This window comes from Xenopus laevis, chromosome 4S (genome assembly GCF_017654675.1).
Source record: "Xenopus laevis strain J_2021 chromosome 4S, Xenopus_laevis_v10.1, whole genome shotgun sequence".
Classification (NCBI taxonomy): domain Eukaryota; kingdom Metazoa; phylum Chordata; class Amphibia; order Anura; family Pipidae; genus Xenopus; species Xenopus laevis.
The window spans coordinates 77,940,782-78,012,870 of NC_054378.1; the positions used below are offsets into that span (position 1 = coordinate 77,940,782).

General features: G+C 38.0%; 2 protein-coding genes across 4 annotated transcripts in view; both read right to left on the minus strand.

The window, feature by feature from the left end:
• Positions 1-11,484: 11,484 nt before the first annotated feature.
• Positions 11,485-42,925, minus strand: LOC121393320 (uncharacterized protein KIAA0040-like). 3 transcript variants are annotated; one of them, XM_041561496.1, is made up of 2 exons: positions 42,859-42,925; positions 11,485-12,533 (listed from the first exon to the last, which is right to left on the minus strand). In XM_041561496.1, the coding sequence occupies exon 2, from the start codon at positions 12,354-12,356 to the stop codon at positions 12,060-12,062; it is 297 nt and encodes a 98-aa protein (XP_041417430.1). In that variant the 5' UTR covers positions 12,357-12,533; positions 42,859-42,925; the 3' UTR covers positions 11,485-12,059. The 3 variants fall into 3 exon arrangements, with proteins under 3 accessions (XP_041417430.1, XP_041417429.1, XP_041417428.1); XM_041561495.1 differs by lacking the exon at positions 42,859-42,925 and adding an exon at positions 42,641-42,840; XM_041561494.1 differs by lacking the exon at positions 42,859-42,925 and adding an exon at positions 31,996-32,223.
• Positions 42,926-66,239: 23,314 nt separating this feature from the next.
• The window catches only part of LOC108715624 (tenascin-R), a 206,753-nt gene continuing 200,903 nt past the window's right edge, over positions 66,240-72,089 (minus strand). The window contains exon 22 of the mRNA XM_041561497.1: positions 66,240-67,907. Coding sequence (XP_041417431.1) covers positions 67,797-67,907 — 111 coding nt within the window. The 3' untranslated portion in view covers positions 66,240-67,796. The remainder of the gene's footprint in view (positions 67,908-72,089) is intronic.

The following is a 72,089-nucleotide window of genomic DNA, read 5'->3' on the forward strand; positions in this document are numbered from 1 at the left end:
TTGACTGCCAAGTATCTGAACAGCTATAACGTCGGTGTAAACATGCCTTTCTTCCCAAGGAACTACTTTTTCACAGCCTTCTGATCTAGAAAAGTTTGTTGTTTGAGGAGCAAACAGAGAAACAGAAAGTCATTCATTGAAGTGTCTGACAGATACGTACTTCTCTTCTTCTTCTTATAATACAGCCTTGACAGAGGTAGCAATCATACAACTCTTTTGACACAAAAGCAGCTATTTAGACTTATACAGCCTTCAGTTATTGGAAAACAAATGTCAATATTTTCCAGCCTTTCTAGACAATGCTGCTCCTTGGGAAGTATAAAAACTGCTGTAAATGGTTCTTATACTGACCAGTTATGGATTTAGATAATAATACATGCATTGTATGGGTGTACTTTATGAGTAAAGCAAGTCTACACCCTGGAATTAAACGTTGTTTGTTAAAAAGTATTGCTTGGGTAAGCTTAGCAAGCTTAACTTGGCTACTTAAGCTCATATTACTTTAGACGAGGGGTCCCCAACCTTTTTTTACCTGTGAGACACATTTAAATGTAGAAAAAGTTGGAGATCAACATAAGCATGAATAACGTTCCTGGGGTGCCAATGGACTGTGATTGGCAATTTGGTAGTCCCCATGTGGACTGGTAGCCTGCAGGAGGCTCTTTTTGGCAGTACACAGTGTTTTTATGCAACTAAATATTGCCTTCAAGCCTGAAAGAACTTGCTTTGAGATCACTGGGAGCAACATCCAATGGGCAACATGTTGCTCATGAGCCACTGGTCAGGGATCACTGCTTTAGACCAACAGTTTCCAAAACTGTGAAGCTGTGTGTGTGGTGGGCTTCAAGCAATGGTAGCAGGGCTTAGCCTGAAGGCCAGTTGAGTTGAAAATGAGGGATTATGGCTTGTTGCTTGTCAAGATGCACCTGAAAGTCCATCTAGGAGGTTAATTAGAGGTTACAACCACCCTAACATGATGCTAATTCTAGGGTTCCCACAGTGGGCTGTGTCAGTAGGCAAAACAGACTTGTGCATTTTAACATGGGAAATACGTATGTAACACCGTCCCCTCTTTGCAAACTATAGCTACAATATGCAATCGATTAATTGCTCAATTGCGTTTGCTTTGATGCATCAGGCCAATTATGGTGAATGCAACACTGTGGTCGGCAGCAATGGTGATGGAATTGTGATGGCATTTTCGATAAATAACATAGTGGTTTGTTTAGATTTGAACAGTCACCTACAAGTTAATAAAAATAAAGATCTGATTGATTGCTATGAAAAACATCAACTGTGATTTCCAAGGTAATTAAACAACCCCTTAGTTTGAATTTCCTGTTTTAGTTTTAGCCTACTCACAGTTATTAAAAATTATCTGAATCTGAATGTTACTTAAGTTAGGGGATGGGTAGAGGAGTGATGGGTATACTCAGAGTGTTAACAGAGAGCTGATCTGAACTGCATGTGCAGCTTCTCTGTAAGTGAGCACAGACACATCAACTTCTGTGTGAACAGTAACTTGGTTGCTTTATAGAACTCAGCATAACATGTGTGCAACAGGAACTTTTCATAGAGAGCATACACAGGAAGAAGAAGAAAACACAGGGTTACTTGTCAAACATGACATCACAATGCTAAGCAGCAATAGACTCTCCCTGCATTAAGTAACATGCACTAGAACAATCTCTGTCTGTTGTTTTCCAACACAGAGACCAGCAACCATTCATTAAACCAGAATGGCAGTGGCAGGTTGTGTCCATTTTCCTTAAGACTGGCAGCTACATGTCTAAAGAAATAGTAACACCAAAAATGAAAATGTCTTAATGGAAACACAATATACTGTACTGGTAAAACTGGTATAGATAACAGAAACTGTGTAGAATCCCATTGTATACTACAGAGTTTATCTGTTATGAGCTGTGTAACCTAAACTATAGTAAAGTTTCTGAAACAAACACACCAGTTGTATCAGTGCAGCACAACAGTATTTTATGTTCTCATTATTAAAAACACTTACATTTTTTGGTGTTACCATTTCTATATAGCGTGTACAAGAAAATATACTTACTATATACTATAGAATATGAAGACTTTATCCATTTTGGTTAGTTGTTGGTTGCTGCTCTCTTACTTGTACCCAAGGTGGGTTAGAAAATCAAGAAGTCAAGAAGAAAGGAATTGAGTTGCTGCTAGGGTTGCCACCTGGCTGGTATTGATGATAAATTGATGGTTGATCCCAATGTTGTTAAAAAGATAAATATATAGGAAGGCTGGTATTTTTTTCCAGAAAAGGTGGCAACCCTAGTTGCTGCCCTAGATTATTGCTGAATTTCTTAGTTATTACTTAGAGTGTGTGTGCATCAAGGTTTGGAGGCTTAGTACTTTGTGTGTAATTTATCTTTACAGAAAAAAACCTACTTGGGACTTTCTTTTTTCATTTACTACTTAAGTGTTTTTATTACATTTGCTAATATGCCTCCTTCGAAGGATTAATTTCTCTTATAATGTTTCATCAATCTGCATTTAAAGAGCAGATTCTATTTTTATGTTCAGCAGAATTATTGTAGAAACAAAGAAGCAGGTTTGTTTTAACTGTGTGAACTGAAGGGCAGTACAGTACCATGTACAACCCTGCTAAAATCAATAAGCAAAGCCTACACATAAGATGTTATTCAAGGGAAACCATTAAACTGATTTTTTACTTCTACCCCTTAGTAACACCAGTCCTAAGGGGATTTTAAAGGCAGCCTCCCACTCACACTAGTAAGCAATGTGCTCTCTTTGAATAAAACCCACTATAACAAACCCTTTTGCACTGTGATATTTTCTGTCCCCCGCGCTTCTCCTTCTGTTCACTGTTCCTTTCTGACGCATGCTCCACTTGTGCGTGTCTTTTTATACTGGTAGCGCCCCGTGACATCATGAAGGTGGTGTGAAAGTCATATATATATAAAGGTGCCTCGTCCATTTTCCCATTGCCCATTGTAGGTCTATTGTGAGATAGTTCCTGGGTGCACAACAATACTTTGAAAAGATTTCACCCTATAAAAGGATATTTGCTAAAGCAAGGCAAGCTGCACAGTGCAACAGGCTGGCACAAATCACAATTTTTTAACCTTGTGCCTTTTGCAGTGAGGCACTAATCTTTGCCTCTCTCCCACTGAATGGAGCACAGAGAGTTGAATTTGCCAGTGATTTGTATTCTGTCAATTGCAACTACTGTACTTAACACCTGTTTGCACCACTGAGTGCAGTACTATGTGCCTTGCTCTCGATTTTCACCCCAGTGAAAGGTTCCCTGGGAGTATGGTGCAAGTATGTTCAGTATAAAAATAAAAAAACTGGGTAAATAGACAGGCTGTGCAAAATAAAATGTTTTTCTAATATAGTTAGTTAGGGAAAAATGTAATGTATAAAGGCTGGAGTGACTGGATATCTAACATAACAGAACACAACTTCCACTGACTAGTTACCCTGGTTACCAGGCAGTGACTTGAAGGGGGGGGGCACATGGACCATAACTGTTGCTTTTGAATCTGAGCTGAATACTGAGGATCAATTGCAAACTCACTGAATATTTATGTCCCATGTGGCTCCCCTTCAAGTTGCTGACTAACTCAGAGTTAAAGAGCTGAAAAGCAGGAAGCAGTGTTCTGTTCTGTTATGTTAGACATCCAGTCACTCCAGTCATCATATATTACATTTTTGCCTAACTATGTTAGAAACATTTTTTTTGCACAGACTATTTACCCACTTTTTATTTTCACACTGAACTGTGTTATTTATGTCCTTGTGTCAGATTATGTCACACAGGGGTATATTTAATCAAGATGATAGTCTCCCCTGTGCTTCCTACTGGGACACAACAGGACAAGGCCAGCTGAGGAATAGCAGATGTGCTAATGCGCACACTCCAATGTGGACCTGCCTGGAAACATGTGCACATTTCACATTACACTTTAGTCAAAATGGCTATGAATGCTTTGTGTTGTATCAAGACACATTTTAATTTAAGATTTCTGAGGAAATAAGCCAAACATGCCTATACATATCTAAACATTGTTTACAGTGCCTTGTCCTTCATTATTTCCTTCCAACAATTTCAGGTCTATGTAAGCCACAGCTTATGTTTTGTTAGAAAGAACCACACCTACACTTTACCCGAAAGAAACTGCCTTTTAATGAAAGCTTTTTGAAAAAATGTTTATACTTATATCTGCTTCATTTTATGTTTCTTTTTAAACTCTCATTTGCAATGCTACTATAAAAAAGGTGCAAATATGTTATAAGATTCATAACATTTACATTGTGAAAACTGCATTTTCCTTGAATGCGATTTTGATAAAGAAAACTGCAATATTTTTTTTTAAGATTGATAGCGCGAATAATAATAATTTGTGAGACACGATCATTAACTCAATTTCTGTTGATGTTTTGGATTTTAGCAGTGAGTGACCTGTTGCTAAATATATTTTGTTTCTATCCAGACAAAACGTATTAGTTTCATATTGGCTTTTTCTTTGGTTGTTTTGTAACTCTCCAAACGAATAACATTATAGCCCTTTCTAATACTATTGGCAAAGTTATACATATTTTATTGCATGTATTCTATTTCTTCTGCGCATAAAACCAAGATATGAGTTATAATACTGTTTCTGTTACTATTTGAAATGTTTGGGGATACTATATGAAACGTGATGCACTGCAATATATATAAACCTGCCTCTTTAATGACTTGTGTGCCGCCAGATTGTCTCTGTATTGTGCACGGCAATCGCTAGGTGAAAAATTGTGGGCAAGTTAAGACACTTTTGCCATAAACTCGCAATAATGTGCAAGGAGCAAAGGTACAAGAGAAAACCTGTACTTTACGCAATTTGGCTGTACACATTTATAAATATGCTCCTAAAAATCCCATAGGAATGAATAGAAGGTGATTTTTTCTGTGGTAAACTCTAATCTCACATTTTGATGGCCCCTTACCCTAGAAATAATGAAGTCAGAGCTATATATAAATAAGATGTGAGAGGCTTCTCCCTCATGGGGCATGGGAAAATTCATAGTGACTCCTTTTGTTTATGGAGCAAATTTACTAAAGGGCGAATTTTCACCTCGGAAGGCTCCGCCACACTTCTTGCAACTTCGTCAGGCATTAATTCAAATACATCTCTTTAGATGAATGCTGCCGAAGTTTCGCCAACAAAACAACGTCAGTGTGGGCATTTTTAAGTGTACTTTCGCTATCGTTACTTTCTTCCTAGAGAAAATGCGTTAACACACTTACGCTTATGTGAATTTAAATAGGGCGGTACATATAGGTCATATATTTACAGTATATTTATTAGTAATGTAGATGAAATTGCTTGAAGTGGCCACTTATTATTAATAATGTCCAATAAAGCAAATTAAAGACAAAATGTCCTAGACATGAGCCCATCCTAAAACAAATATGGCATGAGCTTCAAAGGGTTAAAAAAATTTAAGAATATATATAACAGTTACAACTTTTAAACATAATACCACTTTCAAATATGAAAAAACCCCAGTGTTTTGTCTTTTTTTATGACTTTTCGGCATACAGGATATGATGTCACTGACATAAGATTGTTGAGGATGTAGCTTCATCTTAGAAGACTCTGGTGAACAGGGTAACGTAGTGGAAACTTCGCACTTTGATGAATTTGCGTAGTAGAAACGATTGTTCGCCTGAGTGAAAATTCGCCTGTTGAAAGGGTGTGAAACTTTGTTAGTGATGTGCTCTTTCGCTAGCGAATTGCCCTCTACCCCTTTTAGTAAATTGGCGATGTCCATGCTAATTGTAATTTTGGAGAATTTTCGCTTGTGATGGCCACTTAACCCTTTAGTAAATCTGCCCCTATACTATAGTAATCTTTCTGAAACTATAACACATATTTACCAGTGCAGAGCAACAATAATATTTTACTTACTTTAAAACACTTTTTTTGTGTTACTGTTTCTTCAAATGCTCCCTTCTGGAAGTGATGCAATCCCCATCAAACCACAAGTTTATTGCATCCCTTTTGATGTATTTGGTGCATCGAATGCCCAGGTTAGTGTCCAGCCTTATTTATTCTGGACTTATGGGGGAAACACTTGATTATTAATAGAAAAACAGCTATTTGCGTTTGAAATTTCATTATCCCGTTATCCAGAAAGATCAGAATTATGGTAAAGTAATTTCCTATATACTCCATTGGAATCCACATTTTTATTATTTCTCTTTAAAATAATTTATTTTTTCTCTGTAAGAATAAATCAGTACCTTGTACTTGATCCAAACTAAGATATAATTATTCATTATTGAAAGCAGAACCAGCCTATTGGGTTTATTTAATGTTTACATGATTCTCTAGTAGACTTAAGGTATGAAATCCAAATTACAGAAAGATCCTTTATCCAGAAAGCCCCAGGTCCCAACAAACGCTGCTCTACACCTATACCTTATAGCTGAGCTTGGCTAAAAGTCTTGCTAGATGCTGTTAACTGTGAGCAAATGAGTGCTGTATTAAAATGAAAACTCATCCAAAAGCACTAATGTAGGGTAACAGAAATGAAAGTGAATGAGGCACTGCCACTATTATTATCCATTGCTAAGGGATTTCAGTTCTTAGTGCCAATGAACATAGACATTGAGTGTATATTTCATTGTCACTGGAATTTTCATTTACATGGGATTTTTACTGAGGAGAAATGTATTCGATTTATTTAAAATTAAGTTCACTTCCAAGACTACCCACTGACTTGCTGATAACGAGCCGCTGATTAAAATTCAGTGCAACAAGTTGTTTCAAAATACATAAAAATACACATTTTCCACTTCTGCTTTTGCAGCTGCTCATTAAGCCTTCAGTTTTACCTTGAGCGTGTTGCATTGCCCTTGGGAGGTATGAGGTGTGAAAACCATCATCCGTTATTCATGTTAAATAAAATGTGTATAAATATATATTCTAACAAAAACAACAACAAAATAAATGCTTTTGCTTTCAGAGGCTGCCATTTTCCCAAGGAGGTCTAGCCCCATATAAAAGAAAAAACAGAACTGCATGAATATTAAATTCTATCAATTCTATTTCATTTAGTCACATCTGAATAACCAATTTCGCAGTTTAACCTTAAAACTTTAAATAAAAGCTGAACTATGTGGTCTGTTGTAGACCTTAAAGGAGAACCAAACCTTTATATTAAAATCCCCTACCTCCCTACCCTACATAGACCCCCCTCCCTGCTCCCCCCCAGCCTAGGTGTTACCCTCGGTAAATGCCCCTAACGTCTTACTTACTCCTCGTTGCAGAGGCAGTGCATCACAGGCGCCATCTTCACAGGCAGAGTTCACAGGCACCATCTTCTTCTCTTCGGTAACCTTCGTGAAGTAAGCGCCATATCGGCGAATGAACAATTGGAGCAGTCCTACGTTTTTTGACAACTGCGCATGCGCCGAAAGTGACAGAAATGGCAGAAGCACCGGGAGAAGACCCGAAGATTACCGAAGAGAAGGAGATACAGAGTGTTTCATGGGAGCTTTCCTTTTCCTGAGCTTTCATACAAAGCCAATGTCTGCTCAACCTTTTTTACGCTATTTTTATACATATATATATATATATATATATATATATATATATATATATATATATATACAGTATGTATATATGAGTAGGACTTTTAAGCAAGAGTGAATGCACTGAGGTGAATGTTAATAGAAGTGAATGGACGAGACATGGGCAAGTGATGGATGAGAGCTATAAATTGGAGTAGGGCAGTCAGCTTGGTGAATCTTTCTGACAAGAGAAAGCTTAGCTTCTGAGATTTTCTACTTTTAATATTCAATTTATGGTAGTTCTTGCCATCATGAATCATATTAATGCCACAAGGGAGCTGTAACTGAAATATGATTTCCTGCAGTATATTTTTCCCTCTTGTGTGTGTCTATCTAATATCTGAGGAACTGTATCACAAGCCTACTCACATGGAAAAAGGGTTATGCATGGGAACTGGGTTGGTTGCTAAGCATAAGCAATTGGCCAGACGATGGGAACACATTAGTAACCACAGAGTAGCAAACAAAAACTTAAATAAATCATGTCCGTGCATACAAATAAGCCATACATTAAAGTCATACATGAATATTAAAAGCCTAGGTATTATTTATTTGTCTCCTGGCAGGGAATATGTTGCAGCTAAGTGCACAATTTGTCACATTATATATATCTACTGTAAAAATCACATTTGTCTTTTAAACTTGACTTAGCAATGTCTCTAAATTTTGTAGCAAAGAAACACTTAATGCCAATATAAAAATAAGTCACCATGAAATGTCTGTACTTCTAAAACAGCTATGAGAACCTCTTACAGTTGTTAAACTAATTTTAACTAACTTCTGTTGGTAACTGCAAGCAAAATTTGCCCCTCAACCAATTTTTAACTTACATTTATCAATGTGAGTTTTTATCCGTTAGCCTACTAAATATATTTTTCTGTGACTCCACCAGGTCTGCTGCCCAGTCCTTCTAGGACCTCCATCATCTGAAAGGGACTGCAAGTAACTAAGTAGGGAACCAGTGGAGAGAAAGTAAAGGCTTCCAAGACAATGGGGAGTCTGTAATAAACTATGAGGCATAGAAGTTCAGAGCAAACTATGCAGCAAGTATAGTCCACATAGACCAGGGATCAACCTAAAATGAATCATAGTATCAGAAGAAAAGATCTGTATTGGGGGTATGAATCATGTTGAGATATATATTTTATGGTTCCAAAAGCATGACCAGGATATGTGCCTCTTGAACTTGGAACCAACAAGTGAGACAATTAAATCCTGGTTGGTTTTGTCCAGGCCAGCACACCTTGTTGAATTAAATTCTTACGGTAAATTGCAGATGTTATTTGGAAATAGTGTCTGTGCCAGGGCTGGAACTAGGGGCAGACAGATTAAGCACATGCCCAGGGTGCAAAGCTTGGGGGGCTCCAGGCATGTACCTTCCCTGCCGCGTACCCCTGTCCAGCTAGACGGGTCCTGCTCGGTGTGCCAATGTGTTTGTTTGTGTGCGGTGGAGGGAGGCACCCAACCGGTCTTGCCTGGCCCTGGTCTGTGCTCATTATTTTCAGAGAAATACATTTTTCACAAGAAAGTCAATTCAATGGCAGGTTTACAAATTTTCCACGTCATTCAAATCCCACACAAGGAAATCCATGTATTGCTGTCTCGTGTATCTTCACTCTACTAGATATCAATTAGGCAGCAGATTTTACTGCACAACACAGTAGGATAGAAATGTTGTAGCATAAAAAGGCAAGCAATAATGTCCTTTTTATTAGCAACATGAAATTTGCAGTTTATCTAGTTGTAGGTTGTAATGTTTAAATGTCAGAACCTTAAATAAATAAAGGAGACTTTTACAAAAATACAGTACAAACTTTATTTTTCTTGTACTATAGCAATTGATCTAATTTGCAAATATCCAAAAGTGTATATTACCTCGACTTTATAGGCATGACAGCAATAAAATTCAAACTGCTTTGCAGTGCACGCCTCTAAGACTTTAACCGATCCACTCAAGTCTAGTTCTAAACAGATGGTGCTGTTCTTATGAATACAATGGGGGCTCTCTGTCAAGGCTAGCAATATGGCAGTTTCCACTCATTTGCATAAAGGTAAATATGCAGTGAAGCGTGTTCTGTGCAAATAATATGGGCTCACATTTTACTGTTCATATACAGTAAGGATTAATGGATATTTATATATTATTCTGTTAAAGTGACACTGATGTTATTTTAACAGGACCATGTTAGTATGTCTTTGAAAATGTTCCCCATTCTGTACTTTTAAAACTAATATCTTTCCACCTCTACTTGCTCTGCTGTGGCAAATTCAGCTATCCTGTTGGATGTGAGGTTGGTTTTACAGCAACTGAGACTGTAGACGGTAGAGGTATGTCGATTGGGCTAAGGGATTTAATTAAACAATACAGCATAGAGAATGTCTTTAAAGGAGAACTACTTCTAAAGTTAAAACGTGACATCAAATTTATCTTCACTATCCCTCTCTCAGCACCTGTTTTTCTTCATTCTATCTTCTTGCAGAAGTCAGGTGTCAGATTTTGACTGACAGATCTGATATATCTTTTGGGATGCTCCCATTCCTAGCAAATGTATTGGTGTCAAATAATTGATTCCATCACAAACAAAATCTAACACAATAACTCATTTTGGCACAAATTCTGTATGTAGACAGGATTACTGGTGATTTAAAAAAGAGCGAGCTGTAATACATTTTCTAATCAAAAGGAGCACCCCCTTAAAGGTTAAATTAGACCAGTCAATCAAAATCTGACTCCAGCTCCTGAATAAAGCTAGACAGATGCTTGACTATTTCACAAACGGTACAGATTTATATTAAAATTATTTTTAAATAAATTTCTGTTTGATGCTTACATTACATTTTCATTTTCATGATAGTTCTCCTTTATCATAATACCAGGAAAAAAAAGCATATGTTGGGAGGTGCCTTTACATGATATTATGCTCCTTCTGTTCCCTCTGCCTTGTGACATCTCTAATTATTCTTGTGACTATTTGGGATGTTTACTGGAAGATGAGTTTGAAAACACTCCAGTAATTTTACATGGAAGACTTTGGATCACACCACTGTGCAACTGGGATTATGAAATCAAGGCAATTAAACAACTTTGAAATGTTTCTCAGAGTGCTCATTTAGCATCAAAACATGGAAGCCAAGCTTGCAGTTGTCCAACATCCAAATGTGACCCAAATTGACAACTCAGTTTTAACAGTAAACCAATGATTAAATAGAAAAAGCCTATAATACAAAACTGTCATTTGTAACATTAAGAAAAATATAAATAATATTTTCACTTCTCTTTCATAGAATTTAACATAAATAATGAAGCATTTTTTTTCAGACCAGGAATCTGCTGAAAACAACTTACACAGTATTGTATGTATTTAAAAATATTTAAAAATATTTCTCTCCACAAGTTTGAAAATACTTTTCAAAAGTCATTAAAATGATACCGGCACTGGTTAAGTCTCAGGGCTCTAATTTTTTCCTTAGCACATCCATTTCCAGCAATACAACCTCTTAAAGCTTTAAAGGAACAGTAACATCAAAAACTGAAAGTGTTTAAAAGTAATGAAAATATCATGTAGTGTAGCCCTGCACTAGTAAAACTGATGTGTTTGCTTCACAAATACTACTATTTTACTTTTACTATTATATAAATAAACTGCTGAGTAGCAATGGCGGAAATTGAAAAACGGCTATATGGCACAGGATAAATAATGGATAACAGATAGCATTATGTTCTACAGAGCTTATCTGCTATCTGCTGTGTAACTTGAGCCTTTTCTCCTTTGAATGGCTTCCCCCATTGCTACACAGCAGCTTATTTATATAAACAATAGTAGTGTTTCTGAGGCAAACACAGCAGTTTTACTTGTGCAGGGCAACACTACATGATATTTTTATTACTTTAAAACAATTAATTTTTTTGATGTTACTGGTCCTTTAAAGGCTGCTCTACTGTCCCAAGAGTACAGAGCTCTAGCCGGGTACAGAAGTTAATACGTGAGACTTCAAACAGCTGTACCATTAACACTGGGATGTTTTCTTTTTCTAAGGATGGATTATCACCATACAATAGGCCCTTGGACATTGGTGACAATTCTGTTTTGGCTTCCAAAGTGGTGGTAATCAAGTGCATTGCTTATAACACTCTCATTTCTAAAAATTCCTGAGATAAAAGTAATTAAAAATGGCAAGCTACTGCTATTTACATTTGCATGTCAGTCAGCTGAGCATAAAGCAATAGACCATAAAATTACTGCAAGAAGTAGTTCACCATCAACTGTCTATTTATGGTAACCAAAAGGACGAGTAATGGAAAGTACAGGGATGTACTCTAGCTTTATCCAATCAGATAATAGGATTGAAAACTGACAGTCAGTAGTATGGTATTAACAGTATATTATGCCAAGCGTTTTAGTGCACTTGATCTGAGTTTCTTTTCAAGATTGAGACAAGCCTATACAGAAAATGGAGGGATCTTCTCCAGCATTAAAGACTTGTTTTGTGGACTTGGGATCCAAAGATCCTCCTCTTCCTTCTTCCCTTTTTTCTTTTTGCCCGCTGGATATTTGATATTTTGCCTCTTTTTGGTCCGACAGCAGCAACAATGACAACAAACAATACTGAGTATAAGTAATGTCAGCAATGGCAGAGCCAGCAATACACTCAAACAAACTGTGTTATAAATGCCCTCCTCGTGCTTGGCTTTAAGCATGTCATAGATGGAAAGAAAGAATGAATTGATATTGTCCATTATGAGATTCTTTTGATATGTGTGATGGCAGCTGTTGTCCGGTCCCTTTGGAGATGTGGTTCAGAAACTCTTTGTCATTGCGTCCTGCAGAAATTCTATTGCATAGAAGGTTGATCACATCCAAAGTTCCAGCTCCTCATGATAATGTTTAAAAGCTACCACAATGCAACTTTCTTCCTGTGGGAATATGAGTAAATAAATACATTTTATTTGAAAATGGCAAAAAGTCACACACATGCACTGTAGTAAACTTTGCAGCATTTCCCAGTTACTGGATTGCAAGTGATCTGAACATTATTAAAAACAACAAAAAACAACCAACAAAAACCACAAACACTGAATGTGTGTCAGGTAGGAAGAATACACGACTGCCTATAGTGAAAATAAGCTTATTTATTTATTTATTTATATAAAATAGTCAACACATGGGCTATTTTATGAGATACATTTTTTTATATATGTATAAAACATAATTTCCCTTAAAAGTCAGATAACTAGGGATACATTTTGATTTACTTGTTTTATTATTTTTTTTATTTTTCTGTTCTGATATTCATCTCCTAGTCTGCCATTTAAACCACTGATTTGAATGATTCCTGATTTCTGTTGTCATATCTGATCTTCTTTCTTATCACAATCCAGTGTTTTCATAGTTCCTGAATTATTTATCTTTTTTGTTCCGCTGTGTTATAGTTTGAGAGTTCAACTGCTGTCTCTTTCCTTAAGTCTTTAACTGCAGCATTAGACTGGGGGGCCCAGGGCTCTACGGCCTGCAGCCTCAGGGGCCCCACACACCATCCCCGGGCCACCCAGCTGCAAAGTCCTCTCTGCTCTCTCTCTAACTCAGGGGCCCCACACACCATCCCCGGGCCACCCAGCTGCAAAGTCCTCTCTGCTCTCTCTCTACCTTTTCCAGCGCGACTGGGGTCAGGGAGGGAGGTAAGTGAGGGAGTGCAAGGAGCAGGTCTGGGCCGGCAGGGCCCAAAAGAGCCGGGCACACCAGATTTTTCCCTGGTGTCCCACTGGCCCAGTCTGACCCTGTTTAACTGTAACACTAGGACAGAGAGAGGTTTGAGAGGAAAATGAACAGGAGAAGCCCATAACCTACATAAAAACAGACATGCTCATTTACATAGCAACAGTTTTCCTTGGCAGATCTCACACAAATCAACTATTCTAACTGGATAAATAATAACCTAAATAAATTAGGTTCTTTGTTCAGGATATACTTTGCTGCATATTTTAATGAACATTTATAAAACCATAACTTAGGATAAAATGCAATTGCTTTTCAGTGGCTTTAGTAATAGTTTTAAGAAATCTAGATGCATCTGTTTAAAAAGACCAGGCTTTCTGATAAAAAAAAAATAAAAAAAAATAACAAAGTTGAAAGAAAGACAGGATGTGTGGGCTGAAATGAGCACGCTGTCTCAAAATACCCAGCGCCTGTTATGCAAAATGTTTTTCATTTAAAGATAATCACAAACAGACTAAAGACAGGAGCAATTCTGCAGTGTAAACATAACCAATGTTGCTGCACTTCAATTTGCAACATGCTTTAAATGATTTTATGTTAAAAAAATACTGGCAGTTTTGTCATATTTTTGCCACATTTTCCTTAAAAACCCCTATTTGCCCCCAGTAAATGTTAATTTTGACTTTTTTGCAGATTACTCCATCAGATTTTACTTAACCCCATTCTATGGTTTTCTGGATTTTATGTTTTTTCCCCAAGCCACTAGGAAAATATATATATTTTATAAATATATATATATTTTATATATATATATATATATATATATATATATATATATATAAATATATATATATATATATATTTATTTATATATATATATATATATATATATATATATATATATATATATATATATACATATATACACAAACACACACACAAAAGAATATGTGACCAAAATGTTGATTTTTGCACAATGAAAAATATTTTTTTCATTTATTAAGCAAGCGCTGTGAGTGCTAGGTTATTGCTGTCAGTGTCGGACTGGGCCGGCTGGAAACCGGGAAAATACCTGGTGGGCCCCGGCCCTCATGGGCCCCGCTGGCCCAGACCTGCTACCCCCGCACCAGATGTGCCATTAAGAAATTTGCGTATGCGCCGTTTTTGTGCGAACAGTGCGCCAACAGTGTGCGGCAGGCCAGGGAGTTGGAGATCAGGAGGAGGCCCCCGGGGACTGCCAGGAGGGCCTTTAAGGCTCCAGTCCGACCCTGATTGCTGTGGATGTGTTTAATGGACTACCGCTTGGCACCCAGGCAGTCCAGAAAGCTCCAAATTATGGGAAAACCATCTCTTATAGACTCCATATTCCATAATCGAATATTTTGGTTTTATTTAATGATTACTACTGAAAACTATGGGTGCACTGAATTGAGGATTTGAGTAACTAGATTAAGAATAGGGATAACACTTGAAATGTTTTATGCAAGCATTTGTGTGTTAAACAAGAAACACTTTGCCTATTAATAAATGAAACTACCAGAATGGATTAATTATTGAATTTAAAATAAAATGTTGCCATTTGCCCAGGAGCCAATCACATAGTGGGCCAGGTGTACTAAGCTCTATAAGATGGGTTCACAATTGAACTCTTGTGTATTTTGCCCTGCACTCAATGCTCTGTTGTTTCCCTAGGAAACCTGCAGACACTGCAGACCTTCTGGCTTGCATTTGCCCCAAGGCTATTTACTATCATATAATATACCTCGACTCTTAGATGAAAGCAAATTTACACTGAATCACCAGATTTCACAACAGAAAAGAATTACTTGGCCCATTTACTCTTCACCGTAAATGGGTACATCTGCTTTGGTTTTAAAAGTATTTTCTGTGTGTGATCATTGACTGAAAAAATTCCAACACATCTGCATCTTCCATATATTTCTATTTATTTCTGTATTCTATTTTTCCAATCCAACTTCATATTCCACCCAAGGCAGAAGACCCTGTGGTTCTCCTGTGTTTACCTTCAGCACTAAAACCAGGGAAAGACTTTGAATTCTACGCAAGAAGAGGCAACATTCCAGGGAAATTTACCTCTAAATGTATCCACTCACCTCACACTGTTCTCTCTTTGCCCAATGCAAAAATGGCACTGCCTAGTTTTACCATCTTTTGCTTCCAGAAAATTCTTCCCTTATGTCCCATATGGTGCAACCCTGAGATTATTCACCCTCCTTGTTTAGTAGGACAAGTGGAACAATCAATAAAGATTTAATCTAGACTCCTCTCATAAACAGGTGTTAACTGCACCATTCACCATGGTTTGGTGCTTTAAGTAATCCATCATTGCAAAAGTTAGCCAATCTTTAAATCAGGGCTGTTCAAGCTATTTTACAAGAACAGAATTCACACTTTGGTAAAAATGCCCCTACCAAATCCTATGCAAGTGAACAGAGAGTCCACAGGGGGCTGCCACCTTTATTATGGAGGCCCCCATTTTCTCACTGTTATCAAACCCTCTCCCCCCTACGTGCCACACATACCGTGAAGCTCCGAGAACATGAGCTTCATACCAATTCTCCTATCTCAGGCAGGCAGCAGGCCTAAGATATCATGCCCACTGAGTTTTTTTCTGGTGTCCTGGCCGCCTAGTTCGATCCTGGATAAATACGCTTCAAAAACAAAGAAAATAATGCAACAGATTTGCTGCCCATAAAAGGTTAAAGGCAATACAAAGTGGGAACCAAAATAAAAAGCCAATAATTTGCTCTTGCGTATTTGGTATTTACTTAATTTCCCCCGAAATATGTTATGCAGTTAAATTGCCAAATTTGTCCTATCCAGAAGCACAGTACGTACAAATCAGCAAATTTGCAATTTTATAAAAAATTTCCTAATTCAGAAGTTTTCAGACTATTGGATTCTGTCCCTGATTTGTGAGTCCAATATTGGCCTGTTTCCAAAAACTTTGTTCTACCAGTCACTCTTATATAGACTGAGATCTATTGTTAGAATTTCTGGAAGAGCAAATAGGCATTTTCTCCGTACTTCACTCTGACTTAAACTGACTTTGAGGCTTCTAATGCTTTTGGAACCCACTAGTGATGAGTGGGTCAAGGAAAACTCAACCTGACCCAGACCTGACCCCCCCGATCCGCACCTTCCATAACCCAACTTCCACCTTCCTTTTATAGACCTGCGATGACCTGCCAATGATAAAAGGGACAGGACGTCCAGGCGCCCACCTATAAAACCAGAAGCTGCCAGTGTAAGGCCAGGAAGAGCAGGCAGAAGAGCTCAATCTGAACCCACCTGTGACCTGCAAATGGAGCAGCGAGGTCAGCCTGAACCCGTCCAACCCATGGATAAACCCATGGGTCCCATGGGTATCGGGTCGGCCCACACATCACTAGAACCAACATATAAGCAGCCTTGTACTGTGCATAGGAATCTAGGTATTTCCCCATGTTTGATATATAGAATGTTTGTCTCAAGTGTTTCTTCTCTGGTAGTATACACTGTCTGGTTTAGACATTCTTATGTTGCAGTTCTTACAAGTCATAAGACTAAGCTTGGCAGCGTATAGATCCAGTGTGCGCAGGCGTAGCTTGTTTTTTATCTTTTCACATGAGAGGCTGACCAGCTGATCTGTATGAAGCAGTTTATTTCTTAGGACCTTGGCAGTTACAGTGATATTTGGTTTTGGGTAGCATGACTTGCTTAGAGAGCCAAATTAGAGTAAAGGAAGCCCTGGGCAATGCAAGAAGCCTGTCACCTACAACCTTAATAAAACACCATATAAATCAAGTATATGCTACTATCCAGGTGTTGACGAACTACAACTCCCACGTCCCATGAAAATCTTCGGCTGGTGGAGGGGGAAATGCTGGGAGTAACCTTTGTTAAATTGCACATTGACTAATGATTGCAGACTGGCTTTCTGTACTTCTGTGCTTATAGAAATATGCTTTCCTGGGCACTTGTGGAGTGATAGATGGAGCAAAATGCTAGTGAATGCATGTGCATGGTATAAATAGTTTTACTTGATTTGTAAGCTGTAGAATTTGCCCGGGGATATTGTTAAAGGTATTCCATTAAGCCATCAATATTTGGCTCTGTAGAAATAGAGCCTTATTTTCCTTTGCTAAAACCTGACTGTGAAGGAGTTAATGGAGCTGTTCACACTAAGGATAAATGGTTTCCCAATCTCTAACGATACTTTGTGGTTGCAAACAAGATTGGAAACGAAACTGTAAGTAAATACTACAATCAAAGGAAAAGCAACTGCTTGCCAAAATGTAATGAACTGCTGTCCAGCTTCAGTCAGATTCATAGCCACAGCCCTGCACTGGAATGTGCCTGTATCTGTACGTACAACCAAGAAATAGCAACCATTTTACCATCTTTATGTCATGATCTACAAAAACATAACAAGCAGAGTAGATATTTTGAACAGGCTAAAATAGAATGTACTGCTTGGCTCGTGTGATGCATTCTTGTTGAGTGTAATACTTTCTGTCCTGGGAAAATATTTATGGCAGTTCATAAGCAGGAGGGAGGAAGACTGTTTTCGTGTTTGGAATTATAGGCAGTCAAATATTACATTGCCAGCCTACTGCAAACACATATATTAAGGGGCCCATTTACTTAGCTCGAGTGAAGGAATAGAGGAAAAAAACTTTGAATTTCGAATGGTTTTTTTGGCTACTTCAACCATCGAATGGGCTACTTCGACCTTCGACCTTCGAATCGAACGATTCGAACTAAAAATCATTTGACTATTCGACCATTCGATAGTCGAAGTACCGTCTCTTTAAGAAAAAACTTCGACCCACCTAAAAGCTACCGAAGTCAATGTTAGCCTATGGGGAAGGTCCCCATGGGCTTTGGTAGCTTTTTTTGGTTGAACAAAAATCGTTTGATCGATGGATTAAAATCCTTTGAATCGAACGTTTCGAAGGATTTAATCGTTCGAATAGCGCTAAATCCTTTGACTTCGATATTCGAAGTCGAAGGATTTAACTTCGACAGTTGAATATCGAGGCTTACTTAACCCTCCATATTTGACCTTAAGTAAATTTGCCCCTAAAAGTATATATATATATATATATATATATATATATATATATATATATATATATATATATATATATATATATATATATATATATATATATATATATATATATATATATATATATATATATGATTTCCATCCCAGTCATATTTACACTGATTGAACCATATTTAGCTATTCACTGTGTCAATTAATCTTCCATTGTTTTCTTGCTTAGTAACCATATAGCGTTCAGTAACTGATGAAAAAGTAGATACTTCCCAAAAATGACCAACCACATACATTTATTTGGCAAAATACAGTTTTATAACCTTTCTAGTGACGCACAGATGATTAAGCCATTGTTTTGCATTTTATATATTTTTTTATTCAGGATTTCAATTTCCTGTGTGTTCATCTCTGGCAAGAGACAAAGATAGGATATTGTGAATTGCATGCTCATAATCATTATTATTACTGAATTACAATGGATGTAAGGGGCATTCTAGATCTCTTGGTGAGTTTTTGTGCTTATTATTTCTAATAATATTATATATCTTATCATGAAGGAGAAATAAATTAACTAAAGAAGTAGGCTAGAAATGCTGTACATTTTGTTGTGGGTTTCTATACCAGCCCAAGGCAACCACAGCCCTTTAGCAGTAAAGATCTGTGTCTCCAAATATGCCCCTCCTATAGCTTCCAATCTTCTTTTCTACTGATTCACTGCAAATGTTTTGGGCATCTGTCTGTTACTTAGGGACTGACGCACAACATACTGAATATATTTATATAAATGTCACACCATGACAAGCAAATGTCATTTTTGGATTGATGATATGTGACGACCCCGAAATTTAGCTTCTGCCCAAAGAACATTGAGCATGCGATTTGCAGACATGCTTAACAAATTCCAAGATGGGAAACTCTAGTGACAATTGTTAAGGCCTGGATCATTACTTAAGTTCAGGGTATAAAATATCTAAATTGTAGTCATATTCATTATTTAATTTCAGACTTGTACATATAAGTTCTGAATCCTGTGGATAGAGAGATGTCATCCAGAGGTACTGATATTCTAGGGGTGCCACTGTTTTATCCAAAAACACCCTATTTTTGGACAGTAGATCTGTGCCACTATGGTTCACTGGCAATTGGTTGCTGCCTGCTTTATCTATAGGAGAGTGCATGACATTTATAGTTTAAAAATAAGAAAAGACACAGGATACATAGCCGATAACAGATAAAATCTGTAGTATACAATGGGATTCTTCAAAACTTCAAAGCTATTATCTGCTGTGTATCCTGTGCTTGAATGACCACCCCATAGCTACACAGCAGCTTGTTTATATAAACTATTGTAGTCTTTCTGAAGCAAACACACCAGTTTTACCAGTGCAGGGAAAACATACAGTATATTGTTATTCCTTTAGGACAGAACTCCATGGCGCAGTGTGATCCCATTCAACCTTAAATGGGCTGAGTTTGAGGGGTGGTTCATCTTTAAATTAACTATTAGCATGTTAAAGAGTGACTGATTCTAAGCAAATTTTCAGCCAGGCCTTAATTTCTTCTTCTTTTTATAGTTTTTAAGCTATTTTCTTCTGACTCTTTCCAGCTTTCAAATGGAGGGATCTCTGAACACTAGTGATGAGCGAATTTTGCCTGCCATGGATTCGTGGCAAATTTCTCTACATTTTTTCATAAAACTGCAGTGAAATTTCTCAGCGGAAAAATTAGCCATATAAAATGGCCATTTGAAAAAATGCCCATTGACTTTAATGCATTTGGAGAAAAAAAGTCACCATAAGAAATTGACTTTAATGCATTAGAACCAAAAAAAATCTGCATAAGAAAAAACCCCCATTGACTTCAATGCGTTTCACAAAATTTTGCCAAACTTTTCGGCGAAGTGAACAAATTCGATCATCACTACTGATCACATTTAAAAAACAAATGCTCTGTGAGGGTACAAAAAATTATTGCTACTTACTGATCTTTCTGTTCAGATGCTCTCCTATTTATATTCAATGCATGGTTGCTAGGGTAATTCAGACCCTAGTAACCAGATTGCCAAAATTGCAAAATGGAGATCTGCTAGATAAAAATCTAAATAACTCAAAAATAATAAAACATTAAAACCAATTGCAAATTTTCTTAGAATATCACTCTCCACTGTATACTAAAAGTTAATTTAAAGGTGAACAACCCCAGTGCAAATAATTTATATTGCAATTACTCTTATTCAGTCTAGGGCATAGGTCTTCAAACTTTGGGAGTTTGCAGTCCAACCTTTGATCATATAGATCATATATTTTGCTCCATATTAAGCTGATAACAAAGTCCCTGATATATGAAAACATGACAATGACAATAACCATCCTATAGTTATTACTTATCCAAAAAAAACATCCACCTTCAAATTCCACTAATATGTCCTCATGCCTGGCTCTCTCATCCAATAATTTCTGAACTGTTTGATAACCACTGGTCTAGGGAATGAGAAGCTTGGTGTGGCATTTCCAATAATCTTTTGTCTCAATCATTTGATTGAGTCTGTTGGAAGACATTGTCTTTCTGTTCTACTGCTCTCTAACCTGAATATCATCTGCATGATATAGTCTGTGACCTTGGAAACCAACAGATAATCATCATCTGTTCTTTGAATTGCTATTATTATTTTTGTTACTTATCTTTCTATTCAAATTCTCTTTTAATCAACTAACAGACATTCAGTGACCCTGGCAACCAGAGAGCATGCTGAATATCAAACTGGAGGGCTAAATTGCATTTTAAAAAAGGATTCAAAAAACACTGTTTGTTACTAAAAGTAACATTTTTTAATCATTTTTTTGCTGATGCTTATAATATGCTTTGCTGAGCAAAAAAGGGAACTAAAAAAGGTATTTTATTTTAACTAGGACTATGCTATAAAAAAGTTATAGAAATTCCAATTCTACTAAGTTTTGGGGTCAAAAGAACATATAAAGCTTTGTTTAATGTACGAAACTAGTGAGTACATGAAACATGCAACTCTAAATAAATAGTGGATATGCTGTGAGGGTCATTTCCTGTAGAATTAATGCCAATACCTCTCAATATGCAGCATGCCGTAAAGAGGCTTTCATAACAAAGCATAAGCTTAAAGGAAAACTATACCCCCCAAACAATGTAGGTCTCTATAGAAAGATATTGCATAAAACAGCTCATATGTAAAACCCTGCTTCATGTAAATAAACCATTTTCATAATAATATACTTTTTTTAGTAGTATGTTCCATTGGGTAATCATAAATAGAAAATTGCCATTTTAAAAAATAAGGGCCCCCCCCGGGATCGTACGATTCACTGTGCACACAAACAAACCAAACACACCATACTTGTTAGGTCACATGAGCCAATTAACAGACAGAGTTGTGTCTTTTGCTTCAACACTTCTTGCTGTTGCAGTAAGAGTTGTAGTATTTCTGGTCAGGTGATCTCTGAGGCAGCACACAGACCATCACAAAATGGGGGTTCAAGGCAAGAGATGTAAAAGGGCAATATTTACTTAAATATATATTCCAGTTTGGTAAGATTATTTAATATGCCATTTAATATGATATAAACTATCTGTTGCTTAAGTATTAATTTTGGGGTATAGTTTTCCTTTAAGTAAATATTGCTAGTGCTGAAAATTCCCCTAAAGATCTTCTGGAGAAGTAGGCTGATAGGGCAGAATATAGACCAGTAATAAGACAATGCAAAGATCTGCCTAATAATTTGGGTTGAAAGGGCCACGTGTGATTCCAGCAGGGAGAGCTATGTACCTGCATGTAAAAAGAAGATATCCCAAGATTTATATGTATTCTCTAGTTAAGTTCCTAGGCAAATAGCAGCAACAGAAAACAACCTGGTGAGAAATAGAGAAAGCATCCAGGCTAGTAGCTGTAGCAACCAGGCAGTTGAGAAGAAATAAAACTTGCCTCAACAATGGTTGCTGAGCTTTAATTAAGTGCAAGTTTCCGAAAAACATTTCAACCAAATGCTTTGTGCTACTCTTAAGAGTCTTAAGGAAAATTAGTCCACAGTTTTTGGTGGAACTGATATAGAATCAATTATCCAGGATGCTTGGGATGCTTGACTCTAAGGAAGATAAACTAGAAGCTTTCTTGATACCTTTCCAGATACGGGATCCCATACATTTATTACCATCTTTATGTTAAAACCTGAGTAAGTGGACCTGCAGTGTTATATCTGGAGAATGAAAGTAGCACTACTAGTATGGCCCTGTTGTATGTGCTTTTTATTGACTGCATGGCTATATTAACTGTGAGAGCTCTGAGTGAGCACATCTTCTAAAGGTATAACTAGATTACTAGGATTGTACTGAAAATAAACACACCTATCACTGGTTACTCTATTAGATTAAAAAGAGACACAAGTATTTCAAGTTCAATCTCATTAGTATTGTATTTATGTAGATCTAAAGGACTGTTCAAAAAAGGCATCAAACAATTTCTTACATTTATCTGCAAAAGCTGTCATTGCCTCCTACAAAGGTTGTTCACTTTTGAGAAGACAACTGCATTTTTTAGATAAATATAAGTTCCTTATTATTACAGTAAATTCCAGCTGCTCCATGTATTAAATACTGATTTCACAAACACTGTGAATAAGTCAAAATGGAGTACAATTGGAAACAAGATGGAGTGTTGTGGTTATCTCTAAGTAGCAGTAGTAATTTGGGAGTAAAGGTGGCAATAGACGTAGAGATCCGCTCGTTTGGCGATTCCACCAAACAAGTGGATTTCTCCCTAGGGCCCAATCATAATGCATCCGATACGGGAGGTCAGATCGTGGGACTGTATTAACGCACAGATGCGGCTGTGATCCGACGAGATTTTTTAACCTGCCCAATTGAGATCTGGCCGACTTTCGGATATCGATCGGGGAAGCCCGTTGAATGGCCCTACACACGGGCCAATAAGCTGCCAACTCTGTCTGTCGGCAGCTTTAATTGGCTCGTGTATGGGGGCCTTAACAGATTCCCATGGCCTGAGGCATAAAAAAAGAGTCCCTCAGACTGGCAGCACAAATGCAAGGTAGGGGGATTAGATGTAATCTAGGAAGGATCAGCCTTACTCACACATCTGGGGAGGATAGGAAGCGCAAAAAGGGTTCTTCCAGCGAAAGTGGCACAGCACCATTCTGGGCTTTTATGTTATATTAGTAACTGTCTAGAGTGAAACTTTGTTCTTGGGTGCAGAGGCACTCCAGGGACTGCCTGTGAAGTTGTGGCCCATTGGTTTGGGCTAAGCTACAGTCCAGAAAATATTCAGGCTGTGTGGTACTAAACAGTTTAAATTAAAATTTGGTTAAAAAGGAGTCTTAAGAGGTTCACTCGTCTTTAAATTCATTGCTTTAAATTGATCATGAATCAGAAAAAATATATATATCATGCTATAGAATCTAAATAGGACACCGAGGGGCCGATTCATCAAGGGTCGAATATCGAGGGTTAATTAACCCTCGATATTCGACTAGGAATTGAAATCCTTCGACTTCGAATATCGAAGTCGAAGGATTTAGCGCAGAAAATTCGATCGTACGATCGTAGGATTATTCCTTCGATCGAACGATTAAATCCTTCGAATCGAACGATTCGAAGGATTTTAATCCAACGATCGAAGGAATATCCTTCGATCAAAAAAACTTAGGCAAGCCTATGGGGACCTTCCCCATAGGCTAACATTGACTTCGGTAGCTTTTAGCTGTCGAACTAGGGGGTCAAAGTTTTTTTTAAAGAGACAGTACTTCGACTATCGAATGGTCGAATAGTCGAACGATTTTTAGTTCGAATCCTTCGATTCGAAGTCGTAGTCGTAGTCGAAGGTCGAAGTAGCCCATTCGATGGTCGAAGTAGCCCAAAAAATACTTCGAAATTCGAAGTTTTTTTACTTCGAATCCTTCACTCGAGCTTGATGAATCGGCCCCCTAATGTATAAAAAAGAAAGCAGCTGCACTGGGATTGGCTAATAGGCATTTTACTGGCTGCTCTAAGGCAGGTGGCAAAAACAGGGTTAGCTGTGCCTCCTGACACTACCCTCTTTACTGAGAGCCTGATTTTACATCCACTAATCAGTGCAGAGTGCAACATGCAGGGGTGTAAGTGCTCCCAGAATGAACACTAAGGGGGTTATTTATCAAAGTCCAAATTTATCTCAATATTTTCTACAAACTCCAATCAAATCCGCTCAGGTTTTTTGCGCTTATTTACTATTACATTTTCCCGAAAATTAGCTTTGCCGGAAAAACTCAGATTTTTACGTTTTGTTTCTGATTTTGTCATCCGATTTTTTACGATTTTTTTCATAATTTTTACCCGAAAACTCAGAAAACTTTGGGGTATTGCACAAAACCCAGCGCACATCAAAAAAGCATTGGGACATATATGCAACCTCGACAGGTCTGAGATGCTGGATTTTCAGATTCAGACTTTTCCATCCTCAGTGTTTAATAAATTCCGAAAAATTTGTGATTTTTTAAAAGTCTGATTTTATAAAAAAAAAGAATCACGGATTTTTCGTGATTTTTGCACTCGGAGTTCAGCAAATAGCCCCCCATGGGGCTCTGCTCAGCCTCATTGACATTTCCATGACCCAGAAAGGTACAATGCAGAGACGCACTTTTTTACAGCAGGTCATTTTGCAGCTTTAAATCTTTGGGTATGCTGAGCATGTCTTTACTCAAAAAAACATCAATTACAAATTGTGTTATGGGTTTTGAACTAAACTGCTGCTCAGAATACTAATAATATAGGCCCTGCACTGAAAACCTTAAGGTTAGCTAGAATGCTTTACTTCGTTGCACCAGGTCAAATTCAAGGTACAGAGCAGTTTATAAGAGTTTATCTGCACCAGAGCTCTGCATTTGGGAGGTTCAAATAATACAGTTGGCTGCCCTACAGAGTCTGTAGTACAGACACAAGATAAACTGACAGAGCAATGTGCATATGTTTATTCAGCACCAAGGCTGCTTCTGGTAGAGGTCACGTGGGATTAATATATTCTGTTGAAATACAGCCAAGGCTACACTGGCAGAGCAATATATCACTACAGATGAATATTATTTCAGAAATAGGAAAACATGCCACAAGAATGGTTAGATTCTATTATTGGCACTTATCTGCATGTGAGAGTTGAACAAGGAATAAACTTTGGCAGAATAGACAACGGTAAGTACAGTCTGAGTGTGAAAATGCATGGGAACCCTATGCTGTATTATAAAGCACAGTACAATATATATATTTTGTGAAACAGACAAATAACCTTTCCCTATTGTTGCCAGTTCAGTGGAATTTCAGTGGATTTAGATACAGGGCTACAGGGTCTAACTACTGAGGAAGCAGATCCAGGAGAGGCCTAGGAGTATAGAGGGCCCAATGAGACCTTAATTTATGAGCAATTTCAATATATCTTGGTAGAATAGATATAATTACCAGTGTTTTGGGCCCTAAATTGAATTAGCTGTAGTGCCTAGTAACATCTAGTTATGCCACTGGAGGGCTAGTTTTTATCCAGTGTGAGTTGCACAGTAATGATGGGCGAATTTGCGCCATTTTGCTTCGCCGGAAAATTCGTGAATTTCCCGTGAAATTCGCCAAACGGCGCAAATTTGCCACGAATTCGCACCTGGTGAATAAATTCGCCCATCACTATTGCACAGCCTAGCCCAAGAGAATCATAAATGAACCCTATAATCTAGGAAACTGGTACTGCACTACTGTATAGATGCAATCTGTATCCAGGATTCAGTTTAGGATTCACCCATTATTTGTCCGGTATCTAAACTGAATCATACAAACAAAGAAATTGTGATTTTCCCCCAAAAACACAATGTGCAGTTCATTTGAACCCGTTCCGAAATTAATTAGGGTTCAAATTTGGTTTGTGATTCTGTCAAATCACAAAACAGTGGATTTTAGCGCATTTCTAACAGATAATTTTTTGGACACTGTGACACTACGAAAACCAAAATAACTATATATGGCAAATATTTGGCCAGAAAGTGATTTAATGTCCTTCAACAAAGAAAATTCATTTGAAAAATGCAGACATACAAACAGCTAAACAAAAGCAAGTGATAAACCTTAAAAGTGAATTTTTGTTATACAGTAGATATCACTAGTTGTCTTTAAAAATCATTTGAGCAATTTAGTGTGACACAGCATCTCCTGCTGTCAGGCTCATATTTTTCTTCAGTGGTCAGAAAAATCCCAGCTGAGAAACCACTGATTTGATCCAAACTGTCCACTGTATGTAAGCATAGATAAGCTCAAATGTTAATTTTCTGCACAAAATCCTCCCCATGTGTACAGAGACGGGCTTATTCAGTTCCTGTCAATAACGGAATTAGTATGTTTGTATTTACCTTCATTAATATTATATTTACAGTTATATTCACTGTTCAGTGTTACAGATGGGTCATTACAGCTACACATTCTTATGATGTGTGTATAATTTCTGTATATGCTAGCAAAGAGAATAAACAGTAAGCAAAATTGTTAAGGAAAAGAAATCTAAACTCAAAATAACCTGCTTGTAATGCTGCAAACTGAAGAGCAGGCCCAAAATTGGACTCTGCCAGGTTCCTAATAGTCAGTATAAAGCAAGCTGCCCAATGACTAAAAACCAGAGCTGATGCATAATGCCATCCTGTGACCAATGAAAAACAGTTTACTTTATAACCGCTCTATTATTATACCTATTCTTTCTCTGGATCATAAAGTAATAATCACACGTGTGCAAAGGATTATAACTCTGTACGTGTGCTGACAGGCACTACCAGCTTACATCTGGAAATAAAGAAGAAGATAGTTTTGGGTTGGGTATTAACATGTAGGAAATAATATATATTTCATATATTTTCATTCCTACTCCTTTCTCTGCCAAAGAGAAGCCATGGCTGAGCTCACAGGACTCCAGTTCTAGTCCTGGTGCAGATTATGAAGTGGGTGCATACCATAATAAGTGGAATATAAAAATACATACTTACTGTATATCTCATAATTGCTACCTTATGATCAATTCCTAATCCCTTACTCCCATGAATGCTAATAAACATATGATTTTTTGAGGCGTCCCATATATCTAATATTATGCTTCATTGATTTCCTTATTAACTGTGACATATTAAAATATAATAATATGTTATGGGCAGAGCCAGAGGGACTTTTGCAAAGACATATTTTAAACAAAGCATGGCAAGAAGATGAATCAATATGAATCATATTTTTCATGTTTTTGCTGTCCTTTAGAATATTCAGAGCCATAAATAAGCCCCAGAAGTCTCCTGCTGTGTTGCCCATAACTGCTTTAGGCATTTTACTAAAAAAGAAAAAGTCTAAACGAGAATGGCTGTGTTAGTGGATGTGTGATTCGCATTTGTCAGTGTGGCGTGACCACAGAAAAGCAGGAAACAGTAACATCACTTGATCACACATTCAGCTCTGTAACAGAAATGGGGGCAAATTTACTAAAGGGCAAAGTGGCTAATGCTGGCGAAAACTTGCCAGCGTTACGTAATTTTGCCTCTTCTCCGATTTACTAATGTGCGCTTGCGTAAATTCGCTAGCGAAGGAGTTTATAGCAATGCTTCACACTCTAACGCCAGGCTAATTTGCACACTGGCGAATGGATTTAACTATGCTAATTCACTAAGATGCGGATTTTCCTGAACGCTACCTCTTGCGCCAGACTTGCCTTCGCCACCTCAGACCAGGCGAAGTGCAATAGAGTAGATAGGACTTCCTCAAAAAAAAGTTGAAAAATCCCAAAAAAATGCTGGTGTCTTTTACTTTTTACAGGGTGATAAGCTGAAAAAGATCGAATTTTTTTTTTGGGGTACCCTCCTTCCCCCTTACAGTTGATAACATATGGCACCTAAACTATACTGTGGGCACATGTGTAGGGCAATATAACAACTCTATATAATTTTATTAAGGTTCCCTGGCCTTGTGTAGTGTAATGTATTTGCTGCAGCATATATGTCCATTGTACTTTAACTGCAGGCTGTATGCAAATTAGCCAACGCTAGCGCAACTTCGAACTGCTGATTGTATTTTCGCGGGCGCAACTTCGCAATCGCTCGGTACCCTGTATGCAACTTCAGATCTTCATGAATTAGCGTTGTCCAGGCGAATTTACACCTAGTGAAGTGTTGCGATGTGCGCAAAGCCATCGCTGGCGAAACATCGCAGGTAAGTAAATTTGCCCCATGGTGTGGAGGCCAGTTATGAATGATTGGCTGCTTGTTTTGCCTTGAAATACTATTATTTATTTAATAATGGAAGAGCTTGTCTTTGTTTTTATATACATACAGTACGGGGCAGATTTACAGATATTCGACTGCTGAAGGTAAATCTTTCGACTTCGAATATCGAAGTCGAAAGGATTTACCGCAATTCGTTTGATCGAACGAAAATGGAATCGTTCTATTCAAAGGATTTTAATCCATCGATCGAACGATTTTTCTTCGACCAAAAAAAGCTTGCAAAGCCTATGGGGATCTTCCCCATAGGCTAACATTGAGGTTCGGTAGGTTTTAGATGGTGAAGTAGGGGGTCGAAGTTTTTTTAAAGAGACAGTACTTCGACTATCGAATGGTCGAATAGTTGAACGATTTTTAGTTTGAATCGTTCAATTCAAAGTCAAAGTCGTAGTCGAAGGTCGAAGTAGCCAAAAAAAACATTCGAAATTCAACGTTTTTTTATTCTATTCCTTCACTCGAACTGAGTAAATGTGCCCCTACATGTTATAAGAATTATTAAGTGCAGGGTAAGTGCAGGGGGAGAGGTGGGTGATATCCCCCTTCATTTCAGAAGTATGGAATTTGCCATTTAAAATGTATAAACACATCTGTTAGATGCACATTTGTATCATTACAGGACTTCCTTTTCTGGCTCCTCTTTGTAAGCTTTGTGATTTGTAGACTTTTTCATGGTTGAAGAGGGTTATAATTGGCAAATGTATTGCTTACACACAGCCAGAATCCCCTATGAAAATCCTGTGTTTACCCATGTGACACACCAACCACACCTGCCCCAGGGTGAATTTTGTGCATTTCAATGCCTCAGATGTAATAATGACCAGTAACTCCCTCTAGTGGCTACAGTTATGCTCAGATTACCCACACATTGTGGGTAAAACATATGGCAATGTGCACCTGAAATTGCACTTTACCCATTGCACTTGCACACAGAACTGTTAGTTCAATGGAAATGGACAATGAAAGGCAAGGAACCACACTAAATATTTTCTTCAATTGCTCCCCTTATTTTCCCAAAGTGGTGGCATCTTAGCTGGTGCAACAATCACCTCAATCCAATACTACAGTGGAAATTTTTTTAACCCATTGGTAATGCCAATTCCAATTCTTTTCTTCACGGATGAGATATGTGGGGGGATAACAAATGAGTTTGGTAGTAGTAACAACTCCACTGGTAGTGATTAACTCTTTTTAATTATATGTAATCAATTTGTTTATCATATGCCTGATGCAATCACCAAATTTCTACTATTTATTAAGGACATTTTTTTTTATGAAGTATTGAATTTGTGGACTCTCATTGCATATTATGGAAAATGGCACTTTATTTGTGGGACATTTTGGAATCAGAATTACCAATGGGTTACATTTTTTTCCACTGTGGGTATTGGATTGTGGGTGAGATTGTATCCTGATGAAGGGAGGGTGAACCCCCCTGAAACATTGATACTGTTAGAGATATAACAATAAAAAGAGGGGGTCACGTCCCTGACTGCAGAGAATTGTGTGTGCGGATCCGTGAACAAAAATTTCTGTTGCTAAGGGTGGGGTGCGCAACAAAGTTGGCAGGGTATAGGACCTGGTGGCCAAGGGACACCAAATAAGGATATCCCAGCCAGGCTGGTGCCTCTGCTGCCTATACAAATTTGTGGCCCTGTGGCTTTGTAGAGTGCAAAAGCACTGTGCTCTGAGACATTGCAATCTATTTATGAGGGGGATTGTACCAAACTCATGGGCTATACTACAAGATGCATTTACCCACGGGAAAACAGTACCAACATTACCAAACTTTAATTTAGAATTTGAATTAGATGCTTTTTTTTTACATATTGTAATATTTTTCATCTGCCTGTGTTGTGCAGATTTTGAGGGTTTGTGCACAATTTTCCAGTGACATTCTCCCCACCAGCAGCAGCTCCCATGTTCCAGCCCTCAGCTCCCCCCAGCAGTCACCTGTTCATGACTTTTCTACCCTTTTGGGGACTACTCTGGCAGTTAAAGAGTTAATGCTGAAGCCTGCCAACTGCTAGAAACAAGCAGCTTTATTCCAAGGCCAAGTCCTTGCCAATTGCCCATGTTTGGGAGGACAGTGGAATATTTTAGTTTAATTGGCTGGGCGTAAGGAAATTCCCTTGAAATTGTTATCACAGGACCACGCAAAAGCCCAAGGGATAATGAGCTCAATGAGCTCAGTGTCTGTAGAAGGGAGAGCAGGGACTTGTTTATAGAGTAAGATGTTAGTGAAGGAGGCACCAGTTATTTCTTTCCACACGCACCCAACATGCACAGAACAAGGACAAGCACAGAACATTCCATTTCATTGCTCCACTTTAAGGAGCAACAGAGAACAATCTGACAGGCTTTCAGACTGGACTCGTTTGTAGCGATAGGCTTATTCCAAATCATTGCAGCAACTGTCACCCTATTACCCAGTTAGTACCACAATGTGTAGCTCCCTCCCAGGTTATCTTCTCACTTATGACCAAAACTTTGTGCTTGTCATTCAGGACAATCCCTTCTCTATGATTTTACAATTGCAGATGTATACATTAAGGATGCCTTACCAGTTAAACCATAGATACCTATGGACTTGTACACAAGAGCATCTTGGTTGGGATTTAGTTAAGAAACAAAACAAACAGATAAGTTAGACCATATGGGTATATATAAGGCATATTATGTGTGTGAAAAGGTGAGGTTAAATGAGAACTAAACCCTAAAAATGAATATGGCATAAAATGCCATATTTTATATACTGCACTTATTGCACCAGCCTAAAGTTTCAGCTTGTCAATAGCAGCAATAATCCAGGACTTCAAACTTGTCACAGGGGGTCACCATCTTGGAAAGTGTCTGCGACACTCACATGCTCAGTGGGCTCTGAGCAGCTGTTGAGAAGCTAAGCTTAGGGGTTATCACAAATTATCAAGCAGAAAATTAGGTTTGCCTGTAATATAAGCTGATGCTACATAGCTGATTATTACATTCTAATGCTAGTTGCACTTGCTTCTGAGCTGTTTTAATTATCTGTATTAATTCCTAATCAGCCTTGTTTAGTGACATTTATATTCTATATATACAGCATATTGTGACAGCAGCACAGAGCATGTGCAGTGAATCAGCAGAAAAGAAGATGAGGAGCTATTGGGGCATCTTTGGAGTGCATTAGTTTTTTATAGAATATGTGCTCTGTGATTAGTTACTTAAATCCACTCTGTGCCCTCTGTCAGTTTGCCTGCCTTCCCCTGCCCTACATTTATCACTAGTCACTAGTTAGTAGTGAAGAGGTGCTAGCCTTACCTTGGCTGTGGCAGTTAATTCCATACAGTACAGCTTTTGCAAAGTTAACTTTCAAGCTCATGCTCCAACCTTAGATACATGAAGGAAATAGTAAGTAAGCTTTTTTTCCCTTTCAGAGCTGTCAGATCTCTCATAGGTCTGTTTTCTGTCCCTCCCTCTTCTCTCGCCATGTATATTTCCTCCTGACTCTCCTCCCCTTGCTTGCTGGTACCTGGCCGATTTGTTCTGAGTCACCAGCTCTCTGAGGCTCTTCTCTTCTCTGTTGCGCTGTGTATTTTGCTCATGCTGCTTCATGCCATTACATATTTGTAATATATTAATGGCAGGCAGCCAGCTCTTCAACTGATGTAACTACTAATTTTGCAGAGCTTGGCTGACAAGAATACACATGGGTTTCATTTATTAAACCTAATAGCCACAATACTAAGGGAAGCACAAGAGCCTGGCCCCGAGAATAATAATATATTACTGTAAATATTTAAGGCCAAAAGAGCCAGTTTGACTATGCTAAAGCCAAAGGAGCTTTATGAAATTCTCACTTGTGGGGAGCTAAAACACTATCTTCTGTTGCACAATCCAAATTGTTTTGAGATCCCCTGAAAGCTATGAGTAAGCTACTAGTCACATCCTCTCTGCCTGAATTAATCAAGCATTTCTATGAATTTAGTAATAGAATATTTCCTATGCTACAAGTCTCCCATTTCATTTACAGTGGTGAACAAGGTGAAAAGTGCAAAAGAAAAAAAACAAAACAGATACCTTTGCCCATGATGCACACAGCACTGTTTCTTTGTGCCTAGTACTATCAGGCAACACACCTCAATTAGACAAGAATGAGGAAACACGTGCAACTAGGCATCTCCTTGAACAGCCATTAATTTGCAAGGCACTTTGTAAATGCATGGAACCTTGTATTCTGTGCCTTTCACTTGATTCTGTACCAAAGGTGCTACCAGTACATGGTGATAAGTGCACAACCTGTGCTGTATACATTACACTTGCATTCACTGACAGAAGATGAGACATATGGTTACTAACAGTGACATAACTAGATGTCAGATGGCCAACAACAACATACTGTGACCCCAACCTTCATGATCCATTTATTATATTTAAGGGTACTTGTATTAAAACTCACAAAGTGACCTGTTTGAAATCAACCATTTCATTGCTTGCTATGACTTACTAGACCTGGTCCAAACCTACGGCTACAGCTGGTTCTACTGATTTCGGTATGTAAGCTGCTATGGCAAACTTTTCTTCAACATTTTCAAGTCACTGGGGACTTGAAAATGATGTGCATGTGAAGTGGTGAATATCATTGTTGGTGAAGAAACACTTACACCAACCCATCCATACACTCTCATAAACTGTATACCAATATCTATACTAATTGTAGATTTTAGTATAATAATATCCTATGATATCCTTATTCACTGCCCAAACATCAACATCAGGAAATGCTTATCTTTTAGAGTAGGACAACAATACAAAATAGAATCATTTCTATAATTTTTTATGCCATTCAAGAGCTATCAGCAGTAGCAAATGGTTACTCTATATCTTTGTGCTCTGCCGATTAGGATATCGTTATGCGTTTGACCTGTTTTAATTGCAGCATATTTTCACTTTCTGTGTCTGACCACAGTTTTCTAATATTGGCTACTCATTTGGAGTAGTCAGAAAAGACATGTAATTTAGAGAAACACGGAAATGTGGGGTGAAAATGCAACGTGTCAATGGCAAATTACATTGTTTAAAATTTTATAAGTGTGCTGCACCAGAAAATCAGAAAGGAAAGCCCCTAGAGCTATAAACGCTGGGGCTGCTTGACAAGGGATCCGAATGACTAGCAGCACTGGTTTATGTTTAGAGATTGGCAGAATCAGATTTAGTTGTAATTGGGTGAGAAGCAAGCAGTTAAATCAGGGGAAAGCTGGACTGGGGGTGGAGACAGAGAGGGATGTTATCTCAGAGGAAGAAGCAGTTCACCTCCTTATCTTTTGAGCATGTAGAAACATCCCCTCCCCCTATTTTTTGCATATTTTGTGAAATATCAGGAGTTTCTTTTCTTTATGTTCTCATATTATCTATTAATAACCAAATGTGGATGTTTTACTGCATGCACTGTTATATTGTGGTTTTGGTACGGTTATACAGTATAAACGTGAAAGTCTGCATGGCATTATTCATGTGAAATGGGAATGTCAAATGCTTGATCCAGGGAATATTTCCGATCACCATTGGAGTCAGGAAAGAATTATTCCCTCTTGAGGCATAATTGGCACAGGCTTGAGGCTGGGTTTTTTGCCTTCCTCTGAATCAAAACAGTGGATATATGATAATGTATTTTAAGTTTTATTTATCACAGCAATGGTAACTTGTTAGAGTACTGCACTGGAAATTTAGAAGAGGGAGAAAGGAGGTTCTCTCCTGTGACTGCACAGTGACTTGATTGATACAGATGCTACTACTGCTTGTGATAGGTGACAGCCTGCTTGGATTTCCTATCATCAAGACACTGCAGATTCAGGACCAACAGCAGGGCTGCTGAACTTCTCACATGTTGGGAGATGCAGCTCCTGCTGATAACAGATTTTGGGAGGCAGTCTAATACTCAGTGGTGGATATAATGCCACAGTGATGATCTCAAGTCTTTACTGAGGAAAGGCAGAGCATTGTAGCGATTTTTTATTGAATTGAATATTGCCTTGGGGGTGAGGCTAGCAAGGTCCTATTTATTTGATAAAATGTGGTCATTTTACCATATTTCTGGCTGCTGGAGTTTCAGGAAGGAACAATTGAGGAGTCCCCTTGTCAAAGTCTATCTTTGTTAATGCAGCTGGGAAACATTGATTCAACTAGTTCCTCTCTATGTTATGTAGTGAAAAAGACATCTCCTTGGAAATTGATTAACTATACCTTGTAGGTTTTGAAAATAGTATCTCAAAAAATCCACTCAATCTCAGTAAGTTGGGCCATAAAACAATCATGACAACACACAGGGAAAAACACACACTGTACTTTCTATTATGTTGCCCAAAAACACATCTCCACCCTCCCCCAAAAAAACAAATCATATATTTCCAGTGTTTCCAGATCATATTTCCAGTGTTTGCTTTCCCGTAATGTTTTGCTTTCAAGTTGTATTACTGCATAAGTACAGGTGTGTGTGGCAAATCACTAGTGCAAATACAATCTTCTAACAAGGTACTTTAAATTAATGGTAACACCAAAAATGAAGGTGTTTTAAAGGAATGACAGTATAATCTTTTGTTGCCCCACACTGGTAAAACTGGTGTGTTTGCTTCTGAAACACAACTTCTGAAAGTTCGCGGGAGTCAAAAAAAATTGTCGCTGGCGTCCAAAAAAACGGGCGTCGGTGTCAAAAAATTGTGCACCCAGGCAACTTATGATAAAAGTGAATTCAGCTATGTTTGTCTCTCTCTCATATTCATATGTATCTATAGACCCAGTACAGATGAACTAGGTAAGAAGAGTTATTTTCGCAGACTGACATTGCGGCTAGAACACTAACTTTTTTGAAGCAAAGAGCAATACATAGACTTGTCTATAATAACACATGGTGGCAAAAAAGCACAATAGTAAGACATAGTAAAAAAGAAAAACATATACTGTATCTGAAAAACATCATAAGTATAAAAAAAAAAGTAAACCAATTAAAAGCATAAACACAAGTACAAACTCAATCCATCACTGAGCTAGTAACCAAATCTTTACTCCAAACAGCCCAATAAGTGGTATCTGACTGTGGCACCTTACAATAGCCCCTCAGGCATTTAAACAATTGCCAGTCTAATCCTGTCTTCAGCCAGCATTGATGTTTCCCCCTCCATTCCCCCCACCCCTCATACATGGTAAACCCAACTGCCACAGCTGTAAGGCTGGGAAGGAAGATACCCAGCAATCCTTGAGGCACTAACAGTTTATTTGCATATCAGTCGTGTTCACCACACTGACAGTATAGGGAGTTGAGCCAACCCAGCCCTGCCCCAGCAAAGGGAGGTCAAGCTGTTGGAGTATGCCTTGACATAGCTAAGTGGTGGACCAGTGCATTCATGTTGGCTTAGCATAGGGGCATAGCATGACATTGACACATATGGAGCAATGGCTGCTACCAGGCACCTCCTTTTCCAGCAATGAAATTCTTTATCCTTCTTTACATTCTTCAGGATTCTTTCACTCCGTCTTCATACGATCACCTGACATTCTCCATTAACACATGTACCCAGTAAAGCCACCTATCCACCCCCAGGCTTCACAAGGGCAATGTAGGAACTTAACCCTTTAAGTGCCAGCAGAATTTCCCATTTCAAATGCACATTTTGTGCTCTCTCACTTTAGGGGCATATCCTGGGGGGGGGGGTTTAAGTTAACCTAGGACAATTATAAAATCCACTTTTGGAGCAAGATTAAGAGCTCTAAATACATTTTTTGTGATGTAGGGGTTCATATCAGAAAAAATATTTTATATTTACACTTACCAGAAAAATATTTTATATTTACACAAAAATTCAAATGATTTGCCTCTTGAACGTTCCAATACCATAAACTGTATGTAAAGTTTTATGGAGATTTCTGACTTCTGTGGATAAAAAACTCCCAGCAGTATATTGCCAAATTTTCAAATCACTACAGTAGAATATAGTGTACTTTAGATTCCAGAGCAAAAACTCTAGAACAGTAAGTTTACCCATGGAAACCATATATTTTTTAAAAGAACACATTCTGCCTAATCCAAAGCAGGTAACCATGTCTTTCTGCTCCTAAGTACCAAGCATCGAAGCTTTTTTGAACCTTTTATAAAAATATATGAAAATTCACCTCAAAAGTTTCACTTTGCAAGTTTGTATCTCCCACACAAAGCATAAGGTTCCAAGAAAAAACATCCTAATTATGAATGCCACAGGTCCACTGAACAGTTTGATGCCCATTGTGCATAGGATTACCAAAATATCTGGATCTTAGAGACCGCAAAAGTTAGAGCATGCAAATTGTCCCAGTGGTCACTTAAGCTACTGAAAAATCAACACATTTCCTGCATTTCTGGGGTGTAAAAACACAAAAACATCTACATCTACCCCCAAAACTCTATATTTTTGGAAAGTACACATGCAACGAATCCAAAACCATGTCTTTCTACTCTAAACTAATGTCGAAATGCTTTCCCAAAATTGGCAGTTTTGATGAAATACCTGAAAATCACCTCAACTGCTTCAACTGTCTAGCAACAAGCTTCAACTGTCTAGCATCTTATCTCCCACAAAACATGAGGTACCAAGCATTATGAATGCCAAGGGTTCACTGAACACTTTGATGTCTTTTGTACATAGGATTACCAAAGTATCTGGAGCTTAGAGACCCAAAAATGAAGTTAACTCGTACAAATTGTCCTGGAAGTAACTTCAGCTACTGAAAAATAAACTCATTTACTGCATTTTTGGGGGTAAAAACACAAAAAATACATTGACCCACCAAAACTATATATTTTTGGAAAGTACACATACAGCCGAATTCAAAATGGGTAACCATGTCTTTCATAGTTGCAACGCTTTCCCAAAATTGGCAGTTGAAATACTGGAAAATATTTGCAAAGCTTCCAATTTCAATCATCTTATCTCCCACATAGCATTGGTTACCAAGAGAAAACATCATAAATATGAATGCCAGAAGTCCGATGAACAGTTTGATGTCCATTGTGGATTACAAAAGTATCTTGCATTTAAAGATCCCAAAATAAAGTTAGTGCATGCAAATTGTTCCAGAGGTCACTTCAGCTAATGACAAATCAACACATTTTCTGCAAAGAGGTAAAAACACAAAAAAACACATTGACCACCCAAAACCATATATTTTTGTTAAGCACATATTCATGAAAATCCAAAATGGGCAACCATGTCTTTCTACTCCAAACTACTGAGTTGCAAAGCTTTCCCAAAACTGGCAGTTTGATGAAATAGCTGAAAACCACCTTTAAGCTTCCATTTTCTAGCATCTTATCTCCCCCCATAGCATTAGGTACTAAGAGAACACATCCTAAATATGAATTCCAGGGGTCCACTGAACAGTTTGATGCCCATTGTGCATAGGCTTACTAAAGTATCTGGCACTTAGAGACCCCAAAATGAAGTTAGTGCATACACATTTCATAGCATGTATTTCTACTACCAAAATAAATACTGCCTGCTTTATGTGGGGTAAAAGTGGCAAATGAGTAAGTCAGTCCCAGAAAACCACATATTTTCCAAAAGTACACATGCTGTTGAATCCAAAATAGGTAAATATGCCTTTCTATGGCAAACTACCACACTGCAAGGCCATGCTAAATGTAGCGGTTTATATGAACATTCTGAAAATCGTCTTAACGCTTGCAATTTACCCCATTATATACCCCAGATTTCGTAAGATACCAACCAAAAACATCCTAAATAAGAACACCACGGGTCTACTGAATACTTTGATGCTTAATATGCATAGATTTACCAAACTATATGGCATACAGAGACCCCAAAATGAAAACAACACATATGAATTTTCACATCTAACACTCTGGCTGCTGTAATATGAGTTCCTGATATGTGTATTATGTGCCTTAAGACTCCCTAACAGTAGGAAGACCCTTTAAAATCATATATTTTCCAAAGTACACATTCTGATGAATCCAAAATGGGTAAATACATCTCTCTACAGCATTCTACCAAACTGCAAGGCCATGCTAAACATATCAGTTTTTATGAAATTTCTGAAAATTGTCACAAAGCTAGCAATTTACCCCATAATATACCCCAGATTTCGTAAGGTACCAACATAAGCATGCCAGGGGTCTACTGAACACTTTGGTGCCCAATATGCATAGAGTTTCCAAACAATCATGCATGTGAATTTTCACGGCTGACGCAATATAAGTACCCGGTATGTGTATTATGTGCCATGAGACCCCCTAACCTTAGGGAGAAAACCATATAGAAGTTAGTGCTAAGAGTTACAGGAAGCCATAGAAAACAATTTTTTAGGCTTCTCCATACTCAAAACTTTAGGTAAGTTATTCTGTTTGTATTTAAACAGGACTACCCTAAGGCCTCGGAAACATCCTAGGCCCAGTAGTGGCAGCAGTGTCTTCTGCTCTACTGCAGCCAAAAAGATTTTTCCCATTTTGAGGCAATTTGGAGAAACTTCAGCGGCTTTCTTTATTTCATTGCTCAATCTAGCATTTAAGCATGTTAAATTTGGACAAAACATTATTATTATTCAGAATGCTTGGGATGTGTGGTTTTCCAGACAAGGGATTTTTCAGCAGTTTGGATCTCCATATTTTAAGTCTCTTAAAAATAATTTAAATATTATTAAATCAATCCAATAGGATTAGTTTGCTACCAATATTGATTCATGCAGCTCAGTTAACATCGAGTACAAGGTACTGTTTTAGTGTTTTATTAACGCATAGAAAAAGAAGTCATTTTTAAAAATTTGAATTATTTGCTTGTAACTCTATGGGTGATGGCCTCCCCATAATTCGGAGCTTCCTGGATAATGGGTTTACAGGTATCCCATACCTATACTATGTATGTCGACATGTGAAGAAAGAGGATTCATGATAATAGTTTGTAATTCAATTGAAAGAGCTATTTACAGTAGAAACTACAGTAGAAACTAAGCTACTCAAATACTTATGAATAAGAGGGTAACGTAACAAATGATCAAAGTTTGCACTCTGTCCATTACCCAAATCAGCATTAAAGTTTACGGATTTTACATTACCCATTAAAAATATTGTATGTAAACTTACCCATTCTCTCTTTATTTCCTACAGTATATTCCCTTTTTCTTCTTCTACTGTTACTTCTATTTTTTTGTAAATGCATCTTAACAAACACGCATTCTCAGTACAGGCACACAGAAATATTGCCTATTCCCTTAGCTGATCCCAAGGGCCTATTTAGTATCTGTTTTAATTAGTGCAGATCAGTTAGGTTGTGCACTGCTGTTAACTCTACTACCAATTTTAATTTACATATGGGCCATCTGTTATCTAAAAGCACCGCTGGGAGCACAGCAGACAAAATGTTACAATTCAGTTTATCACGATGGCCAGATGTGCAGTACCGCAGTACAAGAATGGACAGCTCTGCGATTACATGAACACTATATAAACAACAACATAAATATGTAGGTATGACACATTATGTATTCATACTTTAAGAAACTCTAGATAGGCAAAGGAGGGAAAAAAATGAATTTAAAGTTCCTCTGGCTTTTGTGGGATTCTAATGTTAGCTCTTCTCTGTTTGAGCTGTTCTCTGTCTGTCACAATTTCTAATATCTTTGTATATTATGCTGTTGTATGTGCTTTTGGAAATACTGTGGTTTAACTAGATTTTACAGAGTCCACACAGGATATTAATTGTAGGCCCCCAAAATGTCCAGAGGTGATATTTTGCTAGATAAATTGCTAATAATTTAGGGGCCCATGGGGCCCCCAACTTCTCATATGACCCCTGCAGTCACAGAGTCTGCTCCCTGTGCTGTGACATGTTTTTTTAGCATTTTTGTACAGGTATGGGATTCATTATCCAGAAACCTGTTATCCAGAAAGCTCCAAATTGCTCAATGGCTGTCTCCCGTAGACTCTATTTTATCCATTTAATCCAAATTTTTTAAAAATAAAAATAAAATAAAAATAATTCCTTACCTTGTACTGGATCCCAACTAAGATATAATTAATAGTGGAAGCAAAACAATCCTATTGGGTTTATTTAATGTTTAAATTATTTTCTAGTAGGCTTAAGGTATGAAGATCCAAATTCCGGAAAGATCCATTATTTGGTCCCATACCTCTACAACTAAGAGCGATATGTGACAAAAAGTGTTATACAGTATATTACTGTGATCTTGTGTATCATGGTAGAGTTGCAATTGAAGGGAAAAATACAGAAGTAAGAATCACTATATTTTAGGGCATGGTGGCAAGATGGAGAGGAGTCCACTGAGAGGAAGAGATCCACCTGGATATTTCTTGGCATGCCATTCCAACACTGTCTACCCCCTTTCTAAAGTGCTTCCAAACACAGCCAGGGTTGTATTCAAGTGGGTAATAGCAGGTTTCTGTGCTCCAAAACAGAGTGCTTAGGCCTGTGACAAACCTGCGACAAAGAGGAAGACAATGTGTAAAATGCAAAAATCATTGTCCCCATTTTTGAAACTTTTCACATTGCCTTAGAGGTAGCAATCTATGATGTCATTTTTATATTAGGGAATAGTCCCTATGTCCTTCCATCTGCACCACCTTCTCTATGGAGCAAAACATACTGCAGTTTAGTTTTATTTTGTGCCAAAGCCTATGTAATGTGATCAATGGGCAAACAACCGGACACTAACAGGGTGTCTTACAGTTATTAGCAAGTCTGGAAGACTATAAAATATGGCAGGTCGAATTTTTTGCAAATGATCCTTCTATCTCATTATACACCTTATTAAAGTGTATTATTTCATTTCAACTGCCTAGCACTCAAGGTACAGAACATTGCTAGCATCATACTTAAGGAGATAAATTCATGCTGTGCTCACATGTAGCTAATACTATAAATGGTTTTTAAGGACTAGAAAGCAGCACAGTTTAGCAGAAATGCTGTAATCCACACAAATCTCTGTTTCTCCAGCTGTGGTCTGCCGTTTTCAGACGCTTTCTACATTCCCTAGTTCTGGAAGCCAGAAGACATTTTAACTTCAACCGAGACCTAAAAATAGAACTTGTCTTGTTCTCGGTTTTCTTTTAAAGGAAAAATATCAAGTTACATGAGGGAGAAATGGAAATGCATGTAAAGTAGGTCTGTGGGGCAGGATTAAAATGCTGTAATGCAGGTGTTGCAGAAATGGCCTATTACAGAAATGTTAAATGTTTCTGCGAGGCAAGAAAGCGGTTTAAGAGCAGTCAATTCAGAAATGAATGGAACCTGGCATATGACAGAAAGGTAGTAGGGTAATCAGTGTAAAATGAAAGGGATCTGCCCTTTCAAATGACATTGTTAATAGTTGTGCGCATATTTTTCCTAATAATGTCGCTGAACTCATTGCATAGGTGTTGCAGCCACATACTATTTTCACTGATAACATCTTGGTATTTATGAAGTTTAAATTTCATTTGCAATGCCTTTTAGCCCACTCAGACTAAAATATATGGTTGCATGCATGTACCTGGTTGGATATTTTTTATACTGCCATTATGAGTGACTGAAGTTTACCAGAGCACAAGTCACATGACTGGAGGTAGCTGGGAAATTGACAATATGTCTAGCCCCATGTCAGATTTCAAAATTGAATATAACAAAATCTGTTTGCTCTTTTGAAAAATGGATTTTAGTGCAGAATTCTGCTGGAGCAGCACTACTAACTGATGCATTTTGAAAAACACACGTTTTCCCATGACAGTATCCCTTTAAAGAAGAATGAAACATGAATGTACTTAAATGTTTTGCTGTTGAGAGCTGTTCTTAATGCAGTGCACATACAAACACATGCAGAAATATGCCCTCTAATAAAGGGTTAGTATAGATCACAAATTGCAGCATTACAACCTGTGACCACTAGGAGTGCTGTTTTAGAGAGAAAAATAGAAAAAAGAATCTACCTGCTTTCTTTCTGAACAGCCAGACATCGGATATGTTTTCTGACGTGAGTCTTTTATTTCTCTTCATGTCCCTTCAGCTGGCTTGCTACAAACATAGCAGCTGTTTATCTGTACAGTATGTCATGCTCTAGACTTTGATAATGGTGCCGTAAAAGAAACATATAAAGTGTAAAATTAAGTTTTCTGCTGTAAGTGCCAAATAGAAATAGTCTACTTACATGTATCTTTTCATAGCACATTCCACCGTTAGAGCTGAAAATCACAGTGTAACACCCTCTCCCTTAGTAACCCCTCTCCCAGTTAACTGCCTCCCACTCCTGCTGATTTGCTATCCACCCACACTGCTCAACTTTTGTTGACTATTTCAAAATCCATGCAAATACCATCCGCACAGCAATTCCCTTTGCCCTTTCTCTCTTCTCATTGCATATATCAAAAATGTCATCTTTGGTAACTGGGAATGAAACTTCACAGCTGCTGTTCTTCCACTTTTTACGATACATATTAACAATCCCTTACTTTATCATAGGCACAATGCAATAAGACAATGTAATACTATTTGATCCCACTCATTCCTGCCTTTAAGATATATAAATGACATATTCTTTTCACTTCCTGAGAAGATCAGAGAACATTTGTGCAACAGGAATTGCAGAGCCAAGGAAAGATAGATCAGGGGGGTTTAGGTGCTGGTGCGAAACATTCTCTGCTGAGATTGATGAATAGCAGTGGGAATATAATCTGCTATCAGCACAATCTTTTTCAAGAATAATACAATCTTAGGGAAAGCTCTATATTTTTTCAAATAGTTGCATTTTGCGTAACACGTTAGTTATTTTGGCTATTATGATTCCATAATTCCATAATGCATAATTTCAAGGACAGGGACAATTGCTGTCTTAGAGTTAGGAAAGACATTTTTTCTTCCTTTAAGGCAAACTGGAGAGGCTTCGCAAGGGTTTTTTTTTTGTACAGGCAGGTTTCACTTAGACAAAAAGACCCCTGTCTTACATGGAAATTCCTATTTGTCTGCCATATCATCTGAGACTGACAAAGGGCTCTGCCAAGCACATGCATGGATCAGAACTGATTTATGAATACAAGAGAGAAAGGTTTTGGTGTCACATGAAAGTAACACAACTCTGTATAAATTTATTTATATATTCACCTTGTCCAACATTGGTAACATATAAGCTTTGTGGCAATTATTTGAACCTCAGCATATTCTGGGGTTTGCTCTACTCACAGGCAATCAAAAGTTGAATATTCAAGAAGGCTGGGGCATACAGTAGATGAAATGAAACAAGGCCAGATTTTCACATTTATTAGCATTGCGTCTGTGCATCTTTCACTTCAATCGTCTCTTCTTTAGAAGTTTGTACTGAATCTGAAGACACCGGGGCTCATTTACAAATAAGACACTACATATATGTGCTACACAGAAGGTTACTGGTTAAATTAAGAAATGTTGGCCACATATGGAACATAGTATTTGTACGTGGAACATAGTATTTGTACCTGGATAGAGAACTGGCTAAAAGATAGACTACAAAAAGTGGTGATAAATGGAACATTTTCTAATTGGACCAGTGTTGTTAATGGAGTACCACAGGGCTCTGTACTGCAAGGATATGCACTTTGGCAAAAATAATATAAATGCAAGTTATACACTAAATGGCAGCGTGTTGGGAGTTTCCTTAAATGAGAAGGATCTAGGAGTTTTTGTAGATAACACGTTGTCTAATTCTGGGCAGTGTCATTCTGTGGCTACTAAAGCAAATAAAGTTCTGTCTTGCATAAAAAAAGGGCATTAACTCAAGGGATGAAAACATAATTATGCCTCTTTATAGGTCCCTGGTAAGGCCTCATCAGTCCTTAAGAGGGATATAAATGAGCTGGAGAGAGTGCAGAGATGTGCAACTAAATTGGTTAGAGGGATGGAAGACTTAAATTATGAGGGTAGACTGTCAAGGTTGGGATTGTTTTCTCTGGAAAAAAGGTGCTTGCAAGGGGACATGATTACACTTTACAAGTACATTAGAGGACATTATAGACAAATAACAGGGGACCTTTTTACCCATAAAGTGGATCACCGTACCAGAGGCCACCCCTTTAGACTAGAAGAAAAGAACTTTCATTTGAAGCAACGTAGGGGGTTCTTCACAGTCAGGACAGTGAGGTTGTGGAATGCACTGCCGGGTGATGTTGTGATGGCTGATTCAGTTAATGCCTTTAAGAGTGGCTTAGATGATTTTTTGGACAGATATAATATCCAAGACTATTGTGATACTAAACTCTATAGTCAGTATAGATATGGGTATATACAATTTATGTGAGGGTATGGAAGGGTGTGTGTATGGATGCTGGGTTTTTATTAGGAGAGGTTGAACTTGATGGACTTTGTCTTCAGCTACATAACTGTGCCCCCTTGTCTTTGTGGTTCAGCTGTGAAATCTGTGCTCAGCAAGGCCAGCAGAATATGTGAACAGACTACCTGCAATGGGTCCTTTTGAAAGTATTGCAAGTATGGATGCACCGAATCCAGGATTCGGTTCCGGGTTCGGACAGGATTCTGCCTTTTTCAGCAGTATTCGGATTAGGCCGAATCCTTCTGCCTGGCCGAACCGAGTCCTAATTTGCATATGCAAATTATGGGCAGGGAGGGAAATTGCATGCCTTTTTGTCACAAAACAAGGAAGTAAAAAATGTTTTCTCCTTCCTAATTTGCATATGCAAATTTAGATTCAGATTCAGTTTGGTATCTGCCCGAATCTTTTGCGAAGGATTCGGGGGTTCGGACAATTTCAAAATAGTGGATTCGGTGCATCCCTAATTGCAAGGTACAGTTCAGTCCATTTACCATAAGGATAAAGTGCAGGCCACATCTAAGAGTTATGCTGCCTACAGGAACTACTGTGTGCTAACCTATGTACCTATGTCCCTAAAAATAGGGACAAAAAAATTGCCATGCAGCGTGGCAACATTTTTTAGCCACACCCATTTTTGTGGCCACATTCCTTAATTACCATGTTCAGTTTACAAAATTTGGCAGGTTATGAAAGTTTGAACATATTTCTGTGGTTTTTTCAGTTATTACAGTTTTGCTAATAAAGGTGAATTGCCCTTTAAGCTGTGAGTCTCCCAAGGGACCTGTTAAATTATATTGGTACAATTACTTATTTTGTTTGTCTCAAAATTGTTACAAAAGTATCTTATCTGCAGCTGTGGCTGTTCTGGGCTCTCTGCCAAAAGCCAATTAAGTTAGAAACATTGTTTATTTTTCTGGCTGTTCAGTGCAAAGAAAATCGGGACTTTACAGTACAAACGAGGGACTACAGGTCGAGCTGTCAAAAGAGCGGCTGTCCATCTGAAAACGGGACAGTTGGGAGGTATGCTATGTAACACCCAGCTTCTACAGGTATGGGGACTTGTTATCCAGAATGCTCAGGACCTGGGGTTTTCCATATAAGGGGCCTTAGATCTCCATGACCTTACTTAAAAAATAATTTAAACATTAATTAAACCCAATATGATTGTTTTGCCTCTAATAAAGATTAATTATATATAAGTTGTGATCAAATACAAGGTGCTGGTTTATTATCACAAAAAGGAAATAACTTTTAGGGCTCTTACTGACAAGAGGTTGAAGCTGTGCTCTGTTTCTCTGCGTTCAGCCGCAGGGGAGCGCAGGAATAGACGCATTTAGCTTTTTTCAATGGGGCTGTATTCACACAGGCGCGTGTAGGCACCGAACGCATATTGAGACGCAACATGCTGCATTTTTCCTGCGTTCGGTGCCTACGCGCGCATCATTTATTATCATATATTATAATAAATGAAACATTTGAATCAGACTTCAAATTTACTTTAAAGGAAACTATTGGAATAAATACTATGAATTAAACATTGTTTTGTAAACTTCTTCTTTGTACTTACTGATGAAGCCTTGCTTCAAGCAATACTAGGACAAAATATATAAATGAACACAAAACATGATTGCTGGTAATATTGTTAAAATGTACCTGTTTTATACTGGGAAACTCTGCTTGCAATAGGAAGTTTAATGAGGAGTAAGCTGGTAACTGGGAAAGGGTTTAAGTGGTAGGCCGGGAATCAGCCCCATGTAGTAGACTTAGGGGTAAAAATGCAATGTGCAGTGCTGCTAAAAAGGTTCTGTGACTCTTTGGGCTGTACTTTTGCCTTGTGGCTTTTAATCCCAGTAGGGGACCATCAACAAACAGTGGAAACATGGAATTTTGCATCTTGGCAGGTTTTAGGTAATACTAGCAATATTTTTTTCAGATTTTCTTTGAAAAACTTGATTATTTGTGGGGAAAATAAGCAATCCTGAATGTTAATAAATCAGCCCTATAGTAAGTATATTAAATGTCTTGATTTATTACAAAGACATTGGGGCAAATTCACCAAAGTTAGAAGTGGCTAACACTGGCGAAAATTCGCTAGCGTGACGTCATTTTGCCACTTCGCAGATTTACTAAGGGTCCCTGGTGTCAATTCGCTAGCGAGTAGATAGCGGTACTTTTTGGGATACTTGCCTTCCCCCCTACATTTCCTAGCCACAGCAGAATAACTGGCTCATGTAACACAAGCATGCGTAGGTTACTTGGCATGGAGAAAAATGCATTTTTACACGGGGGTTAAAGGATTATTGAGTCTAAAACAGGCATTGTATAACATAACCAATATTCAAAGATGCCGGATTCATAAAACAAATAGTGAATACGTCCCAGTCTTTCTCTTTCCTCTATTCAGTCTATGATAATATCTATCACATGACCTCATCTGACCTAAATGCTTTTTTTTTTTGGATATTTTCCAAAAGATACAGTTTTCCTTCCTGTTTTCTGAACTAAGCGATAAAAGCCTGTTGTACATCTTGAGATAATATTAGAATAACCACATTTTATATTTCTGCTGGGAAACATTGATCTTAAAACAGTGGGACTTTGTTTCCAGTACAGACAGAATTTCTAGTTAGGGCAAACTGAAAGGCCTGACAAACACAACTCCATATGACTAAATTGTAAAGATCATGACAAAGCTCTAATATACTGCAAAAAGGTGCTACCTCTGGTAAAGTTTTCATGCCAACAACAGCACTGTCTTCATCTCCCCCATTGCAACTAGGCCAAAAGATACTTGATTTTTAGTCCGACTTCTCCAGTGGCTGGAAAAAGCCCAAAGCCCAGTGTTGTTCTATCAAAGAACTAAGAATGCGAGAACTGCTGCTTTTCTTGAAGCTACAGCCCTTTGATCCATATTTGAGAATTGTTATATTCAGATCATATTTGCTATGGATTGCTGTAGTGGTGATAATTTTCCTTTGCTTTTCAATGAATGTAAATAAGCTTTAAATTGATATACACTCTATGCAAAGCTATCACCCCATGAATGTGTATTTGCTTTGCAAATCCCTGTATTGTTTAAAGGGAGGGTATTTTTTAGTAGCTTTAAGCTGGCCATAGACGCAAAGATCTAATCATACGAATAGAGGATTCGTACGATTTTCGGTCCATGTCTGGAGAGTCCCGACATTTTTCGTCCGGCGGAGATCGGTCGTTAAAAGATTTCTGTTGGCTGCCGATAATATCTCTGCATGTATTGCCGATCGTACGATTTTCAGAGGGAGACTGTCACTAGCTTTGGTCGGACATAACTTTCGTATGATTGCTGTCAGGGGTTCATCTGTTATTTTGTACTTTATTTGATCGGAATGGTTAGTAGCAGGTCGGGAGATGGGGAAGTCCGATCGTACGTTGATTCATACGATCAGATCTTTGCGTCTGTGGCCAGCTTAAGGCACAAAACCTGATGAATGCAGAGGATCTCTTGAATTTATTTGCTCTTGGGGTCACAGCATATTCCTACTGACAAGTTTGGGCTGTTGCTTAGCTTCAGCTGATTGCTTGTTCGCTTGGGCAACTGGAAAAATAGATTGCTGTTGCATTCTGACATTTTCCCTGTCTAAATCTACAATGGTCTCCACAATGAAAAACAAGAGCCCTATTTTACTTGACTGAGCTATAAACCATGCCAGAAAGACAAGTTACAAGTGACAAGTTAGCTAGACATGTAAAGCTACCCCCCCCCCATTACATTATTGGTAGCTTTGTTCAGGCTCTATAATGCCATTGTGATAAAATTAGATTAAAAATATGTGGAAAGCAGAAGTGAGCATTGGGCTGGGTAGGGTGTAGTACCTTGTGAAATTGAGGACAGGATGTATGCAAGTACAGTAAGTTGGAAATTAAAAAAAAATGTGGTGTGAAACCAGATGCTAACTGTGATATCAATTCCCATGGCTTGTATCTTCCGTTGCTTGTATGTGATTTAGCCTCATTAGCCAGTGGTCTGATTCAGTGATCACTTCCTCCAAACCTCAGCATGGGTGAAAACAGGCAGTCACATGAAACTAAAGAAGATTTCAGATTTTGCCCTGCTGATTGCAAAAAGTAATAACGATAAAGCCAAATATTTCCTAATTTAAAAAAAATTGAAATTTGCTAAATTGAAATTTAAACCACACAGAAACACATGCATAATAATTCAGGGTAGATTTGGAGGTCTTATGAAGAGTAAGGAGGAAAAACTGAATCCAACCTTCAGGGGAAGAGGAGTTCTGCAGAGGACACGGGAGAGTTAGCAACATGTAAACAGAATGGTATTTCAAGTATAACAGTAACAAATTTCCCTGTTTGTCTATGAGCGTACTGAAGGCAGTGAATGGTAAAAAAACCTAACATGTATGACACCCAATAAGAGATACTGTAAGAGCAAACTGAACTGGAAGTGTAGAGAACAGAGACTTAAATGGTCAAGATAACCAGAAATTGCAATAAGCGGTCTTGTTTTGCACGTGCAGTTTCCTGGTTAACAACAAAAGTAGGTACAGTAAGTTACTGAAAGTAGTACCAAACTCTGCTGCGAACTGCAGACACATTTTTGTTGCAGTTCTGCAGCATCCTGCTAGACCTGAGCCTGTTAATTCTCCAAAATTCCTTCTCTTGCACACATTTTCAATACAAGCATTTCAGATAACAATATGAACACTCAGAAAAGCAGACTTAACATCCTTTAGGGCTCTTACAGACAAGCGTTTTTACCTGCGCTCCCCTGCGTTCCGTTTTTCTGCGTTCAGCCGCAGGGGAGCGCAGGAGTAGACGCATTACATTTTTTACAATGGGGCTGTACTCACACAGGCGTGTGTAGTCGCCGAATGCAGGAAAAATGCAGCATGTTGCGTCTCAACCTGAGTTCGGCGCCTACACGCGCCTATGTGAGTACAGCCCCATTGGAAAAAATGTAATGCGTCTACTCCTGCGCTCCCCTGCGGCTGAACGCAGAAAAACAGAAGGCAGGGGAGCGCAGGTAAAAACGTTCGTCTGTAAGAGCCCTTACCACTTCATTCAATCATAGGCTTAATTCAACACAGTCTATTACGCTTCTTACCATGGTTCTCCTAAGGCATGGTTTCTGCACTAAAGACAGAAACTGCATTAAAAATTGCTCTCTGAACCATTTGGCTCTGTTTCTTTATCCCGAATGGAATGTTTCTCTATTTATACAATGTTTTGTGTTAATGGTTCCTTAAAAGTGACAGTAACTTTTAACTCATATATGAGATACAATAGAAAATAGATTTATATAGTAATGGTACAGGATCCGTTATCTGGATTATCCAGACAGCTCCAAATTAATGGAAGACCATCTCCCATAGGGGTATATTTATCAAAGCGTGAAGTTAATAGTGAAGTTCCGCCACTAGAGTGAAATTCCGCCACTCTCCATTCATTTCTATGGGATTTTTATAGACGTATTTATCAAAGTGTGAACTTTCACCCATTGATAAATGCGCCTTTCAAAAGCCCATAGAAATGAATTGAGAGCTGCGGAATTTCACTCTAGTGGCGGAACTTAACGCTTTGATAAATTTACCCCATAGACTCCATTTTAATCAAATAATTAAAATGTGTAAAAATTATTTTCTTTTGCTGTGTAATATTAAAACAGAACCTTGTACTTGCTCCCAACTAAGATACAATTAATCCTTACTGAAGACAAAACAATCCTATTGGGATTATTTAATGTTGGAGATTCAAATGACAGAAAGCAACCTGCAGCCCTCCAACTGCTATTGGCCCCCATTCTGGCTGTGGCACTGCCATTATGTTTTACCAGCTGAAAATACCCTTTATGATTTTAACACTCTGTTCTATGAAAAATAAAATACACACTTTATGTAATTTTATATTAAACGATTTGTACAAAATGGTCTTAAAAATAAACCAGAACACAAACTATTGAAGTGACCCTGAAATGGTACCATAGAAGATATTATAGTGCAAAAGCTAACATCACCACTTATCCACCTAGTGTAGTTACGTCTCTTTTGCCATTTCATAAAGCACGTTTCAGCATGTCACAATAGATACGAGCATTGGAGAATGACAAAAGGCAGACTCTTTCATAGTTCAAAACACCCACCTGCTCTTTTTTCTTTTTTAACAACAGTGAAACAAAAATTAAAAGAAATCTCTTTCTGCTTCCCTGTCCAACTTTCCAACCCTCTTTAAAAGATAATGGAATGTATTCGTTATTAAATCCTCAAAAGCATTTTTTTTACATTTAATGTAATTTAATGTTTTCACATTTTTCTGCAAAGCGGAACGGGACAGATCATCACTACCCACGTACCTTTTTATACTTGACCCAATCCAGTTCCTGTTACTTTGCCTTGTGTTTGGGGTCAATGTCAAGAGGAAGAATCTGCAAATTATTTAGCAAATTGAAAAAGGATATCTTATAGTATATTCCTGCATATTGCACAATCCATCCTTTATTGTTTTTTTTACCAAGTCCCAGCTTCTGCTGATGTAAAACAGCCCTGCAGCATGAAGTTTCCCTCCACCAGATACGAAGTGAATGCTTATTTGCATTTTTAGATCTATATCTGGAAGTCCAGCCTGAAGGCCATTTAAGGTGTGATTTAAAGTTAGCATTTATTTCTATCCTAATTATTCTTGGAATTTTAAGGGGACTGTGGTTTTATATACTGTAAACCTAACTGTGTTATGAGGTAAGTCTGACTCATTCATTTGTCATTTGAACCTTTATAAGATTGAAAACCTACGCACGAAAAGAGTCAAAATTGCCTCCCCCCACCCCCACCCCCACCCCCAAAGGTTTACTTTTATTCCACACTGATATTCTACATTGTACAGTGGTCCACATTCGCCAACCCTGAACACAAAAGGCTCTACACTACCCTCTTTAAGAAGACTACATAGGTAAGGACACCAACAGGGAGGCCATTTTACTAAGTTAAACCTCCTATCTGCAACTGTATCTACCTCTATCTGCAACTGCTGACTCCTGACTGTGTGGCAAGGCAGGGCTCAAATCACATCATCAAGTACGCTGATGATACAACCCTGGTGGGTCTCATCTGCAAGAACAAAGAGGTGAAATGGCTAACGGATGGTGCAAAGTTAACAATCTGTCTATGAACAGGAACAAAACAAAGGAAATAGTTGTTGACTTCAGGAGACCACGTAGCGATCACTCTCCACTGCACATTGACAGATCTCCAGTGGAAATCGTACCAAATTCCTTGCAGTACACCTGGCGGAGAACCTCTCCTGGACCCTTAACACCAGCTCTATAGTGAAGAAGGCAGAGCAACGTCTCTACTTTCTGCGAAAGCTGAAAAAAGTCCAACTTCCACCATCTATCCTCACTATCTTTTACCGAGGATCAATTGAAAGCATATTATGCAGCTGCATCACTACCTGGTATGAAAACTGTTCTGTATCGGCTTGCAAGATCCTGCAGCAGGTGGTGAGGACAGCGGAAAAGATCATTGGGGTCTCACTATCCGCCATCATGGTTATTTGCCACACCCGCTGTTTCCAGAAGGCCACCAGCATTGTCAGGGATGGCACCCACCCTGCACACAATTTCTTTTCCCTCCTGCCATCCGGTAAAATATACCGCAGTATTAGGGCGTGAACTTCCAGAATGTGAAACAGTTTTTTCCACAAGCCATCAGGCATCTCAACTCCCAAGGACTGAACTGAATATAATTCACAAGGAACTGCATAAAAAACCTCTGGAATACTTTACACAAATGTATGTCTACCTCGCCCAGCAGGACCGTGTATTGTTCACCTCAAGAAAATATATACACACTTGAAGAGAAATAGAAATATACACACTTGATAAACCTCTTATAGTCTTATGTGTTGCCCCATGGGTTCTGGAGAAACGTTATTTCGTTTATACTATGTACTGTATATGGCTGAAATTACAATAGAACCCACTTGACTTGACTTAAACACATTTCTGACTCTTATAATAACAGATAAAACTTGTCACGCTTCTTTGATTAAGGGGGCCTATCGGCTCCCAGCAGAGAAGTCCGCACCAAGGAGGAAGCTTCGGGATAAAGTCCAAGTTTGCTGTAATCAAAAGGGATCAAAAGTAATCATAGTCAATATCCAGGCAATAGTTCAAAGGCAGGCAAAAAAAAAAGCAAGTCACAGGTTCAGGCAAGGTCAGAAAGTCCAGGAATGCAGTCAATACAAATTTAGGAACACCCAGGAATACTTTAAACAAATCCTATAATTGGGCATTGAACCTGTGACCTGGCAGTCCTTTAGTATTCAATTTTCGCACCAAACGCTTGACTTTATCGCACCAGCATCAGGGCGCGGCGTTTACCCATGTGAGTCATGGGCGCCACCATCTTGGATGGGAGCACCATCGGGCGCTCCTGACAGGTAATAATAATATATTTACCGCTGTTTGTTATCAGTTTATTAGCACTAATCATCTATGGTGGTTATTTTTGAATATACATGAATTTTTTAACTCTAATAAATTTGAATGTGCTCACAACTAGAATGGGAGGGTATTCATGAAAAAACTCTGTCTAATATTCAATGGAATGGTCCCAGCCCTGAAAATTCTAATTGAATTTGAATTGAGTTTTCTTCCGAAAAAAAACTTGAATGTTAGGAAGGCAATTAACATATTCAAATTCAAACAGATCTATGCCATTGACTTGTAAATTAACTCGGCAGGTTTTAGGTGGGGCATAATCTAATTCGAAATGTTTCCATGGTTGAAGTGTGATAAATCTCACATTGAAATTTACATTTGAGTTGGAGCTTTTAAATTCGAATTTGTGAATTTTGACACAAAAAAATCAAAAAATTCTAATTTACCATTAGAACCTTAGTAAATCTTTCTGTTAAAACACATTTAATTATGGTGCCTATGATTACATATTTCTAGATACGAAATGCGTTAGGACTTTTGTTTTTAATTCATGGAATACAGATCGAATTTTTATCTGCATTGGTTGTGCCGCAGAAGTGTGTGCTCATTTCAGGATTTCCTTGCATCTCACCCCAAGCTACAGTTTCGGGCGCTGCACACTGGCCACCCATCTTCATCGGTGAGTGTGAACAATTTACACATATACATTGTTTATGTAACAGTGCAGAGAAGGCTGGCCCAACCTTTAGAGACGGACCTGGGGCTTTGCACCCAGGTCAATTTTTATTGCCTTTTTATTGAATTTATACAGGATGAGCTTCGGCTTTTTAATAGAAATTATGAAATACTTAATATTTGGATAGATTTGTGTGATAAATCTCAGATTTTTCCCAGAATACCATGTCCTTTTATTAAATACAGATGTATATCATTGGCTGTTGTGAGCAAAGTACCTGACGCCTGTAGAATCCACTGCAGGGACACCCTCCGCGTCCTTCAGCCTGCTTGTCCAGCCGCGAATGACGGGCGTTTGCACTGCTTTTGGGTTTGACACGAGCGATGTGTCTGATGCAAACATTTTTAAAGGCACCATGTACCTTTTCATGTTGCCCAAGGTAAAGGCCCTTTCATAAGTTCCTGAGTGGGGTTCCTGGTTTTTGATCTTTGCCTGTCCCTGACCTTGCTATCCTGCTGCTGAACGGACCCTGCCTGTGTTTGACTATTCTTTGGATCCTGATTTGGAGCTGCGATACTACTCTGTGTTTGACCTTGGCCTGTGACCCCAACTTTTCTCTCTCATCTCCTGTTCTGTACTACATTGCCCATTTTTTGACCTGGCCTGTTCATTGTCTGCGCTGATTACTCCTCCGTCCCTCTAGTACACGTTTGGTTCCCTTGCTTGCCCAGAACTTTCTCCCTGGTTCTCCCACATTAAGACCTGGCAGCATCTGAGTAGCGAAGGGCTCCACCCGAAGTCAAAGGTGGCTGCTATAGGCAGAAGAGCATATGGAACTAGTTCTGGGTTTGTGATACCGTACTTTACAGCTGCGCTGCGGGATTAATTGGTTAATTATTAAATAAATCTTCACACAGACTGCATACATTGCAATAAGCTTGCTTTAGAAAAGCCTTAGGCTAGGACCACACTGCATGGATCTCACTGCTCCTCATCTGCTCTGCTGCCTGCACTCAGAATCCTTTCCTTCACTTGGGTGCAGGCTAGCGTGGTGGATTTAGGTGCGAAATGCAAAATCTTTCATTTAGGCAATGATAATTGCAGCGCTGCTCTGGATGGTAATGATTTCGGGTACAGGCAGTGCTCAGGTTGACAACATATTTAGCGGTTCTGACATGGGGCTAGACATATTGTCAGTTTTCCAGCTGCCCCCAGTCATGTGACTTGTGCTCTGATAAACGTCAGTCACTCTTAACTGCTGTACTGCAAGTTGGAGTGATATCACCCCTCCCTCCACTTGTCCCTGGATCAACTTGTACTATGAGCTATCTTCCATAACCTGTATTCCCTCACTTGCTAAAAAGACATCCAACCCTTTCTTAAAGCTATCTAATGTATCAGCCAGAACGACTGATTCAGGGAGAGAATTCCACATCTTCACAGCTCTTACTGTAAAAAAACCCTTTCCGAATATTTAGGTGGAACCTCTTTTCTTCTAATCGGAATGGGTGACCTTGTGTCAGCTGGAAAGACCTTCTGGTAAATAAAGCATTAGAGAGATTATTATATGATCCCCTTACATATTTATACATAGTTATCATAACCCCCCTTAAGCGCCTCTTCTCCAGTGTGAACATCCCCCATTTGGCCAGTATTTCCTCATAGCTAAGATTTCCCATACTTTTTACCAGCTTGGTTGCCTTTCTCTGTACTCTCTCTAATACAATAATGTCCTGTTTGAGTGATGGAGACCAAAACTTAATGGCATATTCTAGATGGGGCCTTACCAGTGGTCTATAAAGTGGAAGAATGACCGCTTCCTGCCATGAATCTATGCCCCTTTTAATACAGCTCAAGACCTTATTTGTCCTTGATGCTGCTGACTGACATTGCTTGCTACAGCCAAGTTTATCATCTACAAGGACTCCAAGGTCCTTTTCCATAATGGATTTGCCTAGTGCAGTCCCATTAAGGGTATAAGTGGCTTGGATATTTTTACATCCCAGGTGCATGACCTTACATTTATCAACATTGAATCTCATTTGCCACTTAGCTGCCCAGATTGCCAGTTTGTCAAGATCATGTTGCAAGGATGCCACATCCTGGATGGAATTTATTGGGCTGGATAGTTTTGTGTCATCAGCAAACAGTGATACATTACTTACAATACCCTCCCCTAAGTCATTAATAAACATGTTAAATAAAGGTGGACCCAATAGTGAGCCCTGAGGGACCCCACTAAGAACCTTACTCCAAGTAGAGAATGTCCCATTAACAACCACCCTCTGTACACGATCCTGTAGCCAGTTTCCTATCCATGTGCAAACGACTTCATTAAGCCCAACAGATCTTAGTTTACAAAGCAGTCATTTGTGGGGCACAGTATCAAAAGCTTTGGCAAAATCCAAATAGATCACATCTACTGCCCCCCCACTGTCCAGCATCTTACTTACCTCATCATAAAAAGCATCAAATTAGTCTGACATGACCTATCCTTCATAAAGCCATGCTGATTGCTGCTCATAATGCCATTCACTAGGATAAAATTTTGAATGTGATCCCTTAACAAACCTTCAAATAATTTGCCCATCACAGATGTCAAAAGTACTGGCCTATAATTGCCAGTATAGTGATCTTCAGCATTTTTCCTATGTGCACGGCAGCGTACAAAGTACAAAAAATGATGGCTTGCCTCTGTTTTTTTACTTTGCATCCTGACCTGTGTACAGTAAATGACCCCTAGTGAATGCATAAAACGGAATGGATGGTGGTGGGGTGAAGTAATACAGGAACAGGATTTTAAAAACAAGGATTTTGTTGGAGACAAAGACATGGTATTGGAGGTAATTGGAGGGAGGCAGATTATATTCATGTTTATGGAGGCTACCAAGTGACCCATAGGTTTGACTCCCATGGCTGGGGCACCCTATGCAGATAGCAGCTATTATCATATCACATAAGCCCCGTTAGAATCTTTTGTATGGCACCAGCTACTGTTAATGGATTTCACCAGCTTGTTTCTATATGCTTCCAACATGATCCCATAGGTTGGGTACAAATCGAAACCAGTTGTGGTAGTTTTAATCCCCATATAAAAGTATATAACCCCACAAAGTGATTTTTAGACCCTTTCCCTAAAAAAGCAAAACACATTAGCAATATGCTTACATGCCTTTCTGTAGTAAAGTTTGTAATATTGCTATTTCCTTTAACAGGCTCATTAGCAAATACTATTAAGAGTAGCCTAGTGAAACAATAATATTGCATAAATAACATGACTACTACTTGGTTTGCGTTAATAACACTTATAAGACCCTTCTCTCATAAGCATTTGTCATATAACACAGCCCTGTGGCTCCACTAATAAGGCTGCTATCTCGTTATGCAAATTGCCCAATTTACTGCTGGCAGGAAGCTCAGCCGAACCCAGGCTAATATTATTCTCACTATTTATTATGCTCTGGTTCCCACCTAAAGACTGTACACTAATAATGGTAATGAGCATATCTATGACACTTCAATTAAAATGTCATTATAAATAGCACTTATCCCTTGTGACCACCCATGTGTGGCAGTGGTTGGCTGGGAATAGGTTAAAAAGTGATGCAATCAATAGTAAAGCTAAAAGAATTCATACTTGCAGGTGATAATAGTGACTAATTGAAATTGTTCTTATAACGCAACATGTTGAAAGTGTTTCCCTCTGTAAAGGAGAAAGCCCAGAATAAAATGTCATCAAGTTTGTAATATTTTAAAGGGATCCTATCATCGGAAAACATGTTTTTTTTCAAAACGCATCAGTTAATAGTGCTACTTCAGCAGAATTCTGCACTGAAATCCATTTCTTAAAAGAGCAAACATATTATTTTATATTCAATTTTGAAATCTGACACGGGGCTAGACATTTTGTCAATTTCCCAGATGCCCCTGGTCATGTGACTTGTGCCTGCAGTTTAGGAGAGAAATGCTTTCTGGCAGGCTGCTGTTTTTCCTTCTCAATGTAACTGAATTTGTCTCAGTGAGACATGAGTTTTTACTATTGAGTGTTTTTCTTAGATCTACCAGGCAGCTGTTATCTTGTGTTAGGGAGCTGCTATCTGGTTACCTTCCCATTGTTCTTTTGTTTGGCTGCTGGGGGGGGGGAAGGGAGGGGGTGATATCACTCCAACTTGCAGTACAGCAGTAAAGAGTGATTGAAGTTTATCAGAGCACAAGTCACATGACTTGAGGCAGCTGGGAAATTGACAATATGTCTAGCCCCATGTCAGATTTCAAAATTGAATATAAAAAAAATCTGTTTCCTCTTTTGAGAAATGGATTTCAGTGCAGAATTCTGCTGGAGCAGCATTAATAACTGATTCATTTTGAAAACAATGTTTTTTCCCATGACAGTATCCCTTTAAGTAATTTAGTGCTAACTATTTATTGTGAGCTTCTCACATTTGTTAATTAACAACTAAGACTTCCATGGACTGTCCTAAGGATTTATGTTATTAAAATGCATTTATCTCACTAATTTCTGCTACACTATTTTTTGACAGCTGTGAGACCTCTTGAGGTAAAGACAGATGTAACTATCTATCATACAGTATGTTTTTTTTTTACATGTAGTAGGCTAGTATGCTATTCTATCTAGTGGATATGCATACTGAGCTGTCACACTTCAGTTCTGATGATGGCACATATTCCTGAGCTTAACTAGGACAAGATCTTTCATTCTTTGACTGTGTTGGGTTGAGTATAGTATAAGCTTTTGACTTGTCTCAAAAGGTGGTCTACTTTACTATATCACATTTTTTTTATGGCTAGTCAGGTAAAACATGCAGGAGGAACACAACGGAGGTGGAAGTTTTATAGGTAATGCTGATAAAGTTTGGTGGTGGGTTCATAAGTATCAGAAAATAATAGTATGCACAGAGAACTAAATTAGGATGCAATCAAAATGTATAATGGATCAAACTTACATGGATTACCAGGGCATATACCACTTAATTTAGCCATGCAGTTGAAGGAATTCTGTCCTGACCCCAATTGCCCATTTGAAGTTGTTTATACCATGGATAAATAATTACTGACTGCTTGACAAACCATAATAATTATAAATATGACCTTTTTCTGCTATAACGCATTACTATTTCTTTTTGGCAAGTAATTCCTTAACCTGACTGCCATTACAGTGACACGAGCTTGTTATAAAATCACTTATTTTTCATAATAATTTAATAATTTAAAGAAAGGGTAAAAGGAGAATAGGATGGAGTAATGACATGATCTAGGTAATTCCAACAATCATTTTTACATCATGGGCTTCTATACTAGGTAAGGGTAAGCATTTGGATATGCACAAAACATTGAAGTGAAAGACCCTTCTAGCAATAGGGTCGTAGAGGTGATGTGTATTGAAAAGCCACATACCAAGGTTAATTCCTCCTCTAATTTAACAAACAATGTCTCTCTATTTTATTTATTAGTGGTCAGGGAGGGTGCAAAGTAGAAGGTTGGCTTCTGAACAGGGACATGTAAACCACAATCGATCTTTGAATATAATTAGTAAAATGTAAGCAAAGCACAGGGAAGAAACACTTAGCAATGAAAACTGTGCAAAGCAAATTAAAAGACTTATTTTTTTTAAACCCAGAGAACCTGGTGGTCATGCAAAGTTTTTTTTAACTACACCTTCGAAAAATATGCCTGGTTTTAAACAGTCCAGGACCCCCTTTCAGTGGAAGGGCTTGATTATCCTAGGGTAGAAACCTCCAAACTATGCAACTAAAGCCCTGGTGTAAAAGCAGTGGTTGGAGGACTCAGCTTATTCTCAGCACCAGATATTCTCCAAAATAATATTGCAAACATGCGTGAATTTAGTATTCTTATTAATTATTTTTATTATTATTTATAATTCTGTGTGTTTCATTTAGTTCTATAATCTTTTTTTGTGAACTTGTGATCGAAAGAGCACTGTATATTCAGGGTTAAGCCTTACTATTGCTTTACAAAGTGATAATTGAGCCTTTTATTGCTATAGGTAAAGGAAAGCCTGGAGCTATAAATGCAGAGATCTGAATGACCAGCAGCCAAATTACACTGGTTTATATTTAAAGATTGGAAAATCAGATGTAGCTGTGAGTGGGTGAGAAGGAATGAATTAAGGCAGGGAATTGCCAGGCTGGGGGTGGAGAAAGACAGGGATGTGATGTCAGGGGAAGAAGCAGTTCACTTCCTTATCTTCTGAGCAGCTACAAACATCCCACCCACCCTCCCCTTTTTTGCATATTTTGTGAAAAGTCATGAGTTTCTCTTTATGTTGTCATATTATCTCTTAATAAGCAAATGTGGATGTATTCCTACATGTATTTTTATATTTTGGTTTCGGTATAGTTATACAGTATAAACATGAGAGAGTTTGCATGTTATTAGTCAATTTTGATGAATGTCAAATGCTTGATCCAGGGAATGTTTCCGATCGCCATTGGGTTCAGGAAGGAATTTTTTCCCTCTTGAGGCATAATTGGCAGTGGCTTTTTTGCCTTCCTCTGGATCAAAACAGTGGATATATGATAATGTATTTTAAGTTTTATTTGTCACGGCAGTGGTAGGACCTTGCCAGAGTACTGCACAGGTAAATTTAGAAGAGGAAAAAAGGAGGTTCTCTCCTGTGACTGCACAGCGGGTTGATTGATAAAGACACTACTACTGCTTACGCTAGGTGACAGCCTGCTTGGATTTCCTATCATCGACACACTGCAGATTCTGGACTGACAGCAGGGCTGCTGAACTTCTCTCATGGTTGGAGATGCAGCTCCTGCTCGTAGCAGAGTTTGGGGCCATCCTCTCTGTAGGTAGAGGCAGCCTAATACTCAGTGGTGGATATAATGACATAGTTCTGATCTCAAGTGAGGAGTGGCAGAGCATAGTAGCAGTCTCTTATGGAATCCTGGCTTTGAATATTGCCTTGAGGTAAGGCAAGTTTTGGTTGCATAAAAACCAGTTAGAACCTCCTGTAGGCTGCCAGTCCACTTTTTTATGCTTGCGTTGTTCCCCAACTTTTTTTATATTTGAATGTGGCTCATGAGTTAAAAACGTTTGAGACCCCTGCCCTATTCAGTATTGTGTCATGGTTCTTCAGCCCTCTGCATCACCAGCAACATCACCTGAGTGTGAAGGGAGAGCAGGCAAACTGTTTGTTACCTGCATCATTTACAAGTAAAACTTGAAATGTCACATTGATAGACAGACTGACATGGCATGTGCACATGGGAACCAACTGTGAATAATTGAATAACCAAACAATCCAGAACTTTAGAATTAAACAATAGCTAAAAGACAGCACTGTAGCACAATGCTTTTACATTCTGTATTATAAAAGGCACTCTGAAGAGATAGAGTAAAAGAACTTTTATTTGAAGCAGTGTAGGTGGTTCTTCACAGTGAGGTTCTGGAATGTCCTGCTGAATGTTGTGATGGCTGATTCTGCTGATGTTTTTAAAAGTAGCTTGAACGATATCTTGGACAAGCTTAATATCCACGGCTATTGTGATACTAAAATCTATAGTTAATATAGATATGGGTATATATAATTTATGTGAGTGTATGGAGGGGTCGGTATGTGTATATATTGATGCCGGATTTCATTTATCAAAGTCTGAATTTAATCAAGAAAGTCGGACCAAACTAGAATTCACGATTGGACCATATTTATTATAAAAAATCATGATTTAATCTGATTGGGACACACACAGAAAAATTTTGCGAAAATCTAAATCGTACAATTTTTTTGCAGTTTTCCCCCGAATCCCCTAATTGTTTTGGGCTTTCTGCCAAAAAGCCAACATTTTTCAGATTTTTGCTCGAAAAGTCCGAAATAATAGTATTTTCGGGCTAATCCCAGCGCAGACCACAGAAATTCCAAATAGGATAGGGACCTCTCCCATACCTCGGTAGGTCTGAGATGCTGGATTTTAGGATTCTGACTTTTTCCATCCTCTGGGTATAATAAATCTAAAAAAATTCAAGTTTTTTTTTCCACTAAAAATAAAAAGTACCAACAACAAATTTGTAGCCCTACTGAGCATTTGTTCTTCGTCGACGACCCCCATTTGAAAGCTGGAAAGAGTCAGAAGAAAAAGGCAAATATTTTAAAAACTATTATAAATAAACAGTGAAGACCAATTGAAAAGCTGCTTAGAATTGGCCATTCTATAACATACTAAAAATGAACAAGCTTTAGTTGCATAAAAACCATGTGTTCTGCATACAGAGCGTTCTGTAGGCTGCCAAACCACATAGGGGCTACAAAACAGAAAATTACAGTCCATATTTGGCACCCCCAGGAACTTTTTTTTATGATTATGTTGCTTCCAACTTTTTTCACATTTGAATGCAGCTCATTAGTAAAAAAAAAGTTTGGGGACCCCTGATCTAAAGCAGTTGTGTGCAGGGCACAAGGCAGGGATAACTGCTAAAGGATATTCTCCATTGGGATTTCTGTTTTACAAATAACCCATACATTTTGTTTACATTTTTTAAAAGACATCCAATGAAATCACAAAGTGTCTAATCCACCAATGTCTAATATGATGCAAGGATGCAGTTACTGTATTTCTTTATTTTTAATGGTTTTGTCATACACCAGCTGTACTATTTTCAGTTGAATTGATTGAAGAACGAATGCTGGTCCTGTTCAAGGGTCAAGGCAGTGCATTTCCATTCCTGCAATCATGACACAAGCTTCTAAACAATGATTAGGAAATGACCTTGGTGACACAACCATTTCAGTTCAGCATATAAACACGTCTATCAGTTACTCAGTGTGCAAAGACTAAATGGGAAAACTTACACTAATGCAACCATATAAAATATGTCCAGCGCTGTCATCTTATAAGCACCAGATTTATGTGGACCTTGCAAATTTAATATAGCACCAGTCTGTTAAACAAATGCATTGTGATGGCAAGATAAATTAATGCAAAAAGAGATTAAGAGGGAAAGGGGAGGTAGAGGGGGAGGGAATGTTACAAAATTCAGTTTACAGCAGCCTCGTATCATTACCTTCCTCCATCATTGCTGGGAAAAGAAATGTGATTATACTGCTGCATTTGCTCATGGACTCAGGGAATAAATATGCACATAATTAATTTATTTACTTAGTAGAACACAGTGAACAATATTTTGGAATCACCATAACAAATAAAATAAAACTCCACTAGGGATGGAAAAATGGTTTTTGAAACACTGAGGTCTTCAGTTGGTTGCAGAAGTAGCCCATTCACTGAATTAAAAGCCTGTTACTTTCACTGGACGGGCTAATCAAAAAAGACATATTCATGGAGTGATTTTATGTGAAGTATATTATATGATGGTTATTCTAATACTGAAAACCACTACATGCTATACTTACATTCTGTAAGTAGTGCTGAGCTAATTTAATTGCCAGCCATGGATTTACGGTGCAATTCCAAATTTTCGCCGCAAAACAATCTGTCATGAAAAAACGCCCATAAGAAAAAAATGCCCATTGATTTTAATGCGTTTGGAGAAAAAAGTCACCAGAAGAAAAAACACCAATTGACTTTAATTTATTAGGACAAAAAAGTTGTAATTTAGTCAGCACTTGTGCCTTTCAAATTGTTTCAGTCTGGTGCAAGTCCGACAGTTTCCACCTTCAACTTGTTTGCCAAATACTTGTATCATGGACAGCACCACTCACGATTTTCCTTTTCTTTAAAAAGCCTTTATTAAGCCATGGGCTCTGACCCAAACAAATCGGCAAAAAAGTTGCCATAAGGAAAAACGCCCATTGACTTTAAGGGTAAGGTCACACTGGGCGTTTCGGGGAGATTTAGTCGCCTGGCGACTAATTGCCTCGTCTTTGCGGCGACCAATCTCCCCGAACGCCTCCCTCCCTCTGTGCTGGCTAAAATGAAAAAATTGCCGGCACTAATCACACGCTGCGATTCATTTTCCAAAGTTGCCCGAAGTTTCCTCGTGAGGCAACTTCGGAAAATGAATTGGCGCGTCTGATTAGCGCCGGCGATTTTTCATTTTAGCCAGCGCAGAGTGAGGGAAGGCTTCGGGGAGATTTCTCGCCGCAAAGACGAGGCGATTAGTCGCCAGGCGACTAAATCTCCCCGAAACACCCAGTGTGACCTTGCCCTAATGCATTAGGACAAAGAAGTAGCCATTAGAAAAAACACCCATTGACTATAATGCATTTGGAGAAAAAAGTTGCGATAAGAAAAAACGCATTGACTAATACATTTGGACTAAAAAAGTTGCCATAAAAAAAAACCATCCATTCACCAATACATTTAGACTAAAAAAGTTGTCACAAGAAAAACCACCTATTGACATCAATTTCGCTGTTTCGCATATTTTTTTCCGCAGTTTCGCATATTTTTTTCCGCAGTTTCGCAAACAAAAGTTGATATTGGCCAGGTGAGCCAAAATAACTTCCATTTTGCTGAAATCATCTGCTTATGTTTACTTGGCTTTACTATGACAGTAGACACATTTAACTGTAAAGTTGGAAACAAGCTCACTAAATACTGTAAACAATATGTCTGCTCTAACCTATGTCTGCTATTAATTGGATTGGACTTACTTATAAAAGCAATTGTGGTGACCCCATTGGCACAAATATATATTAAATAAGCCCCAATAAATTATGCCAATGCTTACGGAACATTTACCTAGTGTATATTTTACTATTATATTGGGAAAAATTTTAAAATCTAGTATTTTTGCTAGGGTGACTGATTTGAGGTCTACTGACAAAATACCTTAAATATTTAGGTAGTATGGTTATATATTTTATATATTGTAGGTAGCTATTTATCCAAACCTATTTACCAAATTATCTACCATTTGCTTTCTCAATTAGTTAAAAGTTTACTTAATGTTCCCTATGAGGTTCAAAAGAATATGTTTGTGACTTCATACAGTGGTATTTTATGTGCTGTAATTTTTATGGTTAAAATGCTATGTACCACTAGAAATATATGATTTATTTCTGTGTTATTTTACCACTAATCACTGCTTTGGATTTGAAGACTCTGCAGATATACATGTGGCCCAAACCTTTCCATATTGGTAATAATGACCCAAATGTTGAGGCCTGGTATTATATAACTGTGGAAATTTTCGCCAGGTTTCACCAATGGATGGAAAAATTGTTGTTGCATCAAACAAAAATTGTCGCTCATTGACTTCAACACATTTGCATTCACCCATCACTAGTCTTGAATCGTAGTTTTAAAATTGGTTTGTGGAATTATTTGTTTTCCGCACCTTCTAACCACTTGCCACCATTACGTAGAAAATAATTAAAACATAACATTTAATATCTCCTTTAAAATAAATAGAGGGAATTAATGATTTTAAAAACAGAAGTCTCCTCTATTTTCAATGTTGAATCGGCTTTGCCATGAACAGACTTGGTGGATTTAAGTGACAAACAAGTTTCTGCATTTTGAGCCAAGATCTGCTGAAGTCTGTTCGCGCCAAAGCATATTCTGCACTTACGAAAGCTGAGAAGCGAGAAAACTATGGCCTGTGATAGGGCTAAAATCAGCCTGTGTATTTCAGATAATCTACCTGATTTTGGCCCCCGTGTGGCCCTAACCTATAACAGCAGATCATAATTTCAATTAATACAAATCTGTCGGCCACAGGAACTTTGTTTGGATTGAGACTGCAGTCTGGAGCTAAAGCCTGTTTTTTTGAAAATTATTACTACAGTATATAGTAATTCTTCTTTAGTCAGTGTCTGTAATTAAAGTGTTATTAAGATAACACCCAAGATCCTTTCTACAGTGGAGCGCTAAAGACCCAATGTTTTACAGATTTTGATATCAAAGGGACATTAATAGAGTCATCTATTACAGCTCATTTATAAGGAAAGACATAATAAAAAATGCTTTGCTGGATAAGAAATGGAGGAGTAGACAGAATAGATCAAGACGAATCAATGGAGCAATACACTCTGTTTCATCTGAGCAATAAAAGCTCAAGGGAGCAGACTCTGAATGGAAACTTGTTAGTGAAATGATATTCCGAAAACGGGACTGCAGCTAGGTGACCACTCTACCGGCTTCCCAGTAACAGAGACTCAAGCACGCAGATATGTTCCCAATAGGAATCTTTTAATAACGTATAGAAAATGCATTAAAAAAGGTTCTATACATCAGGTAACAGCATCCAGGACTAGGGATACAAGATTAAATAAGGTGTTAAATCTATAATAGTCTCCTCTATGATCTTCTGTGTGATAGTTACTGCTTCACAAGTTACAAATACAATATGGAGCAGACTGGTTTCAGTGCAAATATTTTTTTTGTTCAACCTGTTGCTACAAAATAAGCGTACCTTTGTCAAGCAGATACACAAAGCATATTTGGTGTATCATTCCATAGTTAAGAAACTAAAAGATACAGTGGTATGTGGATAATGCAAAATGCAGTATTTGGGATTCCTGCATTTTTTCATACCATGTAAATGGCGGTTGCTCAGACACAGTGTGGATTAATGTGTCCATTGAATGTATAGTCAGTGCTGTTAAACAAATGTACAACACATTATACTAAAATGCTGAGCAAATAAAATTATTCACTTTACAAAGACCAGAATGCCCCACTTCATTTGTAGCATGAGAATCTTCAGTGCACAGAATCATCCACAGTGTAGCCTAACGCCTGGCAATGTATTAAAATGGAAACTGATTGAAAACATTTTCACCAAATCCCTTTCTATCCTAAAGGCAAACAGTCATCTTAGGAGTGGAATGCCAACATATTCCTATCATGGATCAGCTCATATAAAGTGCCTGCTTACATTGAAGGAATACCATTTTTAAAACTTGAATCAAGTATTAATTAAACGAAAATTATATTTAAAACCAGAGGATTTCAGGGCATCCACATTTTCTGTAAGGCAGTTTGGGCCCTTTATTTCTTTAACCAATATAACAGAATAAATAAAATGAATTACTTGATCTTGTTTTAAATAATTCAGGCTACTGTCATGGATGCTGGCAGAAAATATTTTACAGCTTCCTGGATTGAGGAGTCTTCAATGCTACATGTGTAATTCCATTCCACTTGCAATGGTCAGTTATTTACTGTGTACAAAGCACTCTCCAATCATCAAAAGGAATTGGAGTTGCAAGAGGAAACAGACAAAGTTTGGCACACCAATTATTAGAGATCACTGTTCTCTAAAATGCAGAAAGTTGTGGCTCTCATGGGCACTAAAACAGGTAATTTCATTGCTGGTTCCAAAAAGGTTTATGTACACTGAAATTAACACTGTCTTAAATTGAAGAAGAAGGGAAAGAACCAAGGACGTAAAGGTATTAGGGTGGGATAATTTAGTACCAATCAGTTCAGGAAAAGAGGTTTAAGAACTGCAACGAAGAGCAAATGCAGAAGGGAAAGCAATGTGCATAGGAGTTTTGGGGATCACAGATGGTCTTTGCTGAAAAAGGAAAATGCAGAGCAAGTATGAGTTTGAGAGGATAATTTCTGTAATGTATTATGACCAGTCCACTAACAGTGTGAAATGAAGGTAGATAGTTGCAGGCTGTGGATGTTGGGAAGAGTAGAGCTGGGTTGAAAAGCAAGGAAGTGGAAAACATTAGATAGATGTGTGCATGGAGGAGCCATGTGCTTGGCTGCTACATTTAGCTCAGAGCTGGAGGGACCGTTTTTTCATGGTACGATGATTATATGGCCGCATCTTCATCTCCACAAAAGGAATGGAAAACTCGTGACCTTTCCAGTGGAACCAGTTTATTCCCTAAGGGAAGAAATTGAGACAAATGAGAATGGTTGAAAGTAAAGCTGTATGTGCTATACTTGTTATCTGTAAATTCTTTATAGATTAAGATTAAAAAAACAAAGTTTTTATTTGTTACTGGGCTTTCATTTGAATTAAAACTAAGAATCATTTATAATCTACCCGGTGCACGATTAGTATTAGTCTACATTAGTCAGGAAGAAGAGTCTGCCATATCCACATGCTTTAAGGATCTGTGTTAAAAATGGCATTCAGTTGAGAAAAAACATATGGCTTCTATAGTTTCTTGTAAGGGAGTGTGTGCATTAAGCAGACAACTAGTTGTTTCTCTACCATTATGGCCTAACAAAATAACCTGGTTACATTTTACCAGGTCCAACATTCATTTTTTGTGTTCCTAAATGCAAACAGTCGGGTGCAATGGTCTATCCTGTAGTAGAGAATGATGCACACAACTGCTGGTAGAAACAGCTGAATGCTTCTTGATGTGGCTTTTTCCAGTACCAAGAAATATGTATCTGCCTTGTAGAATACAGTTCTGTATGGAATGCATTTTCATAAGTGACCATGCTCCTCATCACAAAAACAGTCACTAAGGACATTGCCAGGGATATCAGCAATGGATTCCTAGTTGTCTATCAATGAGTTGCTTTTGAGGAATCTGCATATATATCTCAATTCTCCAGATACATTAAAAACAACCACAGATTAATGATAATGATATTAATAAAGAAAACACGCACACACACCGATAGATAGATAGATAGATAGATAGATAGATATTTAAAATGATAAAATATTTATAGGCTAACAGAAAAGGATACAACATCATGACTTGCATATGTAATAAACACAGACCCTGTTCTGAAATTGCAGTAGTCAGATTGGCTGTAAATGTTTACTGGCGGTTTGTTGTTCAGATATACAGTAGTCTTGCCTGTTTAAAAGGGAGAAGCTCCAGTGTGTACATACTGTATAGCCCCTCTTTGTAATGCATATTGTTTTTAAAATTTTGAGTGCGAGTCTAGATCTCATTAAAAGGGTTAACAGTTTGTTTATTAAGTATTAACTATATGAAACAGTGCCAGTTCTATTAAAGACCAAACTGTGTGCTGTAGGTTGTGGTAACATTAATATGTGTCTATAGTCAGGAATAAGCCCCTTCCAAGCACTAAAGGCTCTTTGCTTGTCATAGAATACAGTGGAGATTGTAAAAACCTATTATTTTTCCTGCATAATCAATAATTCTTAGGATATCCATTGCTAAGGTGCAGGTAAAAACCTTATGATAGAAGTGTAGGTTAAAAAAAGCAATAATCCTTGTAGACTGCTCAGTAAGTGGGGCCAAGAAATAAAGTCGTTTGGGAAATAAATACAAAAATGATACTAACTGTACCACTGAGTGGACAAAAATACATGGTCCCAATGACATCAAGACGTGTGTAGTCAAACACAGTAACAGACAATATTTCTGATATTTATGAACTTAAGTAAAATATTGTGCTGTCAATACTACAAAAAGATAACATGAACATTAGACAATTACTGTAGAAACACAGGCCCTGAGTGTCATTTTGGATTACTGATGCACTAATCCTTTCAGATACATTTTATCAAAATATAGGGGTAAATAGTTCATTTGATGGGAGCTGCACAGTTGTTATGATACATGTAGATTTTGTTTTCATTTGTGGTAATTGTTTTCATAACAAACGGATTCAAATATAAGGTCAATATGACTGGGAGAAAAATGAGAGAGAGTGGATTGATATCAAAATTCATATTCCATTAGGTAGCTACATGCATAGAAATGCTGGGGGCCTAGTACATGTATACCTCAGATAATAAATACTGCAGTTATAAAATGAAGGAAAAACATCTTCTACAGTAAGAAAAGAGTAATTATGACAGATGAAAAGGTTATGCATATAAATTCTAATAACAAACAACTTATCCATAAAATGCATTTAAGCAGAGAGGGAAAAGCATTTATGAATAATAGCAAATAATGAGCTTGGCACTCAGTGTCTGACAAATGATGCAAGGCATAATACAGTAATGTACAGAAAAAGATAAGATTTGAAGGGACCCCTGTGCTTTCATATTCTCTGCTGAAATATACTTGGCAAAATAGGTTTATGGTATGATATGATAAAATAAAGAGAATTATTTCTCTAGAGCTTTTTAAAGTAGCATTCTGCTACTCTTGAGGAAGAGCACATTACATGTCATTCTCTCTATGGCATTGCTAATTCATACACTTTTTGTGACAATGATTTTGGCACCAGCACTTAAAAACATCAACTGTAAATGTATTGCCCTGAAATGCTGTCTTACTACCCTGGAGCTAACTACATGTGTCCTTACCCTTGCCATTGTCACCTGGGAAACTACTGACACTCTCCTCCTCCTCTTTGGTGAAGCACTGCTCAAACTAACTTCATTCCACCCACTGTACCTTGCACTCCTATAGCAGGTGTCCCCAACCATTTTTACTCATGAGCCGCATTCAGATGTAAAAAGAGTTGGGGAGCAACACAAGCATACAATTGGTGGTGCAAAATAAGGGCTGTGATTAGCCATTTGGTAGCTATTATGTGGACTGGCAGCTTACACGAGGCTCTGTTTGACAGTACACCTGGTTTTTATGCAACCGAAACTTCACTCCAAGCCAGGAATTAAAAAATGAGCACCTGCTTTGAGGCCACTGGGAGCAACTTCCAAGGGGTTCGTGAGCAACATGTTGCTTGTGAGGCAAATGGTTGGGGATCACTGTCCTAGAGTGTGCTATAAAAGGGATAGTCTGAAATATTGAGCTGCAGACACTTCATCGTTACTGAAGTCTTCTACAATTAACAATTCCTCATAGAGGTAAAAAGTGACAAAAGAGACAAAAGTGACTAAAAACTAGAGGAACCCATAATTCACTTGGGCCTATAGGAGCTTCTCACAGCTCCCCTTCACATGGCAACTCTACACAAGCGGTTGACTCACAGAAGGGAAAGGAGTGACACTTAAGCCCCCTACATTGCAATTGAAGGCCATTTTTAGTCATGCCCCTAGGCTGCAAAGTCATGCCTTACTTTTAATCTTAAAAGGATTTTTAAAAGGATTATAACATAATAGATAAGCTAAGGCAGAGGACAAAATAGTCTGGTTTGAAACAGTCAAACCCTGGAGACAATTTTAAACTAGGCATGAATAAAAGGTAATAAAACCTAGGGGAAAGTTGTGATGGGTGAATTTGTCCCATGAAACGAGAATTTTGATGCCTGAGACAATTAGACGCATGCCTATATTGTCCACATGCCCAAATAATTTTGACGCGCAACAGTTTTTATGCGCGCATCAAACTGTCATGGGCGTCAACAATTTTTTTTTATCGCAACAAATTATCACCGTAGTTTCGCTAATTTATTTGCTGGTGCTGAAATGCAGAAATTCTTGCCTGGTGAATGTATTCGCCCATCACTAGGGAAAAGTAATGAGAAATCAATCTTCCTCTGAGCAAAAATAAAGAGATATTAAAGGGATAGTTCCCCTTTAATATTAAATGTAAGTATGATGTATGATATTCTGTGACAATATGCTGTGGATCTTTTTTTTTATTCACAGCAGTTGGGATTTTAACAGCTCACTGGTTGCTAGCTTCCAATTTATCCTAGCAACCAGGCAGTGTTGTGAATGAAAGACTGAAAGATGAATAGTAGAGGACCCAAATAAAAAGATAAGTAATAAAAAGTATCAGTAAATTGTAGCCTCAAAGAGCAATAATCTTGTGGCTGCTGTGGTCAGTGACCCCCTAGCTGAAAGATGGAAAGAGAATGAAAAAGATGGCAATAATTAAAATACTATAAAATTTTAAGACTAAAAGCTGTTAAGAATATTCCATTCTATGTCACAGGAAAAGTTAACCACCCCTTTAATCACATGGAGTGTTATCTTATAAGAAAAAAAAACATTGCTTTAACTGGGAAAATGCAATATTGCAGCTTGTAGGTTAAAGTTATGTTACAATTAAGTGGTATGTTTTATCATCCACTGTTGATAAATTTTTGTAAAAAAAAAAAGAAGTAATATGAAAGGTTCATATTTTGGGAAATGTTTTCTAAGCACTTATATATAATGAAAAACATTATCATACAAAATAGAATTATTGCTGCTAACAACACACTTTGACTG

What these genes read in the sequence shown, in the direction of transcription:
- LOC121393320 (XM_041561496.1), bottom strand. Translation starts at nt 12,356, where the DNA reads ATGGACAATATCAATTCATTCTTTCTTTCCATCTATGACATGCTTAAA.